Raw genomic sequence first — 72,089 nt, forward strand, 5'->3', positions numbered from 1 at the left:
CAGCATTGTTGCTTAGTTCAGTCTTGTCAGACTGTTCTGGACTTCATGGACTGACTGTAGCATACCAATTCTGTCCATGGAGTTTGCTTGGCAAAGATACAGGAGTGATGTCATTTCCTTTTCCAGAAATTAGCATTACTCTTAACATGTATTAATAAATTTGCAGTTTTGTCCCTAGATGTAGATGCATGGAACTCTAAAATTTCAAAAGTTTCTACATATGTGTATATATAAGCCCATGATAAATAATTGGCTGTCTAACTTATGCATAAAGAACATGAAAAGAAATTAATTCTAACAATAAAGCTGGGAAAGTTACCATTAAGATGTTAGAAAAATTAACACTTTATATATTTAGAATTATTATCCATAAAAGGAGTCTTGCTAATTTAAAGGACTGATATGAATCTTATAAGAACAAAATAATTCTGGGCAAGTAACTTAATCTCCATTTAACTCTTCTGTAAAATGGACTTCCCTATTAGAAACAACCCCCACCTGTAGCTTAATAAGCTTAATATATTTTTCTTTCCTCCTCCCACCATTAAGAAAACCCAAATTGTAAAAACAAATTAGTATTCATTCCAAAGGATTCCAGTTATTAAATCAACCATCTTTCTTATACGAAGTCAAAGAGTAGATGCTGCAGGAGAAGTTTTCCTTTAGAAAATTTAAAAATCTTCAATTTACACAAATTCTCTACGTAGCTTGTCAGGATTACATCTGTTATGACAAGTTACAATGGCAGTAAATAAGCATTCTAGATGCTTAGTTTTTATAGCTATTGATTATGTGTTTACTCAAATTTCCTCAACAGTTTCACTAGCCTTGGGAGAATGTGACAGGCTTTTGTGAAAGAAGTTAGAAAAATACATTTGAAGGCTTTAAAAAAAAAAAAAAAAAAAAGGAACCTGAATTCACATGAGGGAGATTTTGAATAGAGATCTTTGATCTCTAGGAAAACTGGTGAAGTTTTCCTATTTTGATATCTAACTCATCTTTTGGTCTAACTTAGAACCAATAAATCCAGGAATATTCTGCGAATGTTTACCCTGTCAGACTGCCCTAAATTCTCCCCTGGGTAAAAGGGCTTGCAGTCAATTCAACTCTTTCAAAACAAAAAGCATTAGCATTAATTACTGAACGGGATGAGTTCCTTGTAGCCTCCAGGGAAGGGCTGGTCCCTTTCAATTGATTCATAAGCCTCCAAAAAGGAGTGAGGGATGGAGGGGGAGGTTTCTAGGGCCTATAAGGTAAAGCTAATTTAGTATAGAACATGGAACACTTTTGTTATATTTGTGATCAAGCCATCCATAATCTTTTGGTCTGCCTACTGGTTATTTTGCATCACAACTATCATTTGACCCAGGAAGTCTGTATGAATGCTTATATTTACTATAAATACTTAACCTTGTTAGGTAATGGGGGAGAGGGGAAAAGAGCACACAAAAGAACCACCTGGTAACATTATGCATGGATTTCTATTTACCTTGATTTAGAATCAATATTACTCTCCTCAATTGTTACCCTAACTCCCATAAGTTTAAAGTGTCTAAAGTTTAAAAGTATCAAAAAAGACATCCAAAAATAAAATATTCAGCATTATGGAAGGGAAAGAAGGAAAATATGTATATCCTTGTGCTAAAGGAATGAGCAATGAAGAATCTTCTTCAAATGCTGCCCTTATATATGACTTTGGCAAGCCCTACTTTAGGCCTTAGTTCCCTCATGTAAATAAGTGTTTGGATCAGATAGTCTTTAAGGTCCCTTCTGGCTCTACCTGTATGATCTCATGAATTAAAATTTAAGAATTAGATTCAGAGTAGCTTAAAGGAGGAAGACCAAAAATATACTACTGGATCCTAACAAGTAGAAAAGTTAACATTCCAGTTGTTTAAGTCAGATTAATGAACCATTTAAACTTTCTCCAAAACATATTTTAGAGAAAAAGGTTTAGAAACTCAAAAATTGTTCGTAACAATTACATGTAAGGTCTAATGGACTCTTTTGTTGATCATACTTTTAAAAAGATCATTTCCTAACAAGTAGGCCTTCCTATGATTAAAAAATAAAAGTCTTACATTTAACCCAAGAATGCATGGATATATTCACTTCCAATACTGATAAATCTCGTTGGAATGATATCTTGTGAATCTTGGGATAAAATTGCTTTTAGAAACTTCAAAACAGTTGAAAACATTTTTTAGCTCAATACACAGCGATACCCCTTTAAAATTTTCAGGGAAATAAAACTGGGAAACTCTGAAATTTATAGAGACCCAAAGCTAAGTCCCGTTCTACATTCTTAAGTGTTAAAATGCCTCCCCTGAGGCACATATAAATAGCTATACCCGCTGAAAGGTAGGTCAAAGTAGGTCAAATTTTTTTTTTTTTTAAGTTTTAAGGGGGAAAAGTGAACGTTTCCTGCTTTACCAATTGAGGAAGTGAAGATAGAGAAATTTGAAGTCTCATTAAATCTCTAGAAAGAAACGCTATAAGGATTTTTTTTTTTGAAAGTGTTAAATCAGAAATTAAGCAAGTATTCTAGTTTTCTATTTTTCTAAAATACTATAGAAAAAAAAATAACTAAATGCCTTCATTTCAGAATGACAAGATGCTTTTTATGGTCAACTGAACACCAAATTAGCTTCATCTGAAATCCTCTTTTCGTATATTTTGTCTTGCAGTTATGTACACTTAGTCCTGGGGGGAAAGGCCCTGAGAATTTGAAAACATATTTATCAAGCACTTTCACAAACATTTTCCTTTTAAGCCTCACAACCAGCCGGCGAACTTGTGTTTGTTTGTTTTATTTTTTATTTGTTTTTAAAATTTTAATTCCCGTTTTAAAGATGGATAAACCACAACCTCTGGAAAGTGACTAAGTTGGTAAGGTTCGTAACCTTCCCTGCAGGATCCAAGCTCAGGTTTTCCTTTCGGACAGTGCCTGGCAGCGGCTGGTGGGAACTCTAAGTAGAACATAGAAGAGGCATTCTCTGAGTCCGGCAAGTCGTGATGGAGTCTCTGTGACGAATAGCCACCCCACGCCTCCTATGTAAGAAGCAGAGGTCATAGCAGCGTCTTGGAGCATGGAGTCAGAGGGACAAGGGTCCCGGTCCTTCGAAGATGCTAAGGCTGCTGCTGCTGCTGCTGCGGCTGCTGCAACCAATGCTGCCGCCGCCGCCGCCGCCGCCGCAGCTACAGAAGCTACGGAAGATGCCGCCGCCGCTGATACACAGCCTCGGCCTTGCATCCGCCAGAGAGCCCGACAGCCCCGTAAAAGAGGCGGCTTCTGGCGGGCGATCGGCCTGGGCACGTCGTTCAAGCGCGCTGTGCAGGCTGTTGCCAAAAGCGCCACGGAATATGGGCCAGGTTCCCTGCCCGGTAGGACCTTCCTGCCCCCACTGGGGAGCGCAGAAGAGAGTGTGCATTGGGGGAGGGGATTTCCCAGCACGCCCCCAACTCCCGAGGCCAGCTCGAGAAAAGGGCGGTTGAACGTCGTGACTGTAAGTGCTATCCCAAGGCTCGGCCCCCTTTTATTTTTTCCAGCGCACAAGCAAGGCAGGGAAAGGAGGAGGAACTGGAGGTGGCCGGAGGGCAGAAGTAGCGCCCCTTTCCCCTCAGCCGGGGCGCCCCAGCCTCGCGCATTGCGGAGGGGCTCTATGCAAGCTCCCCTCCCGCAGCTGCGCACACAGTAGCGGCTCCTCCACGCTGAGGCCGCCCCCTCCACTGGCACTGCACCCAATTGGGCGAGGGAGCTGTAAGTTATTTTTTCCCCCGAGATCCGAAAGAGTATTGGCTATAGGCGGAGGCACCTTGTCTGAGTTAGTCGACTCCTCAAACAGGCGAGATTGAGGGTAGGGAGGGAGTCAGGAGGCTCTAACGGTGGTGGAGCGCTACCTGAGGTAGCCTTCTGCTGGGCCTCCCCAAAAAGTAAGGGAGCCAGCCCTTTACTCAGCTGAACCCTGAGTCTGTTTCGTCATCACAAGTTTCTCCGCTCAGGAAAACTTTTAAAAGGGGAGGACGGTGATGCCTTTTATTCAGTGCTGAATCCCTCCAGCAAAAGCAGAACACCCCCGAAACCTACAACACCACTCCGAGGGGTCAAAGCGGCGTCTCCCAGGCTCAGCCCCGTATGGGTTTCCGGGAGCGAGCTTCAGTAGGACAAGGGTGAGGGCCTTCAGGCGCTCTAACCTTCCATGTAGAGATAGTGGCCGGAGCTAGGGCCACGGCCCGGATAGCTACGGGGGACCTCGCTTACGGAGAATTCTTGTATCTTAGCAGGACAGCAACCAGGTTGTGCTGTACATCCCAGTGCAAAAATCAGGCTCTCCATGGAAACGTATAAACATTAGGGGGAAAAGTGATTCAATCAGCAGCATATTGGAAGCACAGATTCAAAAAAGGAGAGGGAGAGACTATTTTTGTGGGAGCAAACTAAATAAAATTTCCTAAATTTGCATTTAAGGAACCATGTTATTGAAACCGAGAAGAGTAAAGAGGAAGATGTTTTGGATTTCATCAAAATGTATACTCCCTAAGTGATACTTTTAATAATTATTTTTAAGGCTGTCTTTTTGCTTTTCAGCCTTTTTCCCCAGCAGTGGGAAAATGGTATTGGGATCACGAAACCGACACTCTTCAATATAAAAGGTAAAATTATTTATGTAAAATAACCTAGTGTGCAAAAAAAGCTAATTCTTATTAAGAATTTGTCCATGTCAAAAGGGCTTGGATGGATTAAGTATACTGACATTGAATTTGGAACTTTATAGTTAATGGCACAAAGTAATTTTTTCCCTGATTGTCATTTTGAGAAGTTTCTATTTCTATAGACTTTTACATCATATAAAGGGCTTTTCTCAAAACAATCCTGTGAGATAGTACAAGTGTTATTTCCCCATTTTACAGATGAAGAAAACAGGCCCAGAGATTTTGAAATGGGTTTCCATAGTCACATAACTACTAAGTGGCTCCAACCCAGGTCTAACGATTTTCATTCCAGCGATCTTTCCATTACAGTCTTTCCATTACTCAGATGGTTTAAATATTTTATACAATATCCATGTCAAGTAGCCAAAACAACTATTTAATTACTGTTCCTATTCCTAACTTCTCAGAAAATAGGATGTTATGTTTAGCTTAGCCTTTAATGTTTGAAAACCTTATGTGTATAATGAACATGTATCTTAATGTATAAATCTTTCATTATAGCTTAGATAATATTTAAAACATCTTGCATTTTAGTAGCAAAGCATAGCCTCATTGACCTTTTTCACAAATGTCAATATAGTAGAATGTTGTTTGAGGACAAAAACTAGCTTTTAAAAAACTGATGACATCTAAAAGGTTGGAATCATTTTCATTGCAAATTAAATATGAATTTTAAAGCTATTAGAATGCTGCAATATTTTTAGTAATTTATAAGTCCAAATCAATAGTTTCACAGTTTATTCTCACTTTATATCCCAGAAACTTGAATTCAGTAATTTCTAAAACATAAAATATCAGGGAAAAGGTGAGGAAAGTTATAGATTTTTGAACCGAATGGTCAAAGTGATTAATGCATATACACACACACACACACACACACACACACACACACACACACACACACACACACACTTATATGAAATTCAGGAGTGGAAAGAATGCTATTCTTAAAGTGACAAGGCCTCCTTCCCCCAACTTGCCCTGGAAAAAAGTCATGGGGGTGGTAAAGTTGGCATGGATAAATGACAGGATTGTTGTGAATATCTAATATATAAGTGAGGATTGTAATAACAGAGGATTATATAACTTTGTAATAATAGAAGATTAGTAGATAATAACAGATAATCACACAGAAGATAGGTGGCACTATGCCTAGATTTAGGAAGGCTTGAGTTCAAATACAGCCTCAGATACTTACTAGCTGTGCATTCCTGGAAAAGTCACTTAAAACCCTGTTTATCTCAGTTTCCTTGTCTGTAAAATGAGCTGAAATAGGAAATGACAAGACAGGACAAGAAAACCCCAAAATATGGTCATGAAGAGTCAGATAATGACTGAATACCAACAAATATAATTATTGATACGACATAGTAATCACAGAAATAAGTTTTGAGAATTTGTATGGCTGAATAATATATTGACATTAACTTTTTTTTTTTAATAGCTTTTATTTACCAGATATATGCATGGGTAATTTTACAACACTGACAATTGCCAAACCCTTTGTTCTAATTTTTCCCCTCCTTCCCCTCCCCTCCATGGCAGGTTGACCAATACATGTTAAATATGTTGGAGTATAAATTAAATACAATATATGTATACATGATATTGACATTAACTTAAACCTTCTTATCTTTAATATATGTATACATGATATTGACATTAACTTAAACCTTCTTCTCTTTAATAGATGTATACATGATATTGACATTAACTTAAACCTTCTTCTCTTAGTAGATGTATACATGATACTGACATTAACGTAAATCTTCTTATCTTTAAGACTATCTCAGCTTTCCTTATTTTAAAGTACACTTTTCCCATTCACTTGTCCAAAAAACTTAATTAAGTGGACATTTTTTTTCATTTGCAGTATTACTCAAATAATTTGCAATTCTGATTTTAAAATATTCGCAAGGTGGTGCTTAACCTTCAAACACCATTAAATTTTTACTCCTACATCCAAAAACCTCCATTTCATCCCTGGAGTGAATTTTAAATAATAGTCAATGATATAATAGTACCAGAGTGAGGGAAAAAGTACTTTTGTAGCTTTTGTGCCATATGTAACATTTGAACATTGATGGAATGACACTTTTCCTTTTATGTTCAAATATACCACACCCCAAATGAAAAGTATTAAAATACTTTGTTAGACCCCTCTTAAAGTCGTAAACAAATAGGGTTGTGATCTGCCCTACTCAAGCCCAACCCCCTGACCAAAAAAAAAAAAAGTGTAAGTAAGTTTTACAAAGTAGTGCTAGGACACTATCAGAGGCAGTAGTAGTCATAAGAGATACAGAGAATAAATAGAGTGTCTCCTCCTGTTGTATTGATTGCATCAGACATCACACAGCCTACCCAGTCCTTCACATATACACTAATCCAGTGGTCCTCAAACTTTTTAAATAGGGGGCCAGTTCACTGTCCCTCAGACTGTTGGAGGGCCGGACTATAGTAAAAACAAAAGCTCACACTCTCTGTCTCTGCCCCTCAGCCCATTTGCCATAAGGGGGGAGGGGGGTAGCAGCATCCACGTCCTCAGCGGGCCACACCTGGCCCTCAGGCTGTAGTTTCAGAACTCCAGAACTAATTGATCAGACCAGTAGATATTATTGTCTTTGTTCAAAGATCTGTCTATGCTTAAGCCCTGAATGATATGAAAGAATATTAAGGACTTTACAATCTAGTTAGGGATAAAAATACAACTAATATATAAGTATCAAGAGAGGGAGTACAGAGAAATACTTACTGTAGCCTGGGGGGTAGGATTAGATCAAACTCGCAGAGAAGGTGAAACTTGAATAAGATCTTCAAAGATGGTTTGGAATTAAGCATTTTAAATTGTGAGTATGGTGTGAAAACATGGGGTAGGGTGGGTTTTTAAATTGTTATTCAGTTGAATCCAACTCTTTGTTGATCCCATTTGTGGTTTTCTTGTCAGAGAAAATTGTGGTTTGCAATTTCCTTCTCCAGTTCGATTTACATATGAGGAAACTGAGTTAAGCGACTTGGCTAAGGTCACACAGATAATAAATATCCCAGGCTGGATTTGAATCAAAAAGACCCTTCCCGACTCCAAGCCCAATACGGTTTCCACCAGGTCACCTAACTGTTGATGAACATAGATTAGTTAGGTAGAAAAGTGACTTAAAGAAGCGGGAGATAGACTAGAAAAGTTGTAAAATAGATTTGGGAAGTATTAACCTATAGAAATATCCAGAATGAACTATCTTGGTTTTTACAATTTGGGATACCATTTTCCCCACTCAATTTTTTTCTAGTTATCTATGTATATTTATTTAAGAAAAAAAAATAAATTCCCTTATGAATCACATTAAAAGGGAATAATCAGAACAAAAAGGAAAAATCATGGGAGAAAAATGAAAAACAGAAGAAAAAGGGGGGAAAAAAGTGAACATAGCACGTGTTGATTTACATTCATTGTCTATAATTCTCTCTCTGGATACAGATGGTGTTCTCCATCCAAAGTTTATTGAGTTTGCTTTAGATCACTAAACTACTGAGAAAATCAAATCTTTTATAATTGATCATTGCGCAATCTTGCTGTTACTATGTACAATGTATTTCTAGTTTTGCTTGATTCGCTCAGCATCAGTTTGTGTAAATCTTTCCAGGTCTTTCTAAAATCAATTTGTTCATAATTTTCATAGAATAATAATATTCCATTACTTTCATATACCATAACCTATTAAGCCATTCCCCAATTGATGGATTCATTTTCCAATTCTTTGCTACCACAAAAAGAGCTGCTATAAATATTTTTGCACATTCCCTCTATTATAATTTCCTTGGGCAGGGTAACTTTAATCAAAAAGTAGATGAAATGGCTTAGAAATATAAAGAATATAGGACCAAACTTTGGCCAAATCTTAATTATGGTTTAGATGATTTCCTATTTGAAAATTCCTGATTCCCTTTCTTCTGTTTTTCATTATAAATTCTGTACCTCTTGAAGTATACATTTGCCCAATAAAGTTGCTGTTGGAGGCCCTGGTTTTCTTTAACCCTGGGGTCTTATACATGTGATCACAGATTTAGACTTTTGAAATAGAATTTTGAAGGTCATTTACTCCACTTTCACATTTTAGGGATAAGGAAAGAGGAATCTCAAAGAAGTGATTTGCCTAGGGCCACACAGGCTAGGAAATGGATAGAGCTGGCATTTGAAACCATATTTTCCAAAATTTTCCACTGAGCCATCCAAACTGTATTAAACAACTGATAATTTTGCCATCAAGCTGTCTGTGTCAAATATACCTTAGTATGCCTTGTCTTAATAGTGTTAGCAATCCTGGCTATTAATTGCTTTAATGAATCCTTTCAGCAATTCAATATCCTCACTAGAAGAACATCAGAAGGAAAGAAAAAGAACAGAAGGGCTTTGGATAGTTATTTATAAATCTGTGTTGAGACCAGGAAATTTGACTACGGACAGGTAGTTTGGGGTTAAGCTAGCATCCCACTTGAAATCTCCAAAAGCCTCCTATATCAACAGATTTTTCATCCTGACCAAAATGGAGACAAATATGGAGTGACTATAAAACTCAAGAATTGAGATGATGTAAATCATGTTCTTAATTTTAGCTGTAAATCCTGAATTAGGAATTTTCTTAGCTTCAGTTAGAACTGAGGGGAAAGATAATGATTATGATGTAATATTGGGAAAATAGGAAGAATGCTATGTCTTAACACCATGCTTGCTGTAGGAAAGACTAAGATCAAAGAAATATCTTGGCATTTTCTGATATATTGTTGAAAACCAGCAACATGATATGATGAGAAGGATCCAGGATTTAGAGTCAAAAGACAATAGATCTGGGTTGAAGATCTGGAAAATATGATACAAACTCCTTGGGAGTAGAAGCAATGGAAAGAATGCTGAACCTGGAGTCACAGAATCTGAGTTTGAATCACACAACTCTTCCATTTTACTACCTATGTGGCTTTGGCAAGTCACTGGCCCTCAGTTTCTTCATCTGTAAAATGGAGCTGAATTCAATGATCTTCCAAATTTTTATATGATCCTATAATTTATACATATATATGTATATACACACATACATATATATGTGACTGCATGTGTGTATATATGCACATAAAAACAAATGTCATGTGTGCATATACATATATTTTATTCAGATCATAAGTATTATACATATATTTTATGTAGCTCATAGGTGTCTTTGTAGCTCTAGCACTTAGCATAAACTCTAGGCCATTGGTAAATGTTTGTTGAATTGAATTATTTACTAGCCTTGTAACCCACCAGGAAACCGCTTAACTTTTCTATGTCTCCTTTTCTCCACTTGTAAAATGGCATAATTACCTGCACTATCTGTTTATCTCACCAGTGTTTCTCAAAGATTCCAAATAGCTGTCAATTTAGGCATGTTTCTGCAGATATTACTTAGTGTCATCACCTGAGGCAGGGTTCTGGGACAGTCCAGATATATTCAGACAGCTATGACAAAAGAATGTCCATCCAGGGCAGATTATCCATTATTTTCCAAAACAAGTCACTACTGAAATGGGCAACAAAGGGAAAGAAGAGACTGTTCACTAGTGGAAAGCCAGGATTTAATCTCAGTTTCCTCAGGTAGGCAGGCATCGATTTAGAGTCAACAAATCCAAGAGAGAGAAACCAGAGTCTTAGGGCAGTATTAAAAGCCAGAAACTATATGTTGGACAAAAGACCTGGCATTCAGTAGAGGCTTGAGGTCTATGCTCTATTTTGCTTTTTAAGGACCAGTGACCTACAAACCTGGGGCCAATTTTTCAGAGATGGATAAACTACAGATTTCCATTGGCTAGATTGAGAAAATGGATCAATTTCTTATTTTAAAGTGAGAAGCTGGGGCAGCTAGATGGCACAATAATAGAGCACCAGTCCTGAAGTCTGGAGGACCTAAGTTTAAATCCTGCCTTAGACAATAAATACTTTGTGGTGTGACCCTGAGCAAATCACTTAACCCTAATTGCCTAAGCAAGAAAAAAAAAATAAAGAAGTCACCAAAGTAAAGTAGGTAAATGGCTCTAGAAAAGCTCATTTCTAGAGGTATGAATGAGGGCTAGAAACCCTCAATGTGTTGGTAAATATTTAATAAAAATGCATGCACAATACATTTTAAAGTTTAATCTTCATTACAAACATTTTTTTCATTCCTTAAATCTAGAAAATCAACAAAACAATAAATAAGCCCTGAATTGATAGTGATTACAGATTTCTGAGGTATAAATAAATGCTCAGAATGAAAATTTAACATTCAGCTCTCAGGAACTCAGTTGACTCCAGCATACTCATAGTAGAACTGAGCAGAAAGTATCTTTTGTTATTGTTATTCAGTCATGTCCAACTCTCTAAAACCCTGTTTAGGTCTTTCTTGGAAACTGGACTGGTTTGCCATTTCCTTCTCCAGCTGTTTTTACAGATGAGGAAACTGAGGCAAGCAAGGTCTTTTTCAGGGTCACACAGCTAGGTAAGTGTCAAGAGGCCAGATTTGTATTCAAGTAGTCTTCCTGACTCCAGGCCTGGCATTTTTATCTACTATACTACCTTGCTGCCTTTGGGAATTACACCTCAAATAATAGTGGTCCAGGTGAAATGAAAAATGCAAAAAATCCTTTTTCTAGATGATATCTTGCCCAAATTGTTCAGTTATACCGTGTCCTTTTAACCCAGTGGGTTCTGTCAAAGCCTCTCTATAGAAGAAATTTCTCTCTCATCTCACTAATTCTATTAGTTGGGGAGGGAGTGTTGTTTTAAGACAGTTTCTTTTTGAGATAACATGTGCCCCAGAAATTTTTTGAAGAAAGATAGAGTTCTTGTCTTCTTCATAAATGATATCCTTGTATATAAAACAACTCCACCTGAAAAATGCACTTAATTCTATCTTCTGTTCCTGCATCTGGACTCAGGCTTCACAGAGAAAGGTGTAAATTTGGAGCAAGATTGAGTTTCTGGGCTACCTTGTGACTCAACATGGCATTCAACCAAGCTCAGGAAAGCCAAAGCCATAACAGATCTTAAGCCCCCACAGGACACAAAACAACTCTATCAGGTAGACACAGAAAACACATTATTTAATAAGGAGACCCTAGAGTTCTCTTTTTTAATTTGGGGCTGGTCTCTGAAACATCCTTTTCCCAAATTCTGGTGCCAGTTACTGAAGGAATGAATCTTTCCTCCCCAGCTATAATGTACAAGTACTTCCTTCCTGGCACCTGAACTTTTTGTTGAGTGATTGATTGTGAATTAGCAATGGAGACTGGAAAAGGAAAAGGTGATGAATGAGGTTGAAATAATGTGTGCAGGACTTAGAATTCCATTCCTAAATCGGCAATCTTTGACCCTTAAGGAATGAATGACAATGAATTTCTTTAAGCAGATTGGAAGACCCTAGTGTTCTGAAGTTCCCTTTTGTTTTGTCTTTTTCCTTATGTGTTTCCCAGTGATCCAGAGACTCATGAGTGAAAACTGGGTTATGTCATTTTTCATTTGTCACCTTTCCCCCCCCCCTGAGGCTGGGGTTAAGTGACTTGCCCAGGGTCACACAGCTAGGAAGTGTTAAGTATCTGAGACCAGATTTGAACTTGGTTCCTCCTGAATTCAGGGCTGGTGCTCTATCCACTGCGCCACCTAGCTGCCCCTTCTTGTCACCTTCTTAAAAGTAACAGTTCTACAAAATTCTCTGTGGCCAGCACTGCAAGGCCCCAAGTGAATAGGCATGAGCTATGCTGTTAGTGTGATTAGCAGAGCTGTAATGTGGGCATTACAGACATATCCTACCAAAGAAGAGTTCATTGACTCCTAGAAACCATATTGACTTTTAGAAAACCTTATTGGGCCAATGAATTCTACATAAATAGTATTGGGAGTAGCAAATGAGAGAAGAAAATGGAGGAGTAGAGAAGAAAAAAAGATAATTTCCAGCCCTGTCCAAAAACACCAAAACAAAAACAAAAACCAAACAACCTTTTCCTATACTCCTTCAGACAAGGTTAAAATGGAGTTTGGTTAACATAAATTCATGATAATGTGAAATGAGGGTAGTCCAATGGTATGCATGATAAACTTTATGGGCATTTTTCCCCACAGAGAAAAACCCACGAAATTATTGTTTGCTTAATAAGTAGTACCCTCTTTTACAGTCCTATGCCTTCAACAGAAATCAAAGAGAAAATCAAGAAGGGCAAGTCAATTCACTTTGCTGAAAATGATGGAACCACCTCAGAAAGGTATTTCTTTTCATTTCATCATCTGAGCATTTCTCTAGTAATTTATAGAATTTTTCCACTAACACGAAGAGTATCAAAGAATTAATACTTACCATATTATTTAAATTTGTTGAGGGAATTAAGGAAGTCTCTATCCATATTGGAATTTAACTAATTGGCTGTGTATTGAGATTTTCTAATTTTAAAAATGTTGCCAACAATTATCAATCTATAAAATATAACTTGATGAGTGCTTTCTGCATCAATAACAGATTTAAATGCATAGTCTTGAATAGCATACATTAATAATTCAAGTGTGAGTTTGATAAATACCCTCCCAATTGTGAAATTCTGTGATTTTTTCTTAACATAGTATTGGTCCTTATACATTGGAATGGATTTATACAAGACATATTCTTAAAATAATCAAACTCATCCCACATGCTGAAGATGCATTGGACAGCCATGTTAAACAATTCTTCTTTCCCAGCATAAAGACCCCAATTGTTTTAATTTTAACTTCAGTGTCCACTGGATTAGAGATCTTGATCTCATACTCTCTTGACAACTTCTGAGTCAAAATGTAAAAGTATGCTTAAGGGACTCTCTGATATCTACATTTCTCTGGGGAAGACCTGATAGGGGAAAACTATCCCAGGCTGTCCTACACTCTACATTGATCCCCAATGAACATAGTGGAATGTATTTGGGAGGGGGCAATTACAGATTCTCCCAGCAGATCAGCACAATACTGATGGCAGCCTTCTGGGGAATCCAAAGAGAGCAGATCTTGGAAACTCTGCTGATGGTATTATTTTTCACATTGTCAATGGTGGCAACCAAGCCACCAAGCTAGTGCTACCAGAGAAGCAATATGGAGTTTAAGAAAACTGAGCCTTCAAAAGGTGGCAATAAGCCACTCTAGAAATCATGTGAATGTTTCTGGCATAAGTGGAACCCCTATGTTGAAAGAAAGTCACGCATATAGCATGGCAGATGTGGAAGTGGTTTGTAGAGGGGACAGAGAGAGTAAGTACTAACTAGGGAATTACTGTTGTAGGATTTGAAATACTATAATTAATTTTGATTTTGGTTTTTCATGCAAAATGAATTTCTATTTTTGCCATATTGGGGGAAACAAGAAAAATAAAGTGGAAAAAAATTCTTCAGTATGTATCCAAGAGTTCATCAATTCTCTTATTAAAAGTAGATAACATTTTTCATCCTGAGTCCTTTGGAATTGTCATGATTCACTGTATTGATCAGAGGTTTTTCACAGTCATTGTTACAATATTGCAGTTACTATGTACATTGTTTTCCTAGGTTGGGCTCATTTCACTTTATATCAGTTTATATAAGTCTTCCCAGATTTTTGAGAACTGTCTTCCTTATCTTATGTTGTAGTACAATCATAGTCATAAGTTGTTCAGCCATTCCCCATTTTATGGGAATGACCTGGTCCTACTATTATCCTTGCTGTCCTTCGGGGTTGGATTCTTTATGAAGCTAATCATACACACACATACACACACACACACATACACACACACAGAGTCCCATTATATACTCACACCTACATTTTTTTTAGAATTTCAACACATTTCTAAATATTTACATTAAATATTACTAGGTTGTCTGAGAAGAGATTTTTTACTAAAAGAGATGAGAAATCAGCAAAGGGAACTGACAGACGATCAAAGGATGACAAGGTTACTCTGGATGATGCTAAATGTGAGTTAACATCTTTGCAGCTATGACCTGGAACACAAATTTTTGCTGGTATTCAGTTTTCTCTCTTCTTCATTTTCAGATGTCGCCTTGTTTTTATTACAAGATACTGAAATGCAGCGTATCTATTCCTTTACAACATTTATGAGGTGTGTGGTTATGTCTGGAGTAGCTCATATTGATAAATGATAGCAAAGTTCATGGAAAGAGCATGGTCCTTGATGAAGAGGTTGGACTCTCAATGACTTCTTAGGGCCATTTAACTCTAAATCTATGATCCTATGATTTTTGGAAGGGGGAGAGGCCTTTGCAGTATGTGTGCCTATTGCGACATAATATGGGGTACTGTCTCCTTATAATTTGGGCCCAAGAGCCTCTCTAATGCCCAGAGAAGGAAGATATTAAGAAACAAAGCCAGGATGATATTACTGTAGATTTTTATTATTTTACAAGGAATATTTACAGAATGTTAGAATATGTTGACAAAGCTCCATAAAAAATTCTTTTTATACATAATGTTCACTTTGGCTAAAGCCACAGAGAGAGAGAGCTACTTGCTAAAAATCTCTGTTTATTAAGGATTGGGATCTCTTGCTTGATGACTGAACAATGAAAAGTTTTTTTGTTTTTTTTGTTTTTGTTTTTTTAAGGATTCTCTTAAATGTAGTTTGCATTTACATTTTAACCCATGAAAATGTTCTCTACTGACAAGTCCCTGGTCCCAGTCTTCTACAATATAGCTAAAATATAGTGATTAGTAGAATCAATGGACAAAAGAAGAGGTAAAAGAGTTTATTGCAGTGAAAAGAGATTTCTGCTTAAAATCAGTAGAGGTTGGGGCAGCTAGGAACCACTAGTCCTAGAGTCAGAGGACCAGGATTTAAATCTGGTCTCAAGCATTGTCTAGCTATGTGACCCCGGGCAAAATCACTTAACCCTGAATGCCTCCAGAAATAAATAAATTTAAAATAACCATGAAGAAATCACTAGAGCTAGATTTTAATTCTGGCTCTAGAATTCTTATAAATTATGTAATGCGTGGGCAAGCAACTGAATCCCTGTGAGCCTCATTTTCCTAATCTCTTATATAGTGATGTTTGTACTCTCTATCTCACAGAGCTATTTAGAGGAAAACATCATAGTTAACCTTAAAGTGATAAATAAATATGGTGATTATAATCCCTGCTAGCTTTTTTTCCATAGAATACTTTTCAGGTATTTGAAATTCAGGAAATTGTATTTGAAAAACACCCCTCAATTGCAGAATAGCTGAAGACCATATATTTTACATTAACTGAATGGTAGAAAGTCCATCCTGGAAATTTTTCTCTGCTCTCTAGAATTTCTGGCATAAAGGTTTTAATGTAAATTATGTGCCAAATATAATCTTGCTTTGATATTCACATATTAATCCCATTCATTTGGCAGAGTAAATAGGGCCCTAGACCTGGAGGGAAGAAGACCTGGATTAAAATTTTACCTTACCCAGCTATATGATCACTCAAGCTCTCTTGTTCTCAATTTCCTCTCCTATGTAATAAAAGAGTTGACTTGGATGGCCTCTATCTAAGGTCCCTTGTGATCCAAATCTATGATCCTATATATGTTTTAATAAATATAAATTTTATATTTCTTTGTTCTTGCCTAGTAATTGAAGAACTCAACATATACACCTTTAATTCCTGTATGTAGCAAAATGGCTGGAATGATTTAGGAATAATGGCACAAGATACAAAATTATTGGGGAAAAAAATATCAGAAATCTGAAAAAAAGATTATATTGGAGGTTGTGGACTAAGCTGCCTTATGGCTAAAGACTAATGAAGGAGATGATAGTGTTAGATACCTCCTTTCAAAAATGCTTTGCTTTATAAGTCTATCTTGTCAACCATTATACAAATATAGGATTTTAAAAGATAAATTAGTCATAGAGGTGCAACAGTATAATAGATGATAAAGGGCTGGGCCTGGAGTTAAGAAGACCAAGGTTCAAACTCTACCTTCAATACTTATTAGCTATGTAACTCTACTCAAGTAATTTCATTCATAAAATTTACTTTATACACTGATATCAATCTGTACTAAACTTAGAGCTTTTGGTGTCTGTATTTTTTCGTCCACATTGCATTCACATTGTTTACTAGCCATATGTTTTGTTGTTAGGAATTCTTTTTTTTATATACTAATAGATTTTTATTTTTTTCAAAATACATGCAAAGAAGTTTTCCACATTCACCCAGAAAACCTTGTGTTCCAAATTTTTCTCCCCTCCCTCAGAAGTAATCCAATATAGGTAAAACATGTGCAGTTCTTCCAAACATATTTCTACATTTATCATGCTGCACAAGAAAAATCAGGTCAAAAAGGAAAAAAAATGGGAAAGGAAAAAAAAAAGCAAATAACAACAATATATACCACATTCAATACCCATAATCCTTTCTCTGGATGCATATGGCTCTATCCATCACAAGTCTATTGGAATTGGTGTTGGGAATTCTAGTACCTGAAATAGTCAACAGTAATCATTTTTGTATTTCTTTGTAGAAATAAGAATCTTGACGAATTCCTTATGGCATTGTTATACTACTTATCTCATTATCTGGAAAAACTTTCCTTGGAAAAGAAGCCCAAAAGTTATATGGCGTAAGTAGACATCAATCAATTCTTTCCTAGTTATAGCCTTTGTTATGGTCTAAAAATAATCTTCATGTAACATGGAGAGTGCTTTTTTTATAAAAAAAAGTTTTAAATGTGGTATGATCAACTTATATAATATGTGGGAACCATGTGTGTCTCAATATAAATGAATAATTGAGAAAGCTTCTTTGTCAACAATCAGTATTGCCCTGAGTCCCCTAGGTTTTGTCTGTTTGAGTTTAATTTTTTCAAGCAACTACATTCAGAAATCTCTCCCAAAAGTATTTGTGAGCTGCACAAAAAACCTGCCAAAATCCTAAAGATAAATGACCATAGCAAAAACTAATATTGTTAGTTCCCCCCCCCCAAAAAAAATTGTTACTTTTCAGGATACTTAATTCCAAATCAACAACTACTTTAAGCAGCATGCTTAATTTTTATTATTATTTTTTTATTAACAGAACATGTGCATAGGTAATTTTTTTTTACATTACCCCTTGCACTCAATTCTGTTCCAATTTTTCCCTTCTCTCCCTCCATTCCCTCCCTTACATGGCAGGCAGTGTTATACATGTTAAATACAGCATGCTTAATTTTGTGTATTCTGAATTAAAAATTTTTGAATTAGAGCTAAATTAGCCAGCAATTCCAGCAATATTCCCTGTGTCCTTTGACAAACATTGAAACTTTACATGTGCCTAAGCTACCTTGTCAGTAAACCTGGATTGAGTGTGTTCTGTCCTTGGAGTCTTAGCTGTACTCATTTCCTAGATGCAAAATACTTTGACAATGTAAAATTCAGGTGCCTGTTAAGAAACTTTAAAAATATTTCTTGATAATTAAATGTAGAACTGAGAACAGGTTTGTAAAGGATAAGATTAATAAATAATTCATGACTGCAGCTACAATTAAAGTCCTTCAAATATTTAACTCATTTAAGGATTATGTTTCCTATCAGTGTAGTCAAAATTATAGATTAAAAACTTCAAATTACCGATACAGATAGTATAACAGAATTGTCTTACGAAGAACTAAAGCTAGTTAGTATGCTGTTACTGTTGGGTGTTTTCAGAGAAATAGAGCCTATTTTGAAATTGATATTGACAAGCAGATTTTGATCATAGAACTGGGACCTTAGTCTGGTACTGGGATTCTTGGTCTGAAAACCTGTTTTTTAAAAAAATATTTTGATAAATGTATTTGACTGTAATTGTAATTTACTTCCTTTGTATATTTTATATATTTCAAAACATTTTTCTGAGAAGAGGGGTTCATAGATTTCACCATACTGCCAGAGGGGTCTGTGACATAAAAAAGCTTAAGGACTTCTGATCTAGTCCATCCCCCTCCTTGAGGTAAAAATTCGCTCTTCACTTTTCTTGACAAGTAGACAAATAGCCTCAGTTATCTTGTTTAAATGATCAGGAAGAATGTCAATGCTCAAAAGTAAGAACATAATGTCCTCATATATGCTCATTGATCCTAACTCTGATTTCTGAACATGGCAAAGCAAATTTAATCCCTCTTCTGTATAAACTTTGAAAATGTTTGAAGATGATTATTATTTATCATCATGTTCCTAATCACATATTTCCTCTAAGCTACATAAGGAATGGTTATGAGAACCTTCATTGCCCTGGATATGCTTGAGTTTGTTGATTCCCCTCTTGAAATGTGGTAGCTAGAACTAAATACAATTCTGTGACTAAACAATGTTTTCTTCATCCTGCTTTCATTCATGAAGCCTAAGCTCAAATTAGCTTTTTTGATAATCACTTCACACCGCTCACATTGGCCTATTAGTCAACTAAAATGGCTTCTTCTTTTTCACATGAGCTACTATTAAGTCACATTTCATCTATCTTGTTCTTATCAACTAATGTTTTAGCAAAAGTGCCAGATTATACTTATTTCTATCAAATTTCTTGTTAAACTTGTTCTATATGTCCATGTATTGAAATATTTGCCGGGTATTGGCTCTGGCATCTTTACAGTTTTGTGTCACCCCAAGATGTATATCTTGTGACTTTGAATTATTGGCTTAATCACTACCCTAGTGACATTGGCCAAATCACTTAATGTCTCCGGATTTAATTTCCTTACCTATAAAATGAAAGGGTTGGATTATAATGTATTTATACTTAGCATCAGAGGACCTGAGTTCAAATCTTGTTCCTATCTTTAATTTTACCTGATGTTTGGCAAATCACTTACATTCTAGCCCTTGATTTCCTCATCTGTAAAATGAGAGACTCAGACAGACTTCTCAAACATCTCAAATTGGATTTTCCTATCACACAAGTATGACCAAGTCACCGACCATACTTAATAAATTCCTTTGACTTCCTCTGGCCTTCAGGATCCAAATACAAAATCTCTATTTAGCATTCAAAGCCCTTCATAATTTAGCCCCCTCCAACCAGTGTTGGCTTTTTTTTTTTTTTTTTTTTTTTTTTTTTTTTTAATACTTTACTTCCTGCTAAGTACTCTTCAGTCAGTGACACTAGCCTCTCTGCTGTTCCTCAAACAAGATATTCCATCTCTCAGCTCTTAACATTTCCCCTGACTGTTCTCCAGGCCTGAAATGATCTTCCTTCTTATCTCTACCACTTCCTTTAAGCCCCAAATACAATTCTGCCTTTAAAACCCAAATCGCTCTGGCTTTCACAGCTTAGGCAATTCATAGGTCCCAGATCAAGACTCCCTTGCTCATTGTTTAGATTGGATGACTCAGAGTATGCAAATAGCAGTTGTTTGGCCAGAAACTCCAAGGCCCTCCCCCTCCAGATGGATTCTTTTAGGAAGACAAACTAAGCAATCTTTTGTGTCATTTCTCACCTGGCCTTTAACATTGAATGGGCCTTGTCTCAGACAAACTGAGACCTGGGAAGGACCTTAGCTCTGAGAAAGGCCAGTGTCCATGGACCCACACTTAACACTGTAACACCAAGATAAAAACAAAATGGGTTCATGATTTAGGCATAAAGAACGAGATTATAAATAAATCAGAGGAACATAAGATAGTTTACCTCTCAGACTTGTAGAGGAGGAACTAGAGATCATTATTGATCTCTATTAATCACAAAATAGAAAATTTTTATTATATCAAATTAAAAAGCTTTTATACAAACAAAACTAATATAAACAAGATTAGAAGAAAAGCACTAAACTGGGAAAACATTTTTACAGCTAAAGGTTCTGATAAAGGCCTCATTTCCAAAACATATAGAGAATTAACTCTAATTTATAAGAAATCAAGCCATTCTCCAATTGATAAATGGTCAAAGGATATGAATAGACAATTCTCAGATGAAGAAATTGAAACTTATACGAAAGGATGTTCCAAGGGTGTTTTGTTGATCAGAAAAATACAAATTAAGACAACTCTGAGATAGCACTACACAGATTGTGTCAGATTGGCTAAGATGACAGGAAAAGATAATGATTAATGTTGGAAGGGATGAGGGGAAAACTGGGACACTGATGCATTGTTGGTGGAACTGTGAATGTATCCAACCATTCTGGAGAGCAATCTGGAATTATTCTCAAAAAGTTATCAAACTGTGCATACCCAAAATCCAGCAGTGCTACTACTGGGCTTATATCCCAAAGAAATCTTAATGACGCAAAAGGGACCTGTATGTGCCAAAGTGTTTGTGGCAGCCCTTTTCATAGTGGCAAGAAACTGGAAATTATATGGATGCCCATCAATTGGAGAATGGTTGAATGTTATGGAATATTATTGTTCTGTAAGAAATGACCAGTAGGATAAATACAGAGAGGCTTGGAGAGACTTGCATGAACTGATGCTGAGTGAAATGAGCAGAACTAGGAGATCGCTGTACACTTCAACAACAATATGTATGAGGATGTATTCTGATGGAAGTGGACATCTTCAACATAGAGAGATCTGATTCAGTTCCAATTGATCAATGATAGACAGAATCAGCTACAGCCAAAGAAGGAATACTGGGAAATGAATGTGGATTACTTGCATTTTTGTTTTTATTTTTATAAAATGGTTATTTTTACCTTCAGAATCCAATTTTTCTTGTGCAACAAGAAAACTGTACAGATCCATACACATATATTGTATTTAAGATATACTTTAACATGTATAAGACTTACTGCCATCTAGGGGAGCAGGTGGAGGGAGGGAAGGGAAAAGTTGGAACAGAAGTGAGTGCAAGGGACAATATTGTAAAAATTACCCACGTATATGTTCTATCAATAAAAAGATATAATTTTAAAAAAAGGTATGCACATAAACCAAAAAAAAAAAAAAAAAAAAAAAGGTCAGGGTCTCCTCCTGCATTTGGGACTATCACCCAGTGTCTTGAGTTATGTCTTGCCACTGGACTCATATGATCCTGGAGGAGAAAGAGAGGCTGATGACTTTGCTCACCCTGCCTCTCATGTCCAATTCACTTGTAAGTCTGGATATCATGGATCTTCCTCAAGAAAAAAGAACAAACAGCAGCAAAATCTCATCTTTTATAGGAAACTTTTCCCAACTCCTCTTAATTCTACTGCCTTCCCTATTTGAATTATTTCCTATTGATCTTTTATGTAGATTGCTTTCTATATATTTTTTTCTTGTTGTCTCCCTATAGATTATGAACTCTTTGAGGGCTGCAACTATCTTTTGCCTCTTTGTGTATCCCCAGTGCTTAGCAGAATGTCTGCAACAATAAGAGGAGGTTAATAAATGTTTATTGATAGACTTTCCTATGGAGACATCTATGGATCCTTTGAACTTTAAGAAAATATGATCACATTTAAGGGACAGATAGATGGTACCGTAGATAGAGCTCTAACCCTGGAGTCAAGAGAATCTGAGTTCAAATGTGGCCTCAACACAATACTTTCTAGTTCTGTGATCCTGGGCAAGTCACTTAACCCCAATTGCTTCTTGAGCCCCCCCCCCAAAAAAAAGCTCATATTTGTAATACCTACTTTACAAGGTTATTGTGATGAAAATGCCTCAAAATCCAAAAATGTTTTATGATTACAATTAGTTAATTAATTATTATGTGACATTATTTAAATACTGGAAGATTGTATTTCTTTCCCCAAAAGCCTACAACTTGGGATTTACTCTAATTCAGACTGGTCTTTCAGACTTTTTGCATTTCTTATTAATTAGGGAGTTTTAACTATAACTCTTTTTTTTTTCAGGAGCCACGTAGAGAAAAGGGAGATGGAGTTAGTTATTGAGAAGTTACAAGAATCACAGAAATATCTTGCCCAGAAATATTGTACCCTTGTTTTAGGTTTGGGGATGCCTGATAAACATCACATGGCCTGTGGAAAGTAAGTAAATATATTTGATTTATTTTTATTTTTTTATTTCATACATTTTTAAAAAAATTTCTGTTTAAATACAAAATGAAACAAACAACCCCCCCAGCATTGCCTTGTACAAAACGATTCATTATAAAACAATAAATTTCTATTTCAAGAAAAACCTTTATAATACATAGAACATGTTGTTGATTTTTCTTTGCTTCCTTGTTGGTTTTCTTTTGTTCTTTGCTGTGCACTTTTTATTTTATTAAAGAAGTCTACATATGTATATACACACACAGCGCTATCTATAAACATACACATTTGTGCAAACACATTTTTTAAAATGAGTAGTTATGGAATTTGGGAATTATAGGAACCCTTAGAGATTATTCCAGTCCAATGTTTTCAATTTACAATAAACTGAACTCCAGAAGATAACTTAGTTGCTCAAAGTAGTAAATAGTGGCACCAGAATTCAAACTTAGGTCTTCTGACTCTAGTTCCAGAATTCTTTTAAGGCTTCCATTTTTCTCATAGATTTCCATACTGCGAAATCTAAAGTTGTATGTAATTCCATATGCTCAAATTGTGGAGTTTTTTTTCCCCCTTAACCCAAGTGTTTTATTGAAATTTTAATATTGAACACCAACACAACTAAATTATCTTTAGTAAACATTTATACACTCAAATTAATTTATAGCACAAAGTTTAATAGCTTTTTAGTCATTTCCCTAAGTCCTCATTGGTATTTGCCCATTCTTTCTCATTTACTTTTCCTCTCATGCATTTGCCCAGATTTTTAGAGGTAGCAGTTAACAAAATCACCAACCTGGATGTCCCATTATTTAGAGGATACTACTTCCTATATTACTTAATGTTCCTATTTTCTAGAGACCAACTCACTTCTTAGAAAGAGTAGGTACATAAGAATGGTGTCTGCCTTCCATTTAATTAGCTGACATCAGTGCATTATTATTAATTCCATTTCCCACAATGTGAATAAGCTAACATCCCTTAAAATACTTTTCTTAAGCATATATTCTGACTTTTCTCCCTTTCTAAAAGACATCATTTTAAAGTTGGGCTAACCTATTTTTGCTATTATTCATTTTTCTCTGAGGCTAAATTTGCGGTTTCACAGAAATTTCAGTTGAAACTAGCAATTTTGGGGGTGTTAATTTTGTGCTTTCATGTCTTTATAGAGCTAGGAGGTCTGACTTTTCTAGTTGCAAAGCTTTGAATTATTAGTTTTACAAAGTTTTTTTATGATTTCTTTGTAATTTTTTTTTCCCTAAAATAATTGGGATTAAGTGACTTACCCAGGGTCACATAATTAGGAAGTGTTAAGTATCTGAGATCAAATTTGAACTCAGGTCCTCCTGACTTCAGGGCTGGTACTCTATCCATGTCCTACCTAATTGCCCCCTGTAAGGTTTGGTTTTTTTTGTTTTTTTTAAAAAGAAAAATGTATATGTGTGTTCTTAAGCAAAATTAGAAAATTACTTCATAGCATATGTATCCTTGTCAGGTCATCCTTAAAGAAAAAAAAATTATCTCAACTTGCATATATCACACAGCCTGTGTGTGTTGCTGTAGCATTGTTAGGAGGAGCACGGATGGCTGGTATTTTAAACACATACACGCACACACACACACACACACACACACATTAAAGTAGCTCCTATTTGTTTGGGATGTTCAGTTTAACCTCATTTTATCTGGACAGAATTATTGTTTTGAGAAAGAAACCTGGAAATTACATAAGGAGATTGGGTTAGGCTCTGAATACATGGTCAGCACTGAACCCCCACTCTCCTTGGAATGGTCCTAAAAAAAGATGCTTGTGGATAAAGATCTGATGAAGGACAAAGATCTCAGTGAATAATTTTCAATAATAGCACTGAAACCTAAGGAACTTAACTCTCATTTACAATTTTGCCAGACTTTCTGTTCAACTGCTTTTTAGGATCTGATCTCAAATAAGGAATGTATTGTTTCTTATGAGCCCTGTTTGAACTTGCTAAAGTTGAAACCATGGTAGTTCCTAGGGAAATTCGAGAGAACATGTTCTGTAACTCCTTATACTAGGCCTCTGTGAAAGACAGTGCAAACCTTAAGAAGAAAGGGATTACTTATTTATCTAAGTACTTGATTTAAAAAAAAAAATCTGTAAACTTTATGTAGAGAGAGAGGAGAGAAAAAGAGGAAGGGAAAAAGAATGTGTGTGTGTGTGTGTGTGTGTGTGTGTGTGTGTGTGTGTGAAATTGAGGAGAGGAGTGATGAGAAGAAAGAAAAAGGAAGAAAGAGACAGAGAGGAGAGAGAAAAGGAGAGAGAAAAAAAGGAAACAGAGACAGGCAGAGAAAAGGAGACAGAGAGATAGGAGAGAGGGAAAAGGAGACAGAGAAAAAAAGGAGAGAGGGAGAGAGAGAGAGAGACACACACACACACACACACACACACACACACACACAGAATGGGCAGAGTTAGAGCAGAATAGGAGGTTTGTATGTCCCCAGACTTTTTTTTTTTTTTTTTTTTTAAAGGAAGTTGTTTTTTTCTCTTCAGTTACTGTCATTGTTTCCAGGCCTTAAACAGATGCCTGTGCTGTTCCACATGATTTGGGAATAGGCAAAAGTAGGTCATCTAAAATAAGGACTGCTTTAAACGAGTTCCCAGAATACAAGTGGACATTGCTTTCCTAAAACATAGTTTGTTTCTCCCATCCCACCCACCTCTCTTGCCTTAGTCCTTCCTCCTCCCCCTTTCCTCTCCAAGTCCTCTCTACCTCACCCCACCCCCCACATTTGCATGCTTGCCCCTGTGGGCTCTGGTTTCAGCTGGCAGAGGAAGTGGAAGTGCTGAAATGCCACATAAGAGCCTTGATTAGGGAGTAGTTTTTGGCTCTACTGAAGAAATTCTGATTATCTGTCTGCAACTTCAAAGAATCTCTGTGTGTATATGTATGTGTGTATATATATGTATATATATATATATGTATGCCAGTAAAACATTTCAGAAATAAAAGTAATTTTTCCCCCCGAGAGATTTGAAACTTTATTTAGGATTGGGATTTAACCCGTATAAATTGGCACAACAAACATCATAAACATTTTAAAAGAAAGAAAGTACCCTGTGAATGATGTCCTCTCTTGTCATTCCTAATCCTTGGTGAGACTTAAGAGTTTGGGGTTGGCAGGGAATGCTTTCAAACCCTTAAAAGCCAGTGTAGGAGGTAGACTGTTTCTGGTTGAAAGGGTTCCAAGGGATTCAAGCAAATTGCTGGGGATGCTGGTTCAGTTCCAGGGCCAGTTCAATTCTAACCCAGAGATTGTCACAATAAAAAAACTCCAAGGTTATCCTAGGGATACTGGACTTTACAAGATATTTAGATCTGACATAGAGTAGATTGAAATGTAAAATCAGTCTCAAAATGTCATGGATCTGGTTCTGCCTTCTTGGGCTTTTATAGGGCAAGTAAATGCCTGTAGCTTGGCTAGAATTCAACAAAGGCATTTATTTTCCTTAAGAGACCTTCCAATGATTCCTGGGAAAAGTCTGCCTAAAAGAGTTGGAATCTGAGTTTTCCCTACTAATCCAGGTGGCAGAAGCTTCTCAAGCTTCACTTTTTCACTGAGAGTGAAGATAACATTCTATTTTCAGTTTCTCTTCATAACCGACAATCACCAGTCACACCCGGTGCCTCAGCTCTCATTCTTTGTCCCTCTTAACTCCTAATTTGCCATCTCTGGTCCTTTCCAACATCATCTTCCAATCCTGATGATTCCTTCATAAAACCTGGTCTGTACTCCTATGCCTCTCCACTCAGGGTCATCTAAGTATAATGTTTATCCCTTAATTTTTGATCAGAACTCTTTAAGAGCTGGCGGGATCTGAATGAACTAGGAAACTTGAGTTAATGAAGATCTGTTGAAAATGTTAATGCTTCTTTTCGACAACATATTGTAGGTTGTGATGTATATTAAACATAACAGTAACTGAGGCACGAGGTATAAATGAAATGAAGCATAACTTGGATTAAGGAGAAAGACAGAGATAGAGACTGTAAGACATCATTTGCCCTGGAGGGAGGGAATAAAAGGAGAGAACTGCTGTGGACAAAAGATTGTATAATTCTGCTGCTCATCCTAGTAATAGATCTTGGCTAGGTGGATTCCAGATGTGAGGAGAGAGCCTGCCTCAGTTTACCATCCCCTAACTTCCTGTTTAAACTAAGTATTCCTGTTAACTAGGTGCTAAGCTTTATGATTTTTTCCTGATAAAGGAGTGAAAGTGTTGTCAGCACTCTGTACATTTAATCTTCTAGTATCAAAGGTCCTGGTCACTTCATCTTAAAGTTCTGAGTTCAAATAATTTTATGATATTGTAGAAGTGGCCAAAATTCCCTGAGAAAAAAGTTTTTTTTTTTTGTTTTTGTTTTTTTTTTAAAGAGGTGATGACTTATAAAGCTCCTACATCCCAAGAAAAAAATATGAATTGGTCTCAGACTATGGAAGAGTTCAAAAAGGATTTCGAAAATCACGTAAGAGAGGTAAAGGAAAAATTGGGAAGACAAATGAGAATGGTACAAGAAAATCATGAAAAACAAGTCAATAAGGGGCAGCTAAGTGGCGAAGTGGATGGAGAACTAGCCCTGAAGTCAGGAGGACCTGAGTTCAGATGTGACCTCAAACACTTAATACTTTCTAGCTGTATGACCCTGGGCAAGTCACTTAACCCCAGTTGCCTCAAAAAAAAAAAAAAAAGAAGAAAGAAAGAAAAAGAAAAGCAAATCAATAGCTCTGCAAAGGAGATTGCCCCCCCCTCCAAAAAAAATACTGATAACAGACTAGACCATTTGGTAAAGGAAGTATAAAAAGCCAATGAGAAAAATGTTTTTATTTATTTTTTATTATTACAGCTTTTTATTGACAGAACATATGCATGGGTAATTTTTCAACATTGTCCCTTGCAATCACCTGTTCCAACTTTTCTCTTCCCTCCCTCTATCCCTAGATGGCAGGGAGTCTCATACATGTTAAACATGTTAAAGCATATCTTAAATACCATATATGTGTACACATCTGTACAGTTCTCTTGTTGCACAAGAAAAATTGGATTCAGAAATGTAAAAATAACCTGGGAAGAAAAACAAAAATGCAAGTAGTCCACAATCATTTCCCAGTGTTCTTTCTCTAGGTGTAGCTGGTTCTGTCCATCATTGATCAATTGGAACTGAATTGGATCAGAAATAATGTTTTTAAAAAGCAGAATTGGCCAAATCCACTAAAGAAAAACTCTAAAAGTAAAATTGGACAAATGGAAAAGGAGGTACAAAAGCTCACAAAAAAAAAATTCCTTAAAAATTAGAATTGAGCAAATGGAAACTAATGACTTTATGAGAATTAAAAAAAAAACAACAAAACAAAACCCAAAAAAATTGTAAAAAGAAGATAATGTGAAATATCTCATTGGAAAAGCAGCTGACTGGAAAATGCATCTAGGAGAATTTAAAAATTATTGGAAATAATTTTTCTCTAATCCCAAAAGCTATGATAAAAAAAAAAATTTAGACACCTTTTTTCAAGAAATGGCAAAGAAAATTGCCCTGATATTCTAGACCCAGAAGGTAAAATAGAAATGGAAACAATTCACTAATCACCCTTGAAAGAGATCCCAAAATGAAAATTCCCAGGGATATTCTAGTCAAATTCCAGAACTCCCAAATCAAGAAGAAAATATTGCAAGCAGCCAGAAGGAAGCAATTCAAGAATCATGAAGCTATAGTCAGTATAACACAAGAATCAGCAGCTTCTAAATTAAAGGATTGGAGGAGTTGGAATATGATATTCTGGAGAGCAATGGAACTAGGATTACCCAGCAAAACTGAGTATAATCCTTTAGGGGGGAAATTGCTATTTAATGAAATAAAGGATTTTTAAGTATTCTTGAATAGAACATTTTGACTTTTAAATACAAGATTCAAAAGAAGCATAAAGAGGGAAAGCATAAGGAACTTAACTATTAATTAGGTTAAACTGTGATGATGCTTGTAACTTATAAAAATTTCTCATTATTAGAGCAGAGTGTGTACACATAGAGGGCAGAGGTGTTATTTAAATGTGAAAGGATAATATTTTTAAAATTAAAGAGAGATAAAAGAACTGAGAGACTAGGAAAGGCAGAGGCAGAATGGGATTATTATACAAAAAAAAAAAGAGTCAAGAAGAAGCTTTTACAGTGGAGGGGAAGAAGGGGGAAAGGAAGAGGGAAGTGAATGAAATTTATCCTCATAAGAAGTTAGCTTTAAAGAGGGAACAATATAATTATAAAAATAAGAGCCATTCCCTAATTGATAAATGATTAAAAAAAAATCAGAGCAGTTTTCAGATGAAGTAATCACAGATATCTATAGTCATATAAAAATGCTCTAACTCACCATTGATTGGAGAAATAAAAATTAATTGTGAAGTACTAATACAAACCCATTAGATTAGCTCATAGGACAAAAAAGGAAAATCAGAAGTATTGGAGAGGATATAAGAAAAATGAGACATTGATGCATTGATGGTAGAGTTTTGAACTGATTGAACCATTCTGTAGCATATTTTGGAACTATGCCTAAAGAGCTATCAAACCAGCATATCTAGCAACACCACTACTAGGTCTGTGTCCCAAAAGAGATAAAAATCAAAAAAAGAGGAAAAAACCTATATATACAAAAAGTATTCATAGCAACTCTTTGATGGGGCAAAGAATTGGAAATTGAGGGGATAGCTGAATAAATTGTAGAATGTAATTATGATGGAATACTATTGTGTTAAAATAAATATTGAGCAGGATGCTCTCATAAAAATTTGAGCTGACACAAAGTGAAATATATTGTGGACAAAATAATATTGTAAGATGATAAGCTGTGAATGACATAACCTATTCTCTGCAATATAATGATACATTCAATTTTTGAAATACTTAAAATGCTATCCATACCCAGAGAAAGAACGGATAGTGTCTGAATGCAGATTGAAGTATCCTTTTTGTTATACTTTGTTTTTCTTGAGTGGTTTTTTTTGGGGGGTCTATGTTTTCTTTTACAACATAACTATTATGGACATGTCTGCATGACTACACACGTATATTGAACTGTTTGCATTCTCAGTGTGGGAAGTGGGGAAGGAGAAAGGAAAAGAATCTAGAACTTAGAGTTTTAAATTAATGTTAAAAATTGTTTTTAGGTATAACTTGGTGGAAAATAAAATACTAAATATATTTTAAAAGAAATAAAAAATAAATTAGCCATTTTTTTAAAAAGAGGGGATGACATAAGTTTTTAGATTTTTTTTCTGGTATTTGCCAATTTTATTTTCTTTTGGTCAGGGTGTCAAAAATACAACATCTGGTATTAGCCATTGATTTTTCTTTATGTTTCAGGGAAAAGGTTTCAGATACACAAAAAGATTGGAAATTCTTTGAGGTAAGAAAGGCACATTGATGGAACTTTACCTCTGACCAATTACCCCAGTACTTTAAGGATGCATGAGTTCATTGAGATGGGTAATATCTTCAACAATACAGAGCCAGATCTCTCTGTGACTCACTACATGGAGAAAAAAAAAAAAAAAAAAACAAAAAAAAAAAAAAAAAACCTTTAATGGGAGAACGTGAGAGACATGTCACATAAAGTCATTTAAGATTTTTTTTTCAGTGCTTTATTTTTTTTTTAATCACCCAAGTGAACTGCATTCATACAAACCTGACTTCAAAACTGTTATTTGTTACCTGTATACTACTTGGCTGAGATTATTGGGTACTTTCAGCCCAGTCACTGGTGGGCTTTCTAACCCACACAACTTTTGGGGGATATAATGATTGGCCTTTTTTCACAGTTGTGAATTGAGACTGTCCTTTTTCATTGTAGGCCTTCTTCACCTTTTGTACATATGTAGCTTGGGTAGTATTCCGACGTGAGCATCTAAAAGAGATTGATGAAGAAATAGGTCGGCTCTTTCGTACTAATATGTTTAACAGTGCAAGACGGAGACGGGAAGATGAAGAATCTGGTGAGGAAAAGAGGACAATGACTTTTGTGCAATTCAGGTATGGCCTTTTTGTTTTTCCCTATTTATAAGAAATTAATAAGATAGGACAGCCAAACTGAAGCTTCATTTTATTTTTCCATGAAGGAAGATGATGGCCAAGCGTCCAGCAATTAAAACAACCATTCATCTGCGCTCTCCAGCTTTATCTACTCTTCTTCCCTCCCCTAAAGAACATGCTCAGCATCTCTTTGAGAAGAGTCGTACCCGTATGGGTTCCCCTCTTCAACAATCCAGCCAAAAAGAATTGGTCAGCTATGATTCAGTTGCCATGCCTGTGTAAGTGACAAGTCATAGATATGGAATGACCCTAAGAAAAGAGTCAGTAACAAGGTAGTTGTAGTTACATCCTTTGTAACTTCACCTATACCAATCCAATTCAAGAAACATTGAGAAATTGCCTACTGATTTGTAGAGTTCTGGACTGCTGGAAAATTTCTGTTTAGTAAGAGGAGAAGATATATGCACTGGTGAGTGCACATAATTAGACAACAAAATCACCATGTAATAAGTGCATCAGAGAGCTGCACAACAAAGGGCACTGAAGACTGAGGAATAGAATCCTTACCAACCAAGATCAAGCAAGAATTCTTTAGTACATATAGCCATACTTGCCATTCTGGATTTATTGGCTTGAAAGAAATTAGGTTGAGTTACACAGTAGAGTAGCTAAGCGATACAGTGGATTGAGCCAGAAAGAAAGTCTCATCTTTCTGTGTGTTCAAATCTGGCTTCAGACACTTAACTAGCTATGTGACACTGGATAAGTCACTTAACTGTGTTTGCCTCAATTTTCTGTCTATAAAATGAGCTGAAGAAGGAAATGGCAAACTACCCAAATGGGGTCATGAAGAATAGTACATGACTGAAAATGACTGAACAACAACAAAGACATCAGACTGAAGGCAAAAAAAAATTTTAATATATATATTTTTTTATTAAAGTTTTTTATTTTCAAAACATATGCATGGGTAATTTTTTTTTTTAACATTGGCCCTTGTAAGGTCAAAATGTTTTAATGAAAAAAAAAAAAAGGAATTCAATTCCTAGTGTAAATATAGAGAGTGGACCTTTCACAGAGGGAATCATAGAAAAAGGGCAGGATCACTTAATGTTAAATTAATTAACTGTTAAACTAACTATAACAATATAGCTATGCCAGATGGTCTTTAATAGGGTACAAATTAGTTTCTTGAGTTTAACTAATATTGGATGAAGAATGATAATAGGCCTGTCTAAAAATCAGCTCACTGACTAAAAAACCTAGCTTCTGAGGAGTTATGACAAAGACCCATGAACCTGGAAAAGGGAGAACTTGAAACCAGCAGAAAGACAAGACTGTTGTCGGTCAGTCATTTCCAGCTCTTTGATACCCTACTGGACATTATCTGGCACAGGGTCCCACAGCTACTAAATGTCTGAGTCCAGATTTGAACTCAGGAAAATGAATTGTCCTGGTGCTCTATCCAATGCACCACCTAGCTCCTCTCTATACCCACTTTCGTATTACAGTCCAAACAAAGAGGATATTTGTCCTGAGGATGTCACAGGAGTGGGTCAATAGTAAGGTGAAGAGTAATTGAATGAATATATGATCACCATTCCACTGCTCCCCTTAATATGTATTTGGTGGTTCCTCAGATTTCAAACTGATTTAAAATGGTGTTATATGTATCCTTATGATAATACTGGGAAGTGTGGAAAATTCTAGTAAAAATTCCTGTGGGTTAATCTTGTTTTTGAGTCTCTCTGCAAGTTCATTATGGTGGTTTACCGAATTGGGGATTATTTTTGATGTTGAAAACTTCTCTGCTATGAGGTTTCAGCTTACTTCTAATGATCCTTTTTTCTACACAGAGTGGGCATCATAGGGGAACCTCGAAGCCTGTTCAACACCTCTACCCTCCTCCCCAATGAACAAGAACAGACTCCAGAGCTTACAAAGAGAAATACTTCCTTGATAAATGAAACTAATGCCAAAGTTCAAGAGATATTAGAGCTAGCTATGAAAACACTAGGTCCACTAGGAATATTGACTAAATAACTGCTGGTCCTTTCTAACATTTCAGTTCCAATAGAAGTCAGCTTATGTGTTAACCTCCAAAACATGATTCTAGTGTTGTCCCCTTATTTTTGTAATCAAATTAAAAAAAAAAAATTAAACCTCACTATATGTACCAAGAACTGCAATGTATAAGATAGTGTTTTTAAGAGCATGCCAGAGAAAGAAAACAAATTTTTGACTGGAAAAACTTGGAAGAAATTTCAGAGAGCAATTGAGATGGACTTATTTAATACATTTCAAGAATTTTATGATTTTCATAATTATTTTGTAGTTAACTTTGACAATTTTGTTAATATTTTACATTGTATAATTTCTTTTGAATGATATATTTTATTTTTCCCTTTGAATAAAAAATTGAATTTTAAAATAAACTAATTTAATTAAAGCAGTTGTTTTGTGGATGAAACTTACAATCTTCAAATATATTTTATTGAGTCATTAAACATTTATGACATCTATTATATATAAAGCATTTATTAAAGGTACAAAGATGAATAATAATGCCTGCCCTCAGAGAGTTTATAATCCATTAGGAAAGAAAAGACATGAATTTGAAGAAGTATAATGAAAGACATAATGCAGAAAAGTGATACAAGATAGGTTTCAGCAAAGCTGTATGTCAATTTAAATGAAGAGAAAGATCAGGAAAGGCTTCATGAAAGTACCATTTGAACTGGGCCTTGAAGCATGAATAATTGAGTTGGGGAGAAGAGAGATTCTGGGCAGAGAAAAAGGCATGAACAGAAATGGTATAATTGCTTGGGAAATGTTTGAGGTAGAATAATATCTAATTGTAACATAGGATATGTGCAGGCTGGAAAGGAAGGTTAAAACCATCTTAGGGAGAATCTTGAATGGATTAAGGTGTTAAAAGTTTATTGTATAAGAAACAGAAGAGCAATGATGACTTGTGACCAGATTAGTGGCATTTAAAAAAACAAACTTTTGTTTTTAAGATTTTTTTTTTTTTTTACTATTTACTGAGCTTCTTAATTCAATGCTATGCTAAGTCAGATTTAACATTTATTGAAGATCTAAGTCCAGAGTACTGTGCCCAGCCCCTGAGAGAAATGTGTAGATAAGATATCATTCCTGCACTTAAAAGAATTTATACTCTACTAGGGGAGCAGGATCCCCGTTCACCTGGCTCTCCAAAGCCTATTGTTAAATTTTTAATGGAAGGCCTTTCAGAAATCAGCAAACTTTATAAATCAAGGATTGATTTGTTATTTTGTTGGTTGTCTAGCCTTGAGAAAGTGATGGAAATGATGTTAAAAAACAGATTAAACTTTAAAATGTTTTATGCATCTCCTCCCTCCCACCAGGAGAGGGTTGTTAAACACTAGTACAGTCCTATTAAGACACATCAACAAATAAACCTGATACAAAATAAAATATGGTAAGTTCATATGATACTTTTGAAAGGTAATTTTAGGGACAGCTAGGTGGTGCAGTGGATAGAGCACCAGCCCTGAAGTCAGGAGGACCTGAGTTCAAATCTGACCTCAGACCCTTAAGACTTCCTGGCTGTGTGACCCTGGGCAAGTTACTTAACCCCAATTACCTCAGGAAAAAGAAAAAAAGAATTTTAAGGGCAGCAAAATCATTTCTCACTAAAAGAACTTGGGGAAATATGTGGAGGAAGTAGCAATGGATGAGCATTCTCTGCTATAGGTTCTCCTTTGTAAACTTTATCTGATTTCTCTTTTGCTATTGATTTGTGTAAATGGGTTATTTTGCTATCCACTACAAGTTTCACTGTAGAATCGGTATCTTGTGGGAAAGGAGTCAAGCCTGGTTATATAGTTCACAATATTCTTTCTCCATTAAGGTACAGAGATCAAGAGAGCAGCTTGAATTTAAAAAATTATTTCCCCCTAGACTAACAATAGGAGGCACTAGGTGGCTCAATGGATAGAAGGCCAGGAGAAGCATGGAGTCAGGAAGATCTCAGATTAAATTGGGCCACACACAAACTGTGTGACTCTGAGCAAGTCACTTAACCTTAACTAATTTAACTTTAATCCACTGGAGAAGGAAATGTAAAATCACTCCAGTGTCTTTACAAAAAAAAAAAAAAATACCATGGACAGTACAATCCATGTTACAAAGAATGACTAGAATGACTAAACAAGAATAATAACAATATTTAAATATAATATTTATTGTTATAAATGTTATAAAATATATCATTTAAATATATGATATGTTATATTTAAATACATAATGTATATATTATATGATAAGTGATATAAATAAACATAAATATTATAATAATGGTTTGCTATCCCCCTCTTTCTGAAAAGAGCAGAGCAACCAGCATCTGGCCCTAACCACCTGCTTCTCTTTCTCCTCAGAAATCAAAGTCTCTCTTGGAAAAGGAATAGAGGTGGGTGAAAGAGACAGAGACTCTAGAGAAATTTGGTCTTGTTTCCCTTGAAGTCACAGCTGTACAGACCTGTGTGGACACATATAACCTACATGGGCAAAAAAATACAAGAAACCACACCACACATCCCCTAAATAAGTTTCTCAAAAAAGTCATTTTAGAAAAGAAGAGATAAGATTATATTTCAGGAAAAGCAATTTGGAGGCATACTTTAATCATTTAATGGCAATGCCCTACTTTCCTATAGCTCCAAAAACACACAGTCTGCTGTGTTAAAATTTATTACATTCAATATCAAGTTAGATTTTTTCCCCCTAGGGATTTCTAATTGGAATAATTGGAATACAAGTTACTGATTACTGCTCTGAAAGATGCTCCTTGTACTGGTAAAGGATCTTAGAAGATTATATAGCTTAATGCAATGAAAAAGAGCACTGAAATTGGAATCATAAGACCATAGTTCAAATCCTTATTCTTTCATTTATGAACTGTATGATCTTGGACTTAATCTAAAGGCAATTAATCTCTCTGACCTTGATTTATTCTTCTGTAAAATGAGAGAGTTGTATTAGAGGACCTTCAAGGTCCCTTCTAACTCCAGCTCTATGAACTTATAAGTTAATTAAAATAGTTAGGATTGTATCTTAGTGCCAGCAAATTTATGCTGAAACTTCACAAAAGTTAAATTATAATTCAGGATGTAAACTAACCTAGATGTATTTCCCCATTTCAACATCTGAGATGAAAGAACACCAAAATTGACCCTGTCATTCAAGGTTTTACTCAAATTTTTTCAGGTATAGAGTATTATTTGCAAGTACTGATTCATCTAAGGCAGCTACATGGCTACAGTGAATAGAGCACGAGGTCTGATGTCAGGAAAACTCATCTTCCTGTGTTCAAGTCTGGTCTCAGACTGGAAAAGTCACTTAACCTTGTTTGCCTCAGTTCTTCCATTTGTAAAATGAACTGGAGAAGGAAATGGCAAACCATTACAATATCTCTGCCAAGAAAGCACCAAATAGGGTCATGAAGAATCAGGGCTACAATGACTGAACAATAATAACTAGTCCATCTTCCAGAGCTTGTTAAATATTTTGTTTGTACAGAGATTTGGGTTGCATTGGTGTTTGTGTAATAGGATTTGACCCTGAATGTTAAGATTTGCAAAGTGTTTTAGAGATATCTCCTTAAAACCACCCTTGGAGATAGATATTATCTTAATTTTTTATTTGAGAAAATTGAGACAGATAATAGTTAAATAAGTTTCCTGAGATCATACAGCTAGTAAGAATAAGGGGCAACTAGGTGGTGCAGTGGATAGAGCACCAGCCCTGAAATCAGGAGGACCAGAGTTCAAATGTGACCTCAGACACTTAAGACTTCCTGGCTGTGTGACCCTGGGCAAGTCACTTAACCCCAGCCTCAGGGAAAAAAAAAAAAAAAAAGAATAAGAAAGGTTTTGTTTTCAGGTTGTCTGGACTTCAGGTCTAGTTCCCCACAGCTACCTCCTAGGCATACTGAGATATTATTTGGACCTTTCATAAAGTTTAGGAATTGTGGGACTTCACTGATTGCCTTAGGCCAAAGAATTTGAAAAGATTCTCTTATTCCAAATTAAATTTCACTAGCATTTCTTAGTCATCTATTTTGTGGTAGGTTTGAGGATACAAAGATAAAAAATGAAAGTCTCTGTCTAAAAGAGTTTCTATTCTATTCAGAAAAACACATTTATATGGACTACACTGCACTGTTATATGATTAAGAAAAAATAAAGAAGAGATGGTTTCTGTCCTTAATGAGTTTATGATTAGTAGGAGCTTAACACCAAAAAAAAAAAATTCCTAAAATCTTAGCAAGTGGTTCCATCATTTTCTGGAAAATATAAAAGGAAGAAATGGAAGCAATGTTAGATTTTATATTTCTTGGACTCAAAGATCATTACAGATGGCAGCTGCAGTCATAAAATTAAATTTTCCTTGTTCCTTGCAAAGAAAGCCATGATTAATGAATACTATACTAAAATGCAGAGAGGACACCTTACTGATAAGGGTTTGTATAATCAAAGGTATTGTTTTTTCAGAAGCAATGTATGGCTGTGAGAGTTGAACTATAAGGAAATGCAGAATAAATGCTTTTGAAATAGAACTCTGGAGAAGACTTTTAAGAGTCCTTTGGACAGTAAGGAGACAAAATCAATCAACACTTTAAAAAGTTAATTCATGCTATTTACTGGAAGGTCAAATTCTGAAGCTGAAGAATGAATTCTTTAGCCATATAAGGAGAAAACAGGACTCATTGGAAAAGACTTTGATGTAGGGAAACATTGAAGGCAAAAGGAATGGGGATGTGAGAAGATGAGATGGATAGGTAATGGCATGGAAACAATGAACATGAACTTGGACAGATTTTGAGAAATAGTGGTAATAAAAGATCTTGACAGTGATAAGATCCATGGGGCCACCTGACTGAATAACTGAACAATAACAAATTAGTCAGAGGGACAAAATGGTCTGCAAATAAATGTAATTTAAATTAAAATAATAGTGCATAAGAATAGTTCAGGAGGCTATGATATTCAATGAGGAAGAGATTATGTCTAGCTGAGAGGATAATAATAATTAACATTTATGTAGTACTTACTATAGGACAAGAACTTTACAATTATTCTTAATTAATCCTTACAATAACCATGGGAAATGAGTGCTATTATTATTCCCTTTTGATAGATTAGGAAACTGAGGCAAAAAGAGACTTTCTCAGTGTCTCACAGCTATTAAGTATCTGAGGTTGAATTTGACGTCAGGTCTTCCCTATTCCAGCCCCAAATGTCTACCTCCTTCCCCAGAATCAGAAAAGACTTTCACTTAAGTCACACGAAGTAGGTCAATTTGATTGGAAAATTGTTGTTGGGGGTGTTTATCCTTCATTTTTGAAGAAGACCAATGACATCATAATGTTAGAATCAAAATATGGTGTGTTTGATTGGACACAAGTGGTACATTAGGACCTATAAAGTGGAAGGGACTCTGAATTTGTGTAGACTATGCAAGGAAGAATATGAAACAAGATTGGAAATGCAGATTTAAGACCAAATTACATAGGGTGTTAAATAATATGCTATGGTCTTTGCATGAGGGCCATCTCTAGTTGTCTTGGACTCAGATGTCTCTAAAGAAGAAAGGCTGGTGACCTTGCACAGCTCTCCCTCACTTAAATCCAACTCAATTGCATGTCACAGCATGTCTTTTCTTATATCATGGTTTTCTTTGAGAATGAAGGACAAACAATAACCTCTTAGAGTAATCCACTGGGACCCAATTGAAGTGGCCAGCAGGGGCAATATAGCTCCTTTTCTTTTCTTTTCTCTTTCTTCTTTCCCTTCCTTTCCTACTGTACACTTATGGTGTCATACCCCTACCTGTGGATGCTCTGCCCAAAGGAATGTAAATTTTAATTGCTAAAACCTTGAAAGATATCTTGTGGTTTACTGGCCACATTTCTTAAGGATCATACATTAAACTCAAATTATTCTGAGTCTCACTGATTGGCAATAAAAGGTCCCAGACCAAGCCCCATTTGTCCATTAGAAACAATTTGTCATGGAAACAATGAACATGAGCTCAGATAGACTGTGAGAGATAGTACATGATAAAAGGACTTGCTTTGCTTTGATCCATGGAGTCCCAAAGAGATAGAAGTGACTGAACAACTGAATAATAACAAATTAGTTAAAGGGACAAAATATTTGAACCCTGATTGGCCCAAAATGAATGTAAATATCAATTATTCCTATTTTGACCAGCAATCCTGTCTCAGATTGATTTTTTTTTTTTTTTTTGACTAGGCAAAAGAGGCCATTCTCTGCTTCATTTCTTACCTAGCCTTAATCACTGATTGGGCATTGCCTCAATCAAAATGAGATTTGAGGTTAAAGACCTTAGCTTAAAAAGGCCAAACATGTCCAGGGTCCTCTTCAGTAATCAATCTGTATCTTGGACCCAGATGGCTCCAGAGGAGAAAGTGAGGTAGGTACCTTTGCATAGCCCTCCATCACTCATATCCAATTCACTTGCATGTGATGACATCACTTTCCTGAAGTCATGGTCCTCTTCAACAATGAAAGACAAGTAGAACTGAGAGAACATTGTATATAGTAACAGCAAGATTATGTAATGATCAACTGTGATGGACTTGGTTCTTCTCCAATATGCAGGCAATTCTAAGACGTTCCAGTAGCCTTGGGATAGAAAATGCCATCCACATTTAGAGAGAGAAATATGGAGACTGAATATGGATCAAAACTTGGAATTTTCACTTTTTTTTCTTTCTTGTGGTTTTCCCCCTTTTGGTCTGATTTTTCTTGAATAACATGACAAATTTGGAAATATGTTTAAAAAGATTGCACATTTTTAATCTGTATGAGATTGCTTGCTGTCTAGAGTAAGAGAGAGATAAGAAAGGGAGGGACAAAAATATGGAACATAAAGTCTTATAAAAATGAATGTTGAAACTGTGCATACCCTTTGATTTAATAGTATTTCTACTGGGTCTGTATCCCAAATAAATCATAAAGGAGAGAAAGGGACCCACATGTGCAAAAATGTTTGTGGCGGCCCTCTTTGTAGTGGCCTATTAGTTGGATAGTTATAGAACAATAACATTCCATAACATTCATATACTATAACTTATTTAGTATATGGATGTTATGGAATATTATTGTTCTATAAGAAGTGATCGGCAGGATGATTTCAGAGAAGCCTGGAAAGACTTTCATAAACTGATGCTAAGTGAAGTGAGCAGAACCAGGAGATTATTATACACTTCAGCAACAATACTATATGATGATCAATTCTAATGGATGTAGATCTCAACAATGAGATGATTCAGACCAGTTTCAATGGTCTTATGAATGGAGAAAGCCATCTGCATCCAGAGAGAGGACTGTGGGGAATGAGTGTGGATGACAACATAGTATTAAAAATACTATGTTCTCACTCTTTTTGTTGTTGTTTGCTTGCATTTTGTTTTCTTTCTCACTTTTTTCCTTTTTGCTCTGATTTTTCTTATGCATTATGATATTTGTGGAAATTTGTAAAGAAGAAATGCACTTTTAACATATGTTGGATTACTTGCCATTTAGGGAAGGGGTGGGAGAGAAAGGAGAGAAAATTTTAGAAAATAAGATTTTATAAGGGTGAATGTTAAAAATTATTCATGTTTTAATTATTCATATTTTGAAAATAAAAAGCATTAATTTTTTTTCTTTCTGAGGCTGGGGTTAAGTGACTTGCCCAGGGGTCACATAGCTAGGAGTGTTAAGTGTCTGAGACCAGATTTGAACTCTGGTCCTCCTGAATTCAAGGCTGGTGCTCTATACACTGCACCCTAAAAAGCTTTAATTTAAAAATGAATGTTGAAAACTATCTGTGTATTTGGAAAAAATACTATTAAAAATAAAGGAAAAAAAAGAGTGAAGGACAAATTTAACAAAAACAACAATGGAACTTGCATATTACCATTGAAAGAAGGAGGAGAGGGACAAGAGGATAATTTGTGATTTTTCTAATAAAGTCAAATCTATGCTATAAGCATTAAGTGCCTACTATGTTTTAGAAACTGCTAAAAGCTAAAACAAAGAAGGAAGTAAAAAGGAAATCTAGGTGATAGCTGAGTGGACTAAAGTAGGAAACACTTAGGGCAGGGAGACGAACCAGAAGACTATTGAATAAACTCCTTCTTTGTCCAGGAACAGCAAGGAATCCAGTGTTGCAGGATTGCAGAGTACATAGAAAATACTGGAAAGGTAGGAAAGGGACCAAGTTATGTAGATCTTTAAAAATGAAAGAAATGATTTTTTATTTGTTCCCAAAGATGTTAAAGACCCAAAGATCCAGAGTTTATTGAGTGAAAAGTGAGGTGACATGGTCATACTTATACTTTGGGAAATCTAGGTGATAGCTGAGTGGACTAAAGTAGGAAACACTTAGGGCAGGGAGACGAACCAGAAGACTATTGAATAAACTCCAATGCAAGGCAATAAGGGGCTGCACCAGAGTGATGATAGACCAAAGGAGAAAGCATATGCAAGAAGTGTTACATGGAACAATAATTCAAGATATCCAGTAGGCACTGTTGCTCTTACTGCTTAGTTTCAACTTCATGAAACTAAAATAAATTTATCACTAGAAATCAAACCATCATGGAGATTGCTCAAGCTTTGATATTTTGGTATTTTCTGAATACCTGCAGTGGCCTCTCCCCTGTGGTCAGAGGGCTAAAGTCCAAAGCAAAAGCTCCTCTCAAAGCCTCTCTTTATAAAAGGCTTAGAATTTCCAGCCAGTTTCTCATTTCCCATTAGCTACTTTGCTTGATTTTGATTCTATAAACACCATGCCTAGGGCACCATGTACCCTTGGTAAATCTTCTCTGCCATCCCATTTTTCAGCTTCCTTTTATTCATTGTGTAGTGTTAGATTGTGGGGTGGGGGTGAGGGGAGGTGATCTTTGCTTTTTTTAAAAAAAATTCTACTTCATTTTTCTGCAGTTACATGTAATAAGAATTTTTAACATTTTTTTTTAAATTTTTGAGTTCTAGTTCTCTTTCTTTCTCCCTACCCTCTTCCCTTTTTGAGAAGACAAGTAATTTGATATAGAGTATACATGTGCAGTCATGCAAAACTTCTTTCCATATTCACCATCTTGTGAAAGAAAACAGACTAAAAAAAATCCTCAAGAAAAATAAAGATTAAAAAGTATACTTTGATCTGCATTCAGACTCCATCAATATTTTCTCTGGAGGTGGACAGCATTTTTCATCCTTTGGAATTGTCTTGGATCACTCTTTGCTATTTTTATCCCTTCCTTTAGCACAGTGCCCAGCAGAGATAATAGGCGCTTAATAAATGTTTATTGATAATTGAGAGGAGAGTCTGGAAGTAAGGAGATAAGGCTGGAAAAGAAGTTTAAGATTCATCTGCATAGAGATAATTTAATTCAGGGGAACTAATGAGATCAAAAAGAGAAAGCATATAGAAGGAAAACTGAAGAGGACCCAGAGCAGAACCTTGGGGGACACTCAGATTCCAGGTACAACCTGACTGAAGACCAAGAAAGAAGTGCTCCGATGAGAAAAAAGAGAGAGCCATGCCATAAAACCTAGAGAGAAGAAAATGTCAAGAAGAAAAGGGAAGGTCAAGAGCAGTCAAGAAGGATGAAAACTGGGAAAAGATCACTAATTTTGCAGAGAGCAATTTCATTTGAATGATGATTGCCTTGAAGAGTGAATGGAAAGAAATGGAAACTTTGGATTCAGAAGATTGAAATAATCAACCAATTATTGGCGAGATTATTAGGTAGCCTAGTGGAGAATGGAGTACCTTGGAGTATTGGATTGTTGTTTTACCCACCCATTCTTTAGGATTAGATTATTTAATTTCCAATTTTGGTCTATTTTTCCTAGTCCTTTATTACATATAATTTTTATTGCATCATGATCTGAAAAGGATTCATTTACTATTTTTGCCTGACATTGGAGTATTGGAGACTTATTAGGAAGTTATTATAATAGTTTAAGGGAGAAATAATGGAGGAAGTAAAAGTGGGAGGGGGGAAGGGAATGGCTTCCTGAGAACTATTTCAGAGGTATAATGAATAGGTCTTAGTAACTGAGAGTAGAAGAGGAGGGAGATGGAAGAACCAGAGATCACTTTGGTGTTATAAGTCTAGGTACCTCAAATAAAGTTAGTACCACTTCCAGAGCTAAGAAAATCAAGAGGATATTTAACTGTATATTTGAAAATAGTTTGGTAGAGGTTGTTCTTGAGATTGTGAAATAAGATGCACTGAATTTTTCCCTGTGTATTTTAAATTTTTCAACAGTGTTCAGAAGCATTTGGCTAAAGGTTTTTTGTTCCATGGCCATCTCTATTTCTTCCCACCAATAAAACACTGATAGAAAGCCTTTTCCCTTTTTCTCTCTTTTCACCCTAAGGCTAATTATTATGAAGCACAACCTTAGTATAGCTATGTCATTGTTTACTCCCCATCTATTTGGATTGGTTCCTATGACGTTTCCTATTCCCTCAGATGATGCCATTCCATTAATTAATTCCATTCTGTATCAGTTTTTCTCTTAAAAAATATGTCAAGTTATGGCTCATGCTGTTGTTAGGGTAAGTTGTCAAGTCCCTTTCCACTTGGAACATACAACACTCATTCATTCCCAATTCAGCCATATGTTCCTATCTCTCAGTTTATACATTATGCTGCTATGTTAGTTATAGTTATTTAGGGGATATAGTTTTCCAATATTGATCTAGCTAAATCTATATCCTTAATGTCTGGTTGTGATAGCATGTCTGGCTTAGATGGCACCATCTGATGATGACTATGATGATAAAGATCTAACAGCTGGATTTTCTTTTTTTGCATGTATCATCCTCATTGTATTTATTTTTAATAATAATAGCTTTTATTTTTCAAGATATATGAATATTTTTAATATTCACCCTCACAAAACCTTGTGTTCCAAATTTTTCTCCCTCCCTCCCCCCCCATCCCAGACAGCAAGTAATCCAATATAGATTAAACATATGCAATTCTTTTTTTTTTTTTTCCCTTGAGGCTGGGGTTAAGTGACTTGCCCAGGGTCACACAGCTAGGAAATGTTAAGTGTCTGAGACCAGATTTGAACTTGGGTCCTCCTGAATTCACGGCTGGTACTCTATTCACTGCGCCACCTAGCTGCCCCAAAACATATGCAATTCTTCTAAACATATTTCCACATGTATCATGCCACATAAGAAAAATCATATCAAAAGGGAGAGAAATGAGAAAGAAAACACAAACAAGCAAACAACAACAAAGGTGAGAATACTATGTTGTGATCCAGATTTAATCCCCATAGTCTTCTTTTTCGATGCAAATGGCTCTCTCCATCAAAAATTTATTGAAATTGGCCTGAATCACCTCATTTCTGAAAAAAGCCACATCCATCAGAATTGATCATCGTATAATCTTGCTCGTTTCACTCAGCATCAGTTCATGTAAGTCTCTCCAGGCCTGTCTGAAATCATCCTGTTGGTCATTTCTTACAGAACAATAATATTACATAACATTCATAGACCACAACTTATTCAGCCATTCTCCAATTGATGGGCATCCACTCAGTTTCCAGTTTCTAAGCCCTATGAAAAGGGCTACCACAAACATTTTTGCAGATATGTTCTTTTTCCTTTTTTTTAATCTATTTTTTAAATTTTTATCTCTTTGGGATACAGACCCAGTAGAACATTACATCTTAGATTTTTTGATCAATCAAATATTTATTTAATGCTGTATGTTCAAACATAGTAAGAGATATATAAATCATGTTCCTTGTTTTCGTGGAGTTTACAATCTACTTGTTGAGACAAGATTAACAACACTGGAAAAAATTGTGAAAGTAAACATTTAATCAGTTGGAAAGTGACAAAAATGTCTATATTCTTTGACCCAGAGATCCTACTTCCAGATATATCCCAGAAATATAAAAAATTCTCCCATACATTAAAATATTTATAGTAGCATTCTTTACAGAAATAAAAACTGGAGCAAAGTAGATGTCCGCCAATTGGGAACTGGATAAGGAATATTGCTGTGACACAAACAAACTGTAAATAGGAAGACTACAGAAAGCAAAGTAAATAAAATCAGCAAAAGAAAATACATAGAAACCAAAACAATGTAAATAAATAGAAAGGTCAAAATAAAATTGAAACTGAACATTATGTAACTATGACTAAGCTTAATCCTGAAGAGATATAAGCATGCACCACCTTCTTCAAAGAATTGGGGGACTTGCCTGGGGAGCATTGCATTATACTCTTATTTGATGTGTTGGTTGATTTTTGATAAAATTATTTTCTTTCTTTGTTATTAAGGATAGCAGTTACGTGGCACAGTGGATAAGAGTGTTAGGTCTGGAACTAGGAATATCTGAGTTCAAATCTGATCTCTGACACTAGCTGGGTGACCGTGGACAAGTCCCTTAACCCTATTTGCCTCAGTTTCTTCATCTGTAAAATGAGCTGGAGAAAGAAGTGATGAATTGTAACATGCCCTCCTGGCAGTTACAATTACTAGTCTGCCCTAGGCCCAACAGAGTACCTTTGACCACTGACCTTTGCAGTGTCAACTCTACCCGGCTCGCCTCCTCTGAGGCCTTCAAAGGTCTCTGGCCACGATTTCTTGAATCTATAGCTTAATAATCGGTAGCACACTCAAGAACAGCCACGTGTAATCTTAAAAGCCTTTATTATACCTACTCACATAAAGCCCTGACTTACTGCCCTTACTTGTTAGCTCCCTAGTGAACACCTGGTCAGAAGACTCACGTGTTCACTACCAAACTCCTTATCTCTCTTGGCTATCCATTAGCTTGGCTCAGCTACCCCAGGTAAAGAGAGTGACTGCTGTCTGCAGTGGGCTTATAAAGGGCCTGTGAGGTCATACACACAGCCAACCAGCGAGAGAGCCATCACCCATTATGAAGCTATCTCAATATGGACAGGATCCCACCCACAGGGCAGTCCTATATCCACAGAGATTACTTCTGTGCCACTCAATCTCCTGTTGTGCTGTGGCATTGCCCATTTAAAGGACCCTTACAGTGAATCCCTCCAGTATCTTTGCCAAGAAAACCCAAATAGTGTCATAAAGAATCAGACGTGATTCACAGCAACAAATATTAAAATATGTAAAGGCATATATATCTAAGTACTAAATAATCAGGAGGCTGATGGGAAGTCTACTTTTCTCAGCTGGAAGTAGGGATGAGAGAATCATGGGAGGCAGAAGCCAGGTGAGATGGAGGAAACACAAGAACATTGGAAAGGATAGAAACTAATTCCAGAAGCCAGTTGGTTGAAAACTACCAGCCTGAACTGTATTTCTCTGTCTCCTGTCTCTGTTTTTCTGTGTGTGTGTGTGTGTATGTGTTTCTGTTTCTCTGTTTCTTTTTCTCTCTCTGACTCTGTCTTTCTCCTCTCTGTCTCTGTCTTTTTGTCACTCTGACCTTTTTCTCTTTCTCTTTTCCCTGTCTCTGTGTCTCTTTTCTATTTCTGTCTTTGTTGGGACAATGGTGGAAGATTTTTTTTTCTTTCATTGGGAGGTATTTTTTTTAAAGGTTTTTTGAAGGGAGTGCCCAGTGGAGACAGTACTATACAGTAAAGTTAACTTAGATGTCTTTTTGGAATGCTGATTTTTTTCAATCTTCAGTAAAGTCAAATTTGCATAATGGGAGTTTTAGGTAAAGAAAGAACTATCTGTATAGATTCAGAAGCAATTTGTGGAGGGGAACTTGAACTCCCTCTAATCATACTGCTGTCCCTAAGGCATAGCTATTTAAAACTCAGCAAATGAGCTTCAAGTTTTTCATCATCTAATGTAGAATTCATTTAATTTAAATCAGAGAAAAGTTCACAATTCATAAAGAGATCACCAGAGGGGGCTGAGTCTTTTTAGTTAGTTTATACTTTGTGATTACATCCTGAGATTTACGGGTTGAGGAGAGGGGGTAGATTGGTCAATGATCAAATTCCCTATCTGTATATGCAAATACATAACAATGATTTGGGGGCTAATAAAATGATTCATAGTCCTCATCTACTTGTACTATTTATATCAGAGGGGTGTTGTAAATCTCAAATAATATAAGTAAAAGTACTATGTAAATGATAGTAGCAGTAGTAGTAGTAGTAGTAGTAGTAGTAGTAGTAGTAGTAGTAATAGTAGTAATAGTAGTAATGGTAGTAGTGGTATGGTAGTGATATGGTGTAGCCTTTAGGAAGGAGTGATATAGTTAGAAATGATATATTTCTTCTCTTTGGCTATTCTGCCCCAGTTTACACTGTATGACGTGGATGCTAAGCCCATAAATATTGCTGGCTATCAGATAATAGCCTTTTGGGCAGCGATAACTGGGTTTATGAAACTAATGATCATCAATGATGAGGTGATTAAAGTTAACACAGGCCCTAGAACAAAATTAGGTGTACAACAATTACAACTAGGTGATGTTTCTAAACATCACCTAGGTCTAAAACACCTCTGGAAGGTTTTCCTCTTCTCTTCCTCCCTGTCCTCATCCCCCAGCCTCACCCCAGCTCTGCTCATAGAACGATGGGTGTGTATCTGTGCACAAAGTCAGAACCAGATCACTCCTTAACTCTATCTCTAAGCCATACAATTAGCATATCAGTAGCAGAAAATCCCTGGTCCCTTTCACTTTTCCCTATAAATGTACTTTCTTGCTCCTGGTTCTTTGCTAACTTCTAAGTCTGCAAATTCTTTTGAGATACCTCATGATACCAGTCTTGAACTCCAACAGTAGAAATAGTTGCAGTTGTAATAGTAGTAGTAGTAATAGTAGTAGTAATAGTAAGTAGTAGCAGGAGTAGGAGTAGGAGTAGAGAAGTAGTAGTAGCAGTAGTAGTATTATTTCTAGTAATTTTTGTTAGCAAAAGATGAGCTTAGTGGAACTGGCCATACAACTACCCCCCATTTGTAAAAAATATGGATTAACATTGGGAAAGTGAGAGGCAATGTGGAACATATACTACAAACCCTGCATTCCTCTCAAATTTCATTTTCTACTTTGCCTTCCTTGTCTTGAGAAGATTTGCCCTAAAATGAACATGATTTTAAAAGTTTTCCATATTTTAACTTACAACTTTGCCACCTTTGCACCCTCTCCAATGTTACTCTACTTTTCATTACTATATCAGCAAAGCCTGAATAGAAGGTGTAACAGCATAAATGGTGAATTCCAGAATTTAAATGAGCTTGTGCTAAAGAATGCTGCCCTTTCTCCTGTATTTAGAATAAATTAAACTTTGGTTATCTTTCAGGAGGTAAGTAACTGCCAAGAACAAGTTTTTCTCAAGATTTAGATGTTGAAATTTTGATTGTTTCTTTAGAACTCATTGGCACAAAACTCAGCTTATCAACTCCCTCTAAAGCAAAGAAATAATCTACAATTAATGAACTCACTGCCCTGAACTACTCAGCCATTTGGTATCTGCCAGAAAAGAGATTTAAAGAAAGAAAAGTTAGTTCTTGCTTTCATCAGTGATCTGAGTGATAGAGGAATTGAGAACAACAAGCTTATTCAGGTGGGTGGATGATACCAAATTAGGTGTTGTTGTTTAACATCCTGAAAGAAAGGGACAGATTTCAAAGTGGCCTTGTCCAATGAGAGAAATGGTTTAAAATAACAGACAGAAGACAGATGGCTAATTAGGTATAATAGCACATCAGAAAAAGATGAGTCATAGTAGGTCACAAGCTGAATACTGGTTGACAATGGTTTTATTGTTGTTGTTCAGTCATTTTCATTTGTGTCTAAGTCTTTGTGACCTTATTTGGGATTTTTATGGCAAAGGGAATGATTTACAACATTATCCCTTGCACTTACTTTTATTCAGATTTTTTCCCTTCTCCACATCATTTTACAGATGAGAAAACTGAAGCAAACAGGGCTAAGTGACTTGCCCAGGGTCACACTGCTAGGAAGTGTCTGAGGCCAGATTTGAATTTGAGATGAGATTTCCACTCACTTCTATATCAAACTGCTTGACAATGTAGAATTGTTATAAATCAAAACAACATGATTCTAGTGTGTGATTATGGAATGTTAATGGGCAAAAACTTCTAATTTTTTGCTTAGATAAGTGACTCATTCAAGATCACATCTAGTAAATAGCTCTCCTAACACCAAATCTAGTATTTCCTATACCTGTGTTCAGGACCTTTTTTGGAGTTTGGCATCTTAACATTTTAAGAGGCATGTCAAAAAGTGAGATTGGGTAGGGATACAAAAATGTCAATGGAATGGAAAATAGACTTCATGAGGAAATGTCAATTGATTCATCTACAGAAAGAAAACCACAATGTTGCTTAACAGCTGTCTCAAACTATTCAGAATATGATTATATTTGCATATCACTGTAAAATAACTAAATTCTCATTGATATTTAAAGCTACTCATTATCTGGCTCCTGCCTATTTTTCAAATCTTATTTGACATTACTTATTTGACATTCTATCAGGAAAGGGAAGGGGGAAGAAAATGAACATTTATATAATACTCTCTATGTGCTAGATGCTGTTCCTAAATGTTTTTTAACAAACATATCAGTCGATCCCCAAAACAACACTGAAAAGTGGATGCTATTATTATCCCCCTTTTACAGATGAGGAAACAGAAACAAACAAGGGTTAAATGACTTGCTCAGGATCACATAACTAGTAAGTCTCTGATGCTGGATTTGAACTCAGTTATTATTGACTCCAGCTCAGAGCTCTATCCACTATGCCATCATCCTGAGGTATCTTAAACTCTGCCTGTCCAAAACACAGCTTGATATTTTTTGCTTCAATACTACCCCCCTTTCCTATCCCAGTAGAGTTTTGCAACTTCAGAGGCATCTTTGATTTCATTTTTCTCCCATTCTAGGAATAGAAGAACTGATTATTAAATTTTTGACACGAGCATCTCTGGGTATGATGTTCTGTAGAGTCAAATTAAGCAGAGCCAATGAAGGAAAATGGAGAGCTAATCTGAAAAGTCTTTTAACCCTCTCTATAAAGGAAGGCTTTGGGAAGAATTCAGCATTCCATTCTCCAATCCTCCCATTAGAGGCAAGAAGCAAGTAAGGGAGTTGAGGAGGTGAAATGTTAAAAACTCAAGTCAATCTGCATCTTAATAAGATTTCAGGTGATCATTTTATCTTGGGGAAGAGGCAAGATGTCCCAAGGACTCAAACCAAGAAGATCACCTGGTAGAAAATGGAGAAGATATCTCTCATCTCTGGCCTTTTCTCTCTACTCACAGGCCACTACCCTAAAGCAGCCTCTTATCACTGCTTACCAAGATGAGTCTGTCTAAGCTCCTAATTAGTCTGTCTTCTTCAAGCCTCTTCCTACTCTAGTCTAATTTCATCTTTCACATCATTGCCAACACTAGATTTCTATAACAGAGGTCCTTATTGCCAAGGTTCTAAGATCTCCCTGTTGTCTCTAGGACAAAATATACTTAACCTAGTTTAGTCCTTCTGTCAAGACAGTTTTATTGAATGTAACCATAACTGATGGGACTCAAATTCATCAGTGATTTGGGGGGATGTCTACTCAAGCATATGAAGACATCACCTGGCAAATAGGAAGATGAGAACAATTTGTTCCAATGGCTATAAAGATGGCTGAAGCAGATGTGCTATGGAGCCCTTGGACTATGGACAGGCGTTGAAGACACTAAGCTCATTCCCTGCATCCTGGACCATTTTCAGTCATTCTGATTTTTGTCCTCTCTCTGGATGACTTTGAATAACATTGCCTCCCTCACTTAAATCCATTTGACTCTCAAGTCATTGGACCTCTTTGAAAACTGAAGAAGAAGGGCAGCTAGGTGGTACAGTGGATAGAGCAACAGACCTAAAGTCAGGAGGACCTGAGTTCAAATGTGACTTCAGACACCTAACACTTCCTAGCTGTGTGACCCTGGGCAAGTCACTTATCCCCATTTGCCTCAGCAAAGAAAAAAAACTAAAGACAAATGACAAAGACAAACTCTTCTTGTCATTTAAAGCTCTTCATAAGCAGTCTCTAGTTTATCCAGGCTTTTTCTTAAACATTAACTTTGTGTTCTTTGTGTTAAGTGAATGCCAACTAAGTGTTACTCAGATACAAAACACAAGTGGGCCTATCACCTAGAGGCAAAACTTGTGGCCTATTTAGGTAAGACCCCCTCACTAGTGGAGATTAATTATTTAGTGCTTCTTGGCTGCTAGATGGATAGAGCACTGACCCTGGAGTTGGAAAAATCTGAATTCAAATCTGGCCTTAGATGTTTTGCTAATTGATCCTGGGCAAGTCACTTGATCTCACACACACTGCTGGAGAACTACTGGAGAAAGAATTGGTAATCTTTGCCAAAAAAAAAAAAAACCAAAAAAAAAAACCAACCTCCCCGGACTATATTAGTGTAATATGGTCCATGGAGTCATAAAAACCAACAATAAGCACAATCATAACCATAACAACTTCCTAGGATTGTTGTGAGAATCATAAGATGATATTTTTAAAGTGCTTGCACAGTGTGTTTTACAAATGTTAGTTACTATTATTATTATTATCATCATCACATCATCATCTTGTTGGGGAAAGGGAATAATGGGTGACAGTTTGAAAGAAGAGAAACTTGCATTCTGGATGTTTGGTTGGTTGTTTAAGAGGGAAAAGAAGGGGGAAAGGAATAAGCATTTACATAGCTTGCTACTATGTGCCAGGCTCCTAGAGCCCAGTGCTCTTTCCCAACATCATATTCAAGGATCATCTACCTTTTTTTTTTTTTTTTTTTTTTTTAAACAAAGCCAGCCTTCCAGACTTCCTTGGGCCACCTACCTTCATAAGCAATTGGTGTGCACTCTAAAAATGCCAGCCATACTCAGTATTATAATTAGCAAGGAAAAAATACAATCGAGGAGGTAATATGCTGTTGAATAGGTATTATATTTCCAAGCAAATTATAAAGGAGTTTAGAGATTATCTCTGCTATTTATAGCCCCTAGTGTGTTAGTCAGGTGTGTTTATCTTGGAGGATGGTAATATAAGTTTTACATTTGTGATCCATTTATAAATGATTACTCATTTCAAATGTTAATCAGAGTGTACTTCATTCACCTTGATATCACTTTATAGGAAATTATGGGGATAAAGGAGGCAACAAAACTCAAAAATGTCTTTTTATTATGTCAGTATAAGCCATATAAATTTTATTGTCCTGTTGTAAAATTTCATAATTTACCCTATTCAATTTATGAAGCTTCATTTTTGTGTCAGAGCAAGGTTTCCTTAGTGCCTTGAAATAAATCCTCCGGTGAATTTAAACATGGTCACGGATTTAGCAGTAAAAGGAATCTCAGAGGCATCCAGTTCATTTTAGAGATGAGAAAACTGAGACCCAGAGAGTGTAAGTGATTTGTCCAACATCACACAGCTAGCAGTCAGTAGCAGGGATTTCAGCCTAGATCTTCTGACTCCATCTCCTAATACAATTGCCCTTCATTGTACATACCCAGCAAATGACTTAATGGACAAGAATACAAATAGTTCTAGAGGATTAAAAGACTTTTAAACCCGAAAAGAACTTTGGCAATTTATCTAGATCCATTTAGATTAGAACAGGGGCTTCTTGAGGTGAGGACTTGAGAGCAAACTGGATTTAAATGAGACAGAGCTGTGCAGAATCGGCAACCTCATTTTCTTTTCCAGAGTCATTGAAATCTAGAGCAAGATAAAAGTTAAAATGACTGGGGTGCAGTGGATGACCTCAGTGTCTAGTGATCAAGCTCTGATTGTTCCATGACATCTGCTTCAGCCTTCTTTATGGCTGATGGAACAAAACTGTTCTCATCCTCCCATTCCTCCAGGAGAAGTCTTCCCCTGCTTGGGAAAGACATCCTCACTGTGCCAGTAAAATCATCTTGGCAGACAGGCTTAAACCAAGTCAAGGGAACCAACAAGTTTAGCACATAGTGGCTGCTTAATACATTCTTGTTGACTTTTTCTTCAACTTTCATCTTACCGAGGTTTCATTTCAAGTGAAGACTGGACTTAGAAAAGACTGGGTTCAAACATTTCACATAGTAAGTATAGCCAAAATGATTAAATTACTAGAGAAACAAGCTGAAACTAATTGGAAATCCAGTGCTCCTCTAATCACATCTAAAGACTTCTGATTTCCTTATCATCCAAGGCAGTAGATACACCTCTAAATAAGCATCCTTACTTCTCCATTAGAAGTTCATGATCTTTGTCATAGACTCCTTTCACAGTCTGGGGAAGTTTAATGACCCCTTCTCAGAATCATGTTTTAAAATAATTAAAGAAAATCCCAAATTTCAATTAGAAGTTAATAAAAATAAAATGTGATTTTTTTTTTCCTAATGCAAATTGATAGAGCTCTTAAATCTGTATATGAATCCCTTGACGGTCCATAGATCCCAGGTTAAGAGCCCTTTTTTTTTTCTTACTAAGTACAATTTAATATTTTTTAGTTTTTTTTTTCATTTTTAAGATAGTATTGTATTTTTTTCCAAATACATTCAGCTTTGCAAAACCTTGTGTTCAAAAATTTTCTCCCTCTTCTTCTCCCCCTTCCCAGAAAGCAAACAATTTGATGTAGGAGTGCAGTACTTCTAAACATATTTCCATGTTGTCATGCTGCATGAGAAAAATCAGATCAAAAAAGGAAAAAAACATGAGGAAAAAAAGCAAACAAATAACAATAGCACAAAAGGTGAAAATACTTTGCTTTGATCCATATTCAGTCTCCATAGTTCTCTGGTTGCTGCTGGCTCTTTCCATCCCAAATCTATTGGGACTGGAGCCCTTGTCCTTAACCAAGGATATTTATATTTATTCCCTGAGATAAAAATTGAAAGGGAAGTGTGGTATAGTGGATACAGTGCTAGAGCTGAAGTTCAAAGGATTCAGATTTTAATCCTGGCTTCCCTATATAAAACTTATATGATTTTGGGCCCCTCCCTGGACGCCCTATTAATCATTTGTAAAATGAATGGGTTAGACCCATTGAGCTCTACATTCCCTTTCAACCCAGATATAATCCAAGGGCAGTTAAATAGTGCAGTGGATAAAGTACCAGGCCTGGAATTTGGAAGACCTGAGTTCAAATGTGGTCTCAGATACTTATTAGCTATGTGACCCAGGGCAAGTCATTTAATCCTATTTGCCTCAGTTTTCTCATCTGGAAAATGATCTGGAAAAGAAAATGGCAAACCACTGTAGAATCTTTGTCACAAAAACCCCAAATGGGGTCACACAGAATTAGACATGACTGAAATAACTCAACAACCACACTGATCCTATAAACTGCTTTGAGCAAAGTATTTTGTTAATAATAAACCAATTGGAATTTGTATTTCCAAGTTCAAAAAACTTGATGGCTACAGTTAAACAGCAACAGGTGTCAGATTTGACTATATTGTCCAAATAGAGACTTTCTGGTAAAAATTTCAGTGCAGAATATTCCTTCTAAAGTCTCATCATCAATGAAGAGAAACTTCAGAGACAATACAACCATTTATGTGTAAAGCTCTATCTCCCTCACAAATCCTTTTAGAGAGCTGGTATAAAATATTATTATCCCAATTTTAGAGATAAAGAAATGGAACCTCAGAAAAGTTAACTGAGTTTTTAAATGTCACACAGCCAATGAAGGACAGAGCTGAAATTCAAACCAGAGTTTTTGACTTCTAGGTGGAGATCTCTTTCCCTTAAATAGCTAAAACACATGGAAGAAAGAGAATTCTAAGGGTTAAGGTTACAAACACGTCAAATCCAGCTGTGTCTGAATTTTGTTAGTGCTTTGAAATATTCAGGTGAATTTAATTGATCACTTTTTTGGGTAGCAATGCAGAGAGGATTTTAAAAATTAAAATGTACATAACTTTTCTCCAAAAAAATTTGATCTCTTTTCCTATTTTCTTATTATTGTTGTTTTAATGAATCTTTTGTTGATGTTTTGTGATCCCTTCTGATTGCATGAAAAAAGCTAAAAGGAACAAGGTCCTTAGAAAAATATGAATTCCCTCAGAGTGGAAACAAATAATAAAACTTCCAGTTGGTCTGTATTTAATCCCTCTCTGATGTTCCTTTATATAACATGAAGGCCGAGTGTTCTTAAACTTGATGAATAATGCTACATAAATAAATCCCTCCTAGTATTTGCAGTTAGCACATTCAGTTTGTGCTGCATAAAAGGTCAAGATTACGGTTACTGGTCATATTTACCTTGGAGGCTCAGAGGCTAAGAACAAGTGAACTCAAAACTATTCTCATTGGCACAAACACATGGTCTCTAATAGCAGCAAGTAACACAAACAGTACTGGCTTAATCTATGCCCAAGGAAAGCAAGCTCTAGCCCTCAGGATTTTACAAGCCTGTGAGAACACAACAGCGGATCAAGTTCAAGTGTTAACATAATTTGTTTATAAAAACAAACAGGAAAACAGAATTGAAAACAGATATTATTGTTCAATCTTAACAAAGAGCTTCTGAATGGTTACTCAACACTGGTTTTTATAAGTAACTATTATTTATGTCAAAATATCATTAGTCTCAAAATGTCATTCATCCAACTGTCCATTTTTAACTTGCCTAGTCCTCATGGGAAACATAGAGCTTGTTTCATTTCAAGTGAAGACTGGACTTAGAAAAGATTGGGTTCAAACATTTTACATAGCCAGAATGCATAAGGGAGTGCTGCAGAAATTACTAGAGAAAAAAAAAAGAATCTGCTAAATATTTTCCTTTTGCACACTGCTGATGCTTCGATATAATAAATTGTTTTGCTGTTGTGCAAAAAGTATATATACAAAGCTATCTTTGAGGTGACAAAAGGTCAAGCAGGGCTCTGATTCCATTGGACCAAAATATCTTAAACACTTGATGAGAAACAAATTATAAAGTATAAATTATAGCACTTATAAGTTATTTTAAAAATCTCTTATTCGTAGCTAAAAGTTAAAATCTGGTTACTGGCATCCTTAGATTAGCTTCGTACCAATGGATCAGAATCTGAAGTTCAATCTCACACAAATTGGGATCAAACTTTGTGGCTTTTCAATAACAGCATACTACTGACTTAGGATCTATCAAAGTTTTAGGATCTAAGAATATAAAAATTTGGCTCATATCTTTCTAAGGTCCTTGTTTTTTGCTAGCCTTTTCCCTATTCAAGCAAAAGTATTCACCAAAGAACAGATTTATTTAAAAAAAAACATTAACAACAAAAGAGGGAAAGATATAAAATGTTTTGGAAGAAAAGTGTCCTATACATTATTACTACTTCAAAAAGATTATTTTAAAAAATCAATAATTACTGACTCAACTGCCTGCTTTCCCATAGCTACAAAATGTTTATGAGAATAATCTACACACATATCAAGAGATTTTTTGGCAAAATGTAAGAAATGAAGGGGCATACTTTTACAAATGATATTTTACAAGAAGCTAATTTTTAGTCACATGATTGGATGTCCAAAGAATACCTAGTGTCCTTACCATTTTTGATTTAACAAATGCCAAAATGACAGAGTAAAGTCACATGAGTTCTCCCAAATTCATCTCTGAATAACTTTAAATTAACATCTCAAAGTAAGTTCTGGAGCATCAGAATCTACAAAAAGATAGAGTGAAAAAATTTTGCAGACAAAGACAACTTAGAAGGTCAGCAGGAAAAGTCTGTCTCCCTGGGGGGAAAGAATGGAGAGCAGTCCAGCTCAGGCTAGGTTCTGGCATGTCAGCAGCAGACCTTGGGGGAAACTTGACAGCAGTAGCTATAGTTTACAGAGCCCTCAGCTCACAAATGATAAAGGAGTCAGACAACTGATCAGAAAGAGCACTCTTTGCTGGCACTTGAAACAGGAACTCTGTTGCATTGTCCGTATGCAATGTTCCAGGTCACAATTCCAGGGCAAAGAGCAATATTAGCAAGATCAGGAAGCATCGTCACTGTTTCAGGGTAGAAAAAAGTGCTTGTGATCATTCATAGACCCTAGCACAGGCCAGAAGAGCAGTGACCACACCTCTTGTTAGATCATACCACCTTCAAAGCACTAAAAACTTACAAACTCCCAGAACTAGCTCTGAACATAGTAACAGAAAAATCTGAAGTTTGGGACAGTGCCCCTCCCCACTAGGAGCAGATTCTACCTTTAACATAAAGTTAAAAATCAAGAAATAGACTGGGAAAATGAATAAACAACAACAACAACAAAAACCTAACAATAGAAAGTTACTAAGGTCACAGGGAAGATGAAAACACAAATTCAGAAAAAGACAACAAAGTCAAAACTGCTATATCCAAAGGCTCAAAGAAGAAAAAAGTGAACTGGTCTTAGGTCTCAAAAGAATTTTTAGAAAAAAATGAAAAATGAATTTAAAAATCAAATAAGAGAAGTAGAGAAAAATGGGGAAGAAATGAGAGTGATGTCAGATAATCATGAAAAAAGTCAGCAGCTTGGTAAAGGAAACACAAAAAATACTAAAGAAAATAATGTTTTAAAAAACAAAATAGGCCAAACAGTCAAAGAGGCAAAAAAAATCCACTCAATAGAAGAACTCCGTAAAAAAGCAGAACTGGCCAAATGGAATAAGTACAAAAATTCCCTGAAAAGAACTCCCCAAAATTAGAATTGAATAAGTGGAAGCTAATGACATAATAAGACATCAAAAATAATAAAATAAATAAAAAGAATAAAAATAGAGGAAAATATGTCATTGGAAAAAAACTGATATGAAAAATAGATCAAAGAAATCTGAAAGTCATGATTACAAAAAAAAAAAAAAAAGCTTAGATATCATCTTTCAAGAAATATCAAGGAAAACTGTCCTGATATCTTAGAACCAGAGGACAAAATAGAAATTGAAAGAATATACAGACCCTCACCTGAAAGAGATCCCAAAAATAAAAACTGCTAGGAATATTCTAGTCAAATTGTAGAGTTCTCAAATCAAGGAGAAAATATTGCAAGCAGACAGAAAAGAAAAAGTCTAATATTGTGGAGCCACATTCAGGATAGCAAGATTTAACAACTATTTTAAAGAATTAGAGGACTTGGGGGCAGCTAGGTGGTGCAGTGGATAGAGCACCAGCCTTGAATTCAGAAGGACCTGAGTTCAAATCTGGTCTCAGACACTTAACACTTCCTAGCTGTGTGACCCTGGGCAAGTCACTTAACCCCAGCCTCAGGGAAAAAGAAAAAAGAAAAAGAAAAGAATTAGAGGGCTTGGAATATGGTATTCCAAAGAGCAAAGGAGTTAGGATTACAATCAAGAATCACCTACCCAGCAAAATTAAATAATTCTTCAGAGGAAAAAAATGGATATATAATGAGATAGAGTTTTTTCAAGCATTCCTGATGAAAAGATCAAGGCTGAATAGAAAATTTGACTTTCAAATACAAGACTCAAGAGAAAGCATAAAAAGGTAACAGGAAAGAGAAATCATAAGTGATTCAATAAAATTAAATTATTTATATTCCTACATGGAAAGATACTTAAAACTCCTAAGAACTTCATCATTATTAGAGCAGTTAGAAGGACTATACATAGAGGGCATAGGAGTGAGTTGACTATAATGAGATGATATCTAAAAAAATAAAATCAAGAGATCGGAGAGTAGAAAGGGGCAAATTATCTCACATAAAAGATGCATGAAAAAGCTTTTACAATAAAAGGGAAGAACAGAGAAGAACTCTGTTGGGATTAGCTCAAAGAAGATATAACATTCACACTTAGTTGGGTATAAACATCTTATCTTACTTTATAGAGAAGTGGGAGGGGAAAAGGATAAAAGAAAGGGGAGATTGATAGAGGGGAGCACAAATTGGAGGAAGCAGTGATCAGAAGCAAAATACTTTTGAAAAGAATCATGGTAAAAGGAGAAAAAGTCATAAATAGGACAAAAATAGGATGGAGGGAAATATACAGTTAATAATCATAAGTATGAGAAAAACAGATTGGATAATGCCCATCAATTGTGGAATGGCTGAACAGCTTGTAGTATATGAATAAAATGGATTATTATTGTATTATTGTATTATTAAAAATGATGGATTTCAGAAAAACTTAGGAAAATTTCCATGTACTGATGTCAAGTGAAGTAAGCACAGAACCAAGAGAACATTATGTAACAACATTATGCAGTGATCAACTATGATAGACTTAGCTCTTCTCTGCTATACAATGATCCAAGAAAATTCCAAAAGCCATGTGATGGAAAATGCCATCTGCATCCAGAGAGAAAACTGCAGAATTCCACTGCAAATCGAAACATACTATTTTCGCCTTTTGGGGGGGGCGTGGCTTTTCTTGTTTGTTCAGATTCTTCTTTCACAACATGATTTACATGGAGATATGCTCAACATGATTGCACATGTATAATCTATATCAGATTGCTTGATGTATTGGGGAAGAGAGGAAAGAGGGAGGGAGAAAATTTGGAAATCAAAATCTTATAAAAATGAATGTTGAAAGCAATATTTGAATGTAATTGGAAAAAACCAAAATGCTTTTAGATAGGGGAAAATTTACAGCAAGTTTCTTTCATAAAGGCTTTATTTCTTAAATACATGAAGAACTGAGTCAAATTTGTATGAATATGTCGTTCTCAAATTGATAAGTGGCCAAAAGATAGGAACAGATAGTTTTCAGATGAAGAAATCAAAGCCAACTATAGTCACATAAAATTTTTTCTAAATCATAATTGATTAGAGAAATGCAAATTAAAACAACTGAGGCTCCATTCACACCTACCTGATTGACTTATATGACAGCTGTCGGGGGTGAGGGGAGAGGATGTGAGAAAATTGGGACACTAATGCACTGTTGGTGGAGTTGTGAACTATACACATATAATTGAAAAATGAAATATTTTTAAATAAAGTGCTTGATTCAACAAAGCAAAATGCTATAAAGCATTTCTGTTAAGAACTTTATCATAAAAACACCAGATTCTTGAAATGGCTATGGCAAGCATACTCATAAGGATTAAAAAGTAGGAGATGCTAGATATATACAAAGAAAAACACTTGTGCTGCACATTTGGAGAGTATGAGCATTTAGCCAACCTTTGAAACTTGTCTGCATTGATTATTTCTGAAGAAGACAGCTGGTATATAGTTAGCATTTACAAAACTTTTTATGTGTAGCTTTGAAGTTTGCAAACTGTTTTTCATATGTTAATGCATATAAGCTTTGTGAGGCAGATGTTATTATTTTCTCCATTTTATAGATGAGATAACTGGGGCCCAGAGAGAGGATGTGATCTGCTAGGGTCACACAACCTTCTCATGCAAAATTCTAATTAAGTTTTCTTCACTTCAGGTCCAGAATTCTACCAATATTGCATTACAAGGTAAGAACAGAAGTTATGTCTTAGGGACAATTGATCCTTTTACTATGTCTACACCAGCACACCCAACTAGGAACTAGGAAATACCTACAATTGCCAAGGTGGTGCAGAAGAAATATTGCTTGGTGTGTGGATTCCCTACCAAATATCCATTTTGATCAAGGCAGAGACTTTGACTGATTGAATATCTCACTGCTGTTATTGTTCACTGAGTATACAAAAACCTAGTCAGTAGAGCCAAATGTAATACTACTATTGCACTTACACGGGGCACATTGAGAGCAAAGAAATGCTATTCTTGGCAGGTATCCAAAAGTTTTGAATTACACTGTACCATCCACCCAGAGTTGTTGTTTGTCCTTTGTTCTCAAAGGGGACCATGACATCAGGGTGGTGATATCATGATATGCAAGGGAATTGGATTGCAAGGTCACCAGTCTCACTTTCTCCTCCAGAGCCATCTGGGCCCAGTGGGCAGATCGAGATCAGGATGATTGGAGAGGGACCGTGCACACTGAGACGCACAGCCTGAATATTTCCACTCCACCCCATTAAACATGCTAGAAATTCTGAAGCTAGAGACTCAGTTGAATCAATGTGTGGTATTTTTAGCTGAGGTGTACAACTCCATGACAATAATAATAATCAACATTTATACAACGTTTAACATATGCCAGGGTCTGTGCTAAGCATTTTACAATTATTTCATTTGATCCTCATAACAACAAACAAATGTATTATTATGCCCATGTTATAAATGAGGAAACTAGTGAGGGTCACACAGCTTGGAAGTAACTGCAGCCACATTTGAACTCAGGTCTTCCTGACTCCAGGTCTAGCCCTTTATCCACCGAGTCACCTGCCTAGGTAACTTTATACCGTACTTGGTAATGGATGGGTGAGAACCATGTCTATTCATTGACCTGTCTGCTTTGGAGTTTCAGAAGATGGAGAGAATGTGAATACTACAACCAGTGCATTTCTTCCATAAATATATTGAAAGAAATCGACACTTCACTTTCACCAAGGAAGGAGTTTTGTTGAGAAATCTTGGTGTTTAGAAGAGACAATTTAGAAAACCAGTAGAAAGCTATTCACTAGAGCTAATCCAGTTCCAATTGATCAATGATGGACAGAATCAGCTACACCCAGAAAAGGAACACTGGGAAATGAGTGTAAACTGTTATTTTTACCTTCTGAATCCAATTCTTCCTGTGCAACAAGAAATTCGGTTCTACACACATATATTGTATCTAGAATATACTGTAATATATTTAACATGAAAAAAAAAAAGAAAAAAAGAAAGCTATTCACTCCGGGCTTGTTGAGAGACTGAGCATATAGCCTCAGAGAATAGCAGAGACCATTTAAAGACAATTCACTGCAAGCTATCTATTGAATCTATTAGTGATTCATTTAGATGCTTTTGAGCAGGAGAACATAAAAACCATTTGAACCATAAATTGGCTCAGAAAGAGACATTTCCAGTGACAGATACATTGTATACCATCATCCAACCACCTTGTCCTGAATTGAGTTGAACTCCAAATTGGACAGGGAAGGAAAAGGCAAAAATTTATGTGTTATGGATATGTATATGTACTGTTGGGATAAACATGACTCATAAAATTTAGACATTAATCACTGAAAAAGACTGTCAAAACATGCTTTTTTGTTTGTTTTTAAAGACTGACTCTCCCTATTTTTCTCAGGCACAGTCAGGGTCCAATCTTATTTAGATCTGCTCTTTTTTTGACCTGAACTGGCTCACTCCTTTAACAACCTGGTGGTCCCCACCACTGAGAGCTCACCATGTTGGTATCTCACTTAGTGTAACTTGATCAGCTTCAGTTTACGGCAGCCCAGAATTCACAAGCACAGAGATCCACCAGCCTCCACCAACTTGGTACCTGGGATTATATATATGTCCCATTACACCCAGTAGGGCCTATAATCCTAGTATTTTATATTGAATTAGGTCTATTGCATATATTGTTCTGGTCCCATTTACTATGAATGATACTGTGAGATGATTAATTGAGTTTCTAGAATAATTTGAAAATTTTTTATGTTTCTTTTGATGTTGATGATGTATGATTGTCAAGTATTTCAATTTCAAATATAACCTGGCTGATTTTTTGCAAGTCACTGGAAAATTTCTGACCCTGGGAAGGAAAGTTTTACATAAGTGACAAACAGAGAATTTTCTGCCAGTCCTAATCTAGAGTCTCTGCCCTTTCTGGAAGAAGTCAGTAACATATCAAATGAAAAACACAGCCATTCCCAGTCAAGCCTGAAGCTGGAGGTGATGAAGACTATAGCTACCTAGAAAGTTCAAGAGATTGGCCCATTCAGTGGCGATCCTGTACCCTTTTAAGAGATCCATCACCAGCTCAGTCTGGCATCAGATCAATTGATCTAGTAAGTACATTATTGCTCTTCAAGGAACAAGCCAGGTGACTGATTAACCAGATAAAATGTTATTTATAAGGAACAAGTCCAACTATCGATAACAACAGCAATAATATCCAGCATTTTTATAATGCTTTAAGGTTTGAAAAGTATCTCATTCTATCCTTACAATGTCCCTGCAAAGTAGGTGCTATTATTATCCCCATTTTACAGAGGAGAATATGGAGGCTGAGAAAGGTTATGTAACTAATCTATGTCCATGTTTCTGAATCTAGATCTAGCACTCTACCCACTTTATCACCTAGCATTGTGACTGATACTACAAGCTAGTCTATGGTGGCAAATTAATGAATGTGAACTGTTATTATTTTTATGTGGTTCAGTTATTTCAGTCAGGTCTGACTCTTTGTGACCTCATTTGGGGTTTTCCTGGCAAAAGTACTGGAATGATTTGCCATTTCCTTCTCCAGCTCATTCTATAGATGAGAACTGAGGCAAACAGGGCAAATGAATCTCACCCATGGTTTTTTTTTTTTCCCCCAGGTGTTCCCAGCTTAACTGTGCCAAGGCACTTATGCCTGCTGAAGCCCGTCCTCTCTTGCTTGAGTACCTCTCTTTTGGCTTTTGACTTGAGCCCAGCCTCTAGGAAATTATTTCTCATTGTGCATATGGAGGGTGGGGATGAAGGGGAGGGATACATTAGCATTTCACCTTTTTCCAAATCATTTTTCCATAATCATGGTGGAAAAACTTCCATGACAATGCTTCTGAGCATGGATGGTTTTGCAATAGTTTTTCCTGCTGGACCTGTGAAATTCATTTTCTTATTAATTTCCATAGATTCAACACTTCCTATAAGCGCTGTTTGTAGAATTCATTCTGAACTTTTCACTTGAAAATACTGAATATTATCTTTAGTTTACTGAAATCATCAGGAATTTATCTTCCAATCTCTAGTCTATTAATTTTATTAATTTTTATAATTATAACATTTTTGACAGTACATATGCTTAGGTAATTTTTTACATTATCTCTTGTACTCCATTCTGTTCCGAATTTTCCCCTCCTTCCCTTCACCCCCTCCCCCAGATGGCAGGCATTCCCATACATATTAAATATGTTATAGTATATCCTAGGTACAATATATATGTGCAGAACTGAATTTTGTTCTTGTTGTTGTTGTTGTTGTTGTTGTTGTTGTTGCAAAGGAAGAATTGGATTCGGAAGGTAAAAATAACCTGGGAAGAAAAACAAAACAAAAAATGCTCACAGTTTACACTCATTTCCCAGTGTTCCTTTTCTGGATGTAGTTGATTCTGTCCATCATTGATCAATTGGAATTGGATTAGCTCTTCTCTATATTGAAGATTTCCACTTCCATCAGAATACATCCTCATACAGTAACATTGTTGAAGTGTATAATGATCTTCTGGTTCTGCTCATTTCACTCAGCATCAGTTGATGTAAGTCTCTCCAAGCCTCTCTGTATTCCTTCTGCTGGTCATTTCTTACAGAATAATAATATTCCATAACATTCATATACCATAATTTACCCAGCCATTCTCCAATTGATGGACATCCATTCATTTTCCAATTTTTAGCCACTATGAAAAGGGCTGCCACAAACATTTTGGCACATACAGGCCCCTTTCCCTTCTTTAGTATTTCCTTGGGATATAAGCCCAGGAGTAGCACTGCTGGATCAAAGGTATGCACAGTTTGATAACTTTTTGGGCTTGGTTCCAGATTAGTCAGTCTATTGTTGCTAGACAACTACCCACCTTTGGATATCTAGATGGTGAGGTAGATAAGAGTTTTGGACCTGGAGTAAGGAAGACTCATCTTCTTGAGTTCAAATCTGGTCCCAGAAACTTACGACTGTGTGATCCTGGGCAAGTCACTTAACCCTGTTTGCCTCAGTTTCCTCATCTGTAAAATGAGCTGGAGAAGGAAATGGCAGACCACTTTGGTATCTTTGCCAAGAAAGCCCCAAATGTGGTCATGAAGAGTCAGACACGACTGAAAGGCACAAATAACAACAGCCCGTTGAAGTAATGAATATTAAAATAAGATAGCTTAGAGGGCTCTTATATTGCATGTATTTCTGGTTTAATTAGCAGAAACTTCATTTGGGTGGGAGTTGATATAATTTCTAGGTTCTTCCCTTAGGCTCCTCTTGAACTCTAGACCTTTTAGGCCTTCAAAGTTTCCTTATATGGCATCCCACATACTCACACAACCCATGAATGATAGGTACCTTCCATCATAAGCTCAAGCATAGCTGCATGAAAACAAACATTGGAAAAACCCCAAAGCCATTTAAAAATTTTCCTCTTTATTCCAATCCAACTCTCCCAAAGCATAAATTAACTATCTTCTAGGAATAAGGCACTGAACTTAGTTCTGTGAATACAAAAACCGTAACCCTGGCTGTCCTCAAGAAGCTTATGTTCAGCTCCATGAACCACAATGGATTTAGGATCAAATACAATCCCTTCTGTTTGGTCACAGAAAAATCTTCACAATCTGGCTCCTACTTATCCTTTCAGATATATTACATATAACTCCTCTCCACACACTAGGAATTTCGAGGTTACAACTCTGTGCTTTGTACAAGTTGTCTTCTATGCTTGGAATGTAAACGTCCAACTTTTGGAATTCCTAGTTTCCTTCCAAATTCAGTTTTGGACATTCTCCATCAGGACTTTATTCACTGTCTCCTCCCAGGGACTAGTGCCTATCTCTACCCCACAAGTTGTCTTTTTATATATACTTATATATGTACACATTATTTGGAATATACTCTTTGAGAATGTTCTTGCTGTTGTTCAGTTGTGATTTACGCTTTGTCACCCCATTTGGGGATATTGGAGTGGTTTGCTATTTCCTACAACAGTTAATTTTTACAAATGAGCAACTGAGGTAAACAGTTAAGTGATTTGTCCAGGTTCACATAGCTGTTAAGTCTCTTGAGACTAGATTTGAACTCATGAAGATAAATCTTCCTGATTCTAGGCCCAGTGCTAATATTTACTGTGTCACCTAGCTGCCCTCATTGCAAATAGGGAGTGTTCTCTATCTGCCCAGTACCTAGCACCTGGTACTGTATAATGACTACCTGTTGATTAATTCTACTTAGAGATACAATATGCAAACTGATAAGTATATAGATGAGCATTAGAGGAAGACTGGACATTAACAACTAAGGGCATCAGGAAGTCATTGACTCTCAGAAGAAAATCTCGAATTCTAGAAAGAGAGCCATACTGTTACCCATAAACCCCATTCATCTGGCAGCATTGCTATTTAGGCACTCTTGTTTAGGGTCCTTGAGAGAGCAACCTACTGTTTCTTCTCTATTCATTTCCTAGTTTGAGAGAAATAATTTGGTATAGTGGATAGAATGCTAGCCCTGTGATCAAGAAGACTTGAGTTCAAATCCTGCCTCAGATACTTACTAGTTGCATGACCTTGGAAAAAAAATCACTTACCTGCCATTTATCTCAGTTTCTTCAATTGCAAAATGGGGACAATAAGAGTACTTATTGGCACAGTGCCTAGTACTTGAAATGTGCTATATAAATACTGCCAGTTTTTTTATCTTGTGACATCTAGCTGAGTTTTCTGACCAAAACATAGGCTCCATAAGTGTTGTTAATTAAATGGCATTTTTGTTCAATACTTATGGGGATAAGGGATAAGGGCATTGGCTTTTCATGGCAGATAGTGACAAAAGATTAAGGAAGTATAACAGGGGCATGGGCTCTTGGAACTGAAATTTCCCTGAAATTTTAATGTATACCTACTTCTGCCCCATAGAAAAATGAAGTTAAATGGGCAACTAATGTTTAGGAGGAGGAAGCGTAGCAACATCTTCAGATACCTTTGAACACTGACAGATTCCTACTATTAATTAGTGTTCTGTGTGTGTGTGCTTATTGTATTTCACTATTAATCCGATTTTCTATCATCATGTTTTCTATAGCCTAACCATTTCTCTATTAAAAATGATACTTTTAGGAAAAAGGACCCACATGAGCAAAAATGTTTGTGGCAACCCATTTTGTAGTGGCCAGAAACTGGAAACTGAGTAGATGCCCATCAGTTAGAGAATGGCTGAATAAGTTATGGTATATGAATGTTATGGAATATTATTGTTCTATAAGAAGTGATCAGCAGGATGAATACAGAGAGGAGAGACTTACATGAACTGATGCTAGGAGAAGTGACAAGAACTAGGAGGTCGTTATACACAGTAACAACAAGACTATATATGCTGAACAATTCTGATGGATGTAGCTCTCTTCAATAGCAAGGTGATTCAGGACAATTCCAATGATCTTGTGAAGAAAAGAACCATCTGCACCCAGAGAAAGGACTGTGGGAACTGAGTGTGGATCACAACACAATATTTTCCCATTTTTTTTTGTTCTTTTCTTACATTTTGTTTTCTTTCTCATTTTTTTCCTTTTTGATCTGATTTTTCTTAGGCAGCATGATAATTGTGGAAATATGTACAGAAGAATTGCACAGGCTTAACATATATTCGATTACTTGCCATCTAGGGAAAGGGTGGGGGAAAGGGAAGGAAAAAATTTGGAAAACAAGGTTTTGTGAATTATCTATGCATGTTTTGAAAATAAAAAACTTTAATAAAAATATATGACAAAAATATACTTTCAAAAAACAAAAAAATCATACTTTTACTGCAACCAAAGCCTGCTTGAAGGATTTTTATTTTCAGTGACTCACTATGTTTCCAGACCATAACATCTAGCCTCATTCCAACCTCACGCTATCCAGGGTGTGGTTGAGAGAATTTGGCATTACTGCCTATTCCAAATCAGTTATAAAGGGAAACTTTATGTAAGACCTAAAGAAGAGCCTGCCTGGAATGGTCAGTGGTTTTGGTCACAAGATTTGCCTCAGTTTCCTCATCAGTAAAATGAATTGGAGAAGGAAATGGCAAATCACTTTAGTATTTTTGCTATGAAATAAAAAACTTGACATGACTGGAAAATGACTGAACAACTGTGGTAGAATGTGGTCAAAAGCCCCGACTTCAAATCCTACTTTTGCTTCTAATTCTCTGTTACTGAGTGAGAAGTCTCTTCTTTGGGTCTCAGTTTTCTCATTTCTGAACTTTACTGCCTTGCCTTAATGGCCTTCCCAGAAATTCCTTCACCACATGTGACCTTCTCCTCCTGGAATATTCCTTTGCCCCTGTGTACCCCTTTTCCCATTGGTGATTTCCTCTAGGAATTGAGGAAGGGACCTAGGGCAGTCATCATTCTTCATTTCTCTCCCAATTCTGCATCAGATGCTCTAGACTTGGTCACTTTAGCTCTGTGGGAGTCCTAGTCTATCCCTTTGTCCCATTTTTAGTTCCTTTATATGTATTGTCTTCCCCATTGGAATATAATTGCCTGGATACAGCAATTAGAGCAGCTAGATGGTCCAGTGGATAGAATGCCAGGCCTGAGTTTAAAATCTGGTCTCAGATTCTAATGTGTGATCCTGGGCAAGTCACTTAATCCTGTGGGTCTCAGTTTCCTCACCTGTGAAAAAAACAAGCTAAAAAAGGGAATGGCAAACCACTCTAATATCTTTGCTCCCCAAAAAAACCCAAAAGGGGTCACAAAAAGTCAAGTGTAACTTAAAAACAATTGAACAAGAATGAGGACAGATATTATCTTTATGCTTGGATTTGCTTAGCATAAAGTGCCTGGCTATACATAGTAAAGGCTCCTCTAAGATATTAAAAAACTTTCCAAGGTCTTTTCAAGCTTAAAGTCTAGACCCTCTGATCGTAGTACTAATTTCCAGTGACTGATCAACCATAAAGTTCACAAGCTAATAGGACCTTCCCTTGCAGATGTCTGTTGGAGTTGTGTTTTATCACGGCTTTTGGAAAGAGGCCTAGAAAAGTATACCCTTCTCTGGAATTCCCACTCCTCTGTAAGCAGTAGCTCACAATTCAGATGCCACTCCCTTCAGTGCTCACTGCTTTTGTTCTCAGGTAAATAAAAATTAGATTCCTGTTTGTTGGATGATACTTGGCAATAAAGTTTTCACTTCTAGCCAGCAAGTTTTAAATTGATAAGCATTTATTGTTGTTGTTGTTGCCAAAGGTGCCCAGTGTTGTGCTAGATGTTGCTTAGAGAGAAAAGGAAATGTGTAGGGCTCCATTGGGTCCTCTTCTTCATTAGCTGATTAACTGTCATAGACTTTCAAAGAAATAGCCATAAAATAGATAAGAGTTCATTTGCAATAAAAGATAGGTCACCAATTGATTCTTGATTAAATATCAAGCTCAAACTATAGATGCTATAGAAGTTCATAGGAAAGACTGATCCCTGTGCTCAGGAAGGACTTCCTGCAGGAGAAGGGATTTGAGCACAGTCTTGGAGGACTGATCAGACTTGGACAACTAAATTGAGGACAGACAGGAAAAGAAATTTCACAAAGCATTTAAACTAGAGTAGGATGCACTCCAGTGAATCAATAATTTAGCAATCTCCCCTTGTCTCTCTGATTTCCCATCCTCATTCTTCTGAGTGCAACCCCGTAAGAAAATTTTTCTGATTTCTGAGAGGAAAAGCAAATCAATGATATCTAGGATAGACTGATTCTTAAAATCCTGATGAAAGATAGGTAGGTGGTACAGTCTGCAATTATCACATTGCACCATAATTACTTATGTATATGATACCTTGGAATTGTACCATTAAAAAAACTTACAGCAACTATCACAGGAGGTTATTCAAGAGTCCTCATTAAAATAAAAGAATCTGCAGCTGACCACTAGCTGAGAGCAAGATAAGGATCTTATTTGGGAAATGAATGGCACCTAACAATGGAACAGTAATGAAAGCAAAAATAGAATAATGCTAAAAACTAATATCAATAATAATTATTATATTTATATAGGTAACTTTTGAGATTGGGAGTGCAGGATTTATTTGTTTCATTTTAGATTTAAAAAGGAAGAAAGGAAAAGAAAGAAAAAGAGAGGGAGAGAGGAAGAGAGGGAAGAGAGAGAAAGAAAGAGGAAAAAGGAGGGAAGGAAGGGAAGAAAGGAGGAAGAAAGGGAAGAAAGGAGGAAGGAAGGGAAGAAAGGAGGAAGGAAGGGAGGGAGGAAGGAAGGAAGGAAGGAAGGAAGGAAGGAAGGAAGGAAGGAAGGAAGGAAGGAAGGAAGGAAGGAAGGAAAGAAGGAAGGAAGGAAGGAAGGAAGGAAGGAAGGAAGGAAGGAAGGAAGGAAGGAAGGAAGGAAGGGAAGAAAGGAGGAAGGAAGGGAAGAAAGGAGGAAGGAAGGGAGGGAGGGAGGGAGGAAGGAAGGGAGGGAGGAAGGAAGGAAGGGAGGGAGGGAGGAAGGGAGGGAGGGAGGAAGGAAGGAAGGAAGGAAGGAAGGAAGGAAGGAAGGAAGGAAGGAAGGAAGGAAGGAAGGAAGGAAGGAAGGAAGGAAGGAAGGAAGGAAGGAAGGAAGGAAGGAAGGAAGGAAGGAAGGAAGGAAGGAAGGAAGGAAGGAAGGAAGGAAGGAAGGAAGGAAGGAAGAAAAAAATTGATACAGTTAAATGATTTCTTCAAGGTTAAGTGTCAGTCCTGAAGTCAGGAAGACTCATATTCCCTGAGTTCACATTGAGCCTTAGACACTTAGGAAGGGTGTGACTCTGGCAAGTCACTTAACCCTGTTTGCCTAAATTTCTCATCTGTAAAATGAGGAGAAGGAAAGGACAAACTACCATTCTCTGCCAACAAAACCCCAAATGGTGTCATGAAAAGTGGGACACAATCACAACCACAACAAAAAAGACCATTTGAACACAGCTAGAAAGCAACAGAGCTTAGATTTGAAGTTTTCTTCTGACTCCACATACAAATCATCTCTCCATAATTTTATCTAAGCCTGAGCCTTACAAAGCAAGCAAAAACAAATGACAAATGTCAAGTCTCAGAAGTTTTTATGGGTTTGAAATATCTACCCTATCATTTTTTCTACTGCCAGGATTAATCTAGAATTTGCTATAACCATGTTTGCCTAAACATAAAGCCTTCTCTGTTATTCCCTTTAAACTAACAAACAGCAATGTGATACCCTAGTGGGTATTTGAGATATTTAACAATAACAAACATTTATTGAGATGTTCTAACATACTCTGCATCATTCTAGGGCTGAAAATCTAAGGATCCAGGACACGACCTCTATCCTCATGAAGTTTACAACCTATTTACATGGTTGGGAATTTAATTTCCCAGTCCTCATTAAATTTAATACCTTTCCTCTGAGAATATCTCCAGTTTTTTCTGCATATAATTGTCCATGCATAGTTGTTTACCTGTTTTCTCTTTCTCTAGGCTATGAGCTCTTTTAAAGCCGAGTTATTGGAGTTTTCTTCCCTCTCTTTGTATCCTCATCACTTAGCTTAATGCCTGGCATATAGTAGACACTTAATAAATGCTTGTTGACTTGATTTACATCTGGTTATGCTACAGGCATCATAGATTAGTGGGATGTTAGAGCTGACAGGGAGCTTTTCACAGAAACTGGTCTAAGACTCTCATTTTTCATGGGAGGACTCTGAGACCTACAATAGACAAATGAAACACTTTGTGATTGGAGATAATGACTATCAACCACCCAACTGTCCATAGTACCACAAAGATCAAAATAAATAACCTGAGTTCAAATCCAACCTCAGACAATTAATACTTTTAATAATTAATAATTGCCTCACTCCTCCCATTTTTTAAAAAATAAATAAAATTACCTACATACACACAAAAAAAGTTTAAAGCAACCATAAAGTGATAGTAGAAGTCACTTGAAATGAAATTTGTACTGAGGCATTTTGTAGTTTTTAAAATCAGATATGGGTTAGATTAGATCTCTTAAGCCTCTTTCAGTTCTAAGATATGAGAGTATAATTACTTATAGAAAAGTCTTTGCTGGCAATCAGGAAATCTGTTCTCTGCTGTGCCCACAAAATACTTTAAAAACTCCTTTAAGAAGTTTACATTCTAAATTGTTAGCACTACTGTCTATCTACACAGGTTACTTATACCTTCGGAAGCTAATAATTAATGTGCAACAAGAAAATGGTATTTACACACATATATTGTATCTAGGTTATATTGTAACACATGTAAAATGTATGGGATTACCTGTCATCGGGGGGAGGGAGTGGAGGGAGGGAGGGGATAATTTGGAAAAATGAATAAAAAAAAAATAATATCAAAAAAATAAAATAAAATCACAATGATTTCTCAATAAAAAAAAAAGAAGTTTACATTCTGTGGAAGGAAGCAATATATACATAAACAAAATATGGGCAAATTAAATACAAGATAATGAGGGAGGGGAGCTTCAGCCATTCTCCCTTGAACTAAACTTTGATGGAATTTAGGGATTTAAGAAATTGAGGCAGGGAGGGAGTATATTCCAAAAATTGAAGAAAAGTTCTCTAAAGGCACAGAGAAAGGAGATTTGGAATGTAATGTGTGAAGAACAGCGAGACCAGTTTAAGTGTATCATAGAATATGTGAA

At 36.2% G+C, this 72,089-nt stretch overlaps 1 protein-coding gene across 1 annotated transcript; it reads left to right on the forward strand.

Annotated features, from left to right (window-relative positions):
- Positions 1 to 2,798: 2,798 nt before the first annotated feature.
- PPP1R36 (protein phosphatase 1 regulatory subunit 36) lies at positions 2,799 to 33,149 on the forward strand. The gene is made up of 11 exons (XM_074290369.1): positions 2,799 to 3,506; positions 4,589 to 4,653; positions 12,886 to 12,972; positions 14,582 to 14,682; positions 14,762 to 14,828; positions 17,224 to 17,322; positions 22,495 to 22,629; positions 30,035 to 30,077; positions 30,522 to 30,700; positions 30,787 to 30,978; positions 32,557 to 33,149. The coding sequence occupies exons 1-11, from the start codon at positions 3,090 to 3,092 to the stop codon at positions 32,741 to 32,743; spliced, it is 1,572 nt and encodes a 523-aa protein (XP_074146470.1). The 5' UTR covers positions 2,799 to 3,089; the 3' UTR covers positions 32,744 to 33,149.
- Positions 33,150 to 72,089: the final 38,940 nt, after the last annotated feature.

The sequence above is a fragment of the Sminthopsis crassicaudata genome, chromosome 2 (assembly GCF_048593235.1).
Source record: "Sminthopsis crassicaudata isolate SCR6 chromosome 2, ASM4859323v1, whole genome shotgun sequence".
Classification (NCBI taxonomy): domain Eukaryota; kingdom Metazoa; phylum Chordata; class Mammalia; order Dasyuromorphia; family Dasyuridae; genus Sminthopsis; species Sminthopsis crassicaudata.

Bases quoted from the DNA above. Each gene is read 5' to 3' on its own strand.
- PPP1R36 (XM_074290369.1), top strand. From the start codon at position 3,090: ATGGAGTCAGAGGGACAAGGGTCCCGGTCCTTCGAAGATGCTAAGGCT. The intron at 14,829-17,223 runs GTGTGTGGTTAT...ATTTCTTTGTAG, and splicing joins TCCTTTACAACATTTATGAG to AAATAAGAATCTTGACGAAT. The intron at 22,630-30,034 runs GTAAGTAAATAT...TTTATGTTTCAG, and splicing joins CATCACATGGCCTGTGGAAA to GGAAAAGGTTTCAGATACAC.